Source organism: Cryptomeria japonica, chromosome 8 (assembly GCF_030272615.1).
Source record: "Cryptomeria japonica chromosome 8, Sugi_1.0, whole genome shotgun sequence".
Classification (NCBI taxonomy): domain Eukaryota; kingdom Viridiplantae; phylum Streptophyta; class Pinopsida; order Cupressales; family Cupressaceae; genus Cryptomeria; species Cryptomeria japonica.
In genome coordinates this window covers 494,807,693-494,879,781 of record NC_081412.1, presented here as the reverse complement: position 1 = coordinate 494,879,781, position 72,089 = coordinate 494,807,693, and positions in this window count along the sequence as shown.

The following is a 72,089-nucleotide window of genomic DNA, read 5'->3' as shown; positions in this document are numbered from 1 at the left end:
AGAGTTTAAGACCTTGTACGATGATGACCCCAATTTTATAGAACCTTGGATAACATGTAAACACCTAATTATGATGGATAGAAGTAAGTGGGTGGATTATTTCATTCAAGATGGGATGTTATTCAGAGGAGTTCAGTTGTGTATACCTAAGAGTTTTATGAGGGATAATCTGATAAAAGAGAAGCATAGTGGAGGATTATCCAGACACTTTGGTATTGGAAAAACAATGGCATTGGTGAGAGACCATTACTTTTGGCCTTAGATTCATAAGGATGTCAAGGAATTTATATAAAGCTATAGAGTTTGTCAAATTACAAAAGGCAGTAGTTAGAATGTTGGATTATACAAGCCTTTGACAGTCCTGGAGAGACCTTGGGAAGACATAAGCATGGATTTCATACTTGCATTGCCTAAGACATAGAGAGGGAATGATTTTATATTTGTGGTTGTGGATAGATTCTCAAAGATGGCGCATTGCATACCTTGTAAGAAGACATTAGCTGCAATACATGTTGCAGACCTATTTTTCAAGGAGGTAGTGAGATTGCATGGGTTACCAAAGAGAATAGTTTCAGATAGAGATACTAAGTTTGTTGGTTATTTTTGGAGGACACTTTGGATGAAGATGAAGATAAATTTAAAATTCAGTTCTACTTTTCACCCACAGACTGATGGATAGACAGAGGTAGTAAACCAGAGTTTGGAAAATTTGTTGAGATGCTTAGTTGGAGAGAAGAGTGGAAGTTGGAATTTGATTCTTACACAAGGAGAGTTTTCCTATAATAATTTAGTAATTAGGAGTACCGTAAAAACACCTTTCGAGATTGTTACCAGAATAAACCCTAGAGGTATATCAGAATTGAGATATATCACTAATGAAGACAAGAGAAGTGCATAAGGGGAAGAATTTGCAGATCATATGAAGGCCTTACATGTTCAGGTTAAACAACATTTGGAATATATGAACAACAAGTATAAGGAGAAAATAGATGAGAAGAGGATACATAAGGAATTTAAAGTTGATGATGAAGTGATGGTGTATTTGAGAAAAGAATGATTTCCAGTTGGAACCTATAACAAGTTGCAGATGAGAAAATTTAGTTCCAAAAATGCATATGAAGTGGAGTTACTGGATAGTTTGGGTATTTCACCTATATTTAACATTACAGATCTACATTAGTATCATGAATTAGAATTCAGTGAAGACAGTATTGCAGAATTGGAGAAGCAAATGCCCTAGAAGGAGCCAAATCAGATTGAAGAAATCTTGGACAGTAGGATTGGGCATAGGACCCAAATCAATCAATATAGATAGTATCTTGTGAAGTGGAAGGACAAACTGGTTGAATATTCTTTTTGGATTTATCAGGAAGAGGTAGACCATTTTTCTGATGCAGGAGCATCCCCAGTTCTCGACAATCTTGAATCAACCAAAAACATTTCTTTTTAGTTTGATTCCTATTTTGCAGTTTCAACATTTCTGTCTGCATTTTCTTACATTTTCCCACTGGATCTTGCGGAGCTGGATTTTGCTTGTGGACATGATCATATTCCTTTCCCCAAATCCATGGGATGTTTGGACATCTTTACGGCAAGTTATCGATTCTAGATTTCGAGACAATTACTGGCTTAGAACACCAGAACCACTTGGACCTATTTGCTATTAGAAAATCTTGTGGATCCTTTCCATAGCTTGCATCTCATTGATTCCAATGTTCCTTGGCATGTGGTTGACCTTTATTTTGATCTGCACTTCATGCTTTGAGTTTTCTGGATGATTCTCTTTAGTGGAGGCCGACCTAGTAGTTTTCATGTTTGATCTTGTTCTTCCACATTTGATACCTCTTGGGCCAACGTGGATCACTCTTGATCATATAAATAAATTTAAGTAAGCTTTATAATTCATTCAGAAGAACATGAAGGATAGATCTTGATATTTAGAGGTTCAGAGTTGACGTATACTCTAAATGAGCTTGAATGTAGAAGGCCAGTGAGCCGAATCTTGTAACCCGCATGTTGTCAGTAGATTGTAAGTGGTTTTGATTATATAATTCGACCAGTTCTGAATTTCCTCCATCATCTTATCTTATTTTCATTATGTTTACTCTTACTACATGGTCTAGATTGATCTCCCTAAGGTCACTCCTAATCGTGACTGCACCAATTTCAAGGTCTATCATCAATTTCATCTCTGCTTGAAGGTCTTCCATATATCTCTAATGTGGTTGGCATTCCTTATGTTGAGGCATCTCAAATTTTGAGAACACCTCCTAGTGCATATGATAGTGTGGGTTCTAACTCATGCACAAAAGATAGTAATGCCACACAACATGTCATTACATCAACAGTAGTAAGCACTCAAACTAAGAAAGATCACCTCATTAGAAAGATAAGTAGACAAACTCTAATGAGAGCTATGGGAAGGCATCAAAGAGAGAAGGATCCAAATAGCAATGAGTTATGGGCATTCTCCAATAGACTACCATGGAAAGATAAAACAATTGTTGAAGCCTTGAGATCCCTAATTGAATATTTTTGGAAGAATAAGACAAGGGTCTCTCCAAATCAAAAAGATGTTGTAAGGAGAAAGATTGGTAATACAATCCATGGTCTACATCTGAAACATTTTTTGGATATGACTCAAACATAGTTTTTTGCCAAGTTTTGACGTATGTATCCTCAAATTAAAGTTAGTCAACGATTCTTTGAAATGGTAAAGCCTTTTTATGTCAAAATATATCACACACGTACAACTTGTTGAAGAGTACATATTTAATTTTCTAACCATTATGATATTTATTGACATATATGTATAGATTTGCATGCTAATAATATTTATAGGAATGCAACATAAATGGTCCACCCACATCTTCAAGGGATTTCATATCTAGCATCTTATGTGAAAGAGTGGATTGTCAACTATATTACAATAAGTGTTTCTTGGATGGTACATGTGTTCATTGTGGTAGCTTGGAACATTTACGAATTTGCCAATATATGGAGAGAACACATGCATTTGGAAATGAATTATTTGAATTTGGAAAATATAAGATAATGGCCTACATGCTAAAAGATGGCAAAGAAGCAAAAAGGTGTAAATTGGTTAGTGATAAGATTCCATTGTATTAGTTTATGGGCATCTTTCATGAGGATATAGTGTATTAGTATGCAAGGCATAACCATTGAGCATGATGGTTGGACTCACAATTTAAGTTATGCAAGAACATATTTCCACTTGATACAATCATTTCAATTGTTGACTTTGCAAATAACTGCACACTACAATCGTAGAATGACATGCAATTGCAATAGTACAACTCTACATAGGTTGCTATATTTATGCATATAGCATTCATTCATGCATGTGATAGTATGGAGGAGGATAGGAAACTATTGAGGGAGTATCATTTTTATATCACTGATGATCACACACACTCTACAAAGTTTGTGCAAGGTTGTTTTCAGATATTCTACCATGATTTGGCTAGTAGGGGCATATCATTCCATCAACATATCATATAGTTATATAATTGTGCATCACAATTCAAGAAATCTCAGATTTTTAATTGGTTGAGTAGGATGTTGGTAATATGCAGGAATTAATTATGTGTTGTCATTGATGTCAACATTGCTCCAAATGGTTGTTGTACTGCTCCTATTGGTTGTTAACCTTCTCTGGTTGGTTGCTAACCTACTCCAGTTGGATATGGTTTTGGCAAAGGTTATCGAAGATTCTACTAATGTATGTTCAGATTGTTGGATTTGGTTTTGGAAGGATATTCATGATGATTATATGTATGTCATATTCAGTTGGTTCATGATTTGGTGCTCCGGAAGCTATTGATTATGTTCTAGACTGCCAATTGATGTTCTTGGTACCAGTTGGTGATATTTGATGCGGCTTCTAGAAAGGGTTCTTAACATGCTAAAGGTGTTCTCGATCATGTCCCAATTGTTTGGTGGATTCGCATTGGCTAGTGGGAATATTTGGTGATCCTATTTGGGTCCGGTAAGATATTTTATGTTATTGACACTGAAGGTTTTTCCCGATTGATGTAACGTGTTGTGGTTGATCTTGGCGGGCTTTCTGATGGATGTAATTGTTTGGGAATTTGAATTAGGTCCATGCTATGTAATGTAATTCATAATATTGATCCGATGGTCGCTCTTTGTATCGTGTAATGTAATCTTTGTGATTATGAGTTGAGGGTTGAGGTTTTAGCCAACCTTGTTATCAAAGTTGATGATTTATATGTATAGGATATATGCTTATGTAATTTTGTGTGTCGGTATTTTGTCTGCATTATCATAAAGTTAAATGTGCAAACAATGATATATCATTCAACAAAGTGATGTGGAGAGTTTGGTGTTGTAGGGAAGACAATGTGCTTAATCAGAACCGTAACCAAGCATTAGGAGATGCTATTTCCACAGTTCATTTCCTCCAAATTGTAGTCTGGTGATTATGTAAGTCAGTGAGACTTCCCTTTTGTGTTGAGGAGTGTCCTCTAGGTGGTTGGCCTAATTGCAAGTGCAATCTCCACTATAATATTTTCACATACCTCTACAGAAGTGTTATCTGATTGTGGGTAGAGTTTCTCGTCGTGGTTTTTCCCTTCATCAATTTTTCCATGTCAAAATATTGGTGTTGTGTGTTGTGTACTCTCATCCTTTATCTTTAACAATGTTGTTTTCATTTTGCTCTAGTAGAAAGTTTATAATCTGCAATAATTGTTTAACTTGGGGAAAATTGATTCACACCCCCCCCCTCTCAGTTTTCCTATGGTTCATTCAAACAATTCATATCAGAGAATTCTAACAATTGGTATCAGAGAGAGGTCTTCTCTACAAAATCCTAACCGCTTGAGGAGATCCGATGATATCAAGTTCTTCATCTAATTTCTATTGGAAGGAGATGATAGTTTTGATACTTAATATAAGTACAGATCCAATAGCCAACAAGATGAGAGGGGGGGGTGAATCATACAAAACTAATCATCCATAAAAACATCATATTCAACCTCGGTAACACATATATTAGTCATATAACCAGAAACTGTCAAACATGCAAACTCAAAAGCATATGAACAATATAAACCTCATAACACCAGATTTAATGTGGAAACCCAAATAGGGAAAAACTATTGTGGGATTTTGGACCCACTAAGAAATATACTCTTCTAGAGTATGCTCAGTTAAAATCAAATCCTGTTAAAGATTACAAACACATTGCTAGATGTGACCCGGTTAAGGGATTTCCCTCAGATCTGTTAGGATCTTCACTTTGTTAGAAGTGACCTTGTCAAAGGATTTCAAACACTCAATTAGAATGTCACCTTGTTAGAGGATTTACATATAAGACTATTAAGTCCACTTAGTTAAGAGATTTCTTGTCACTTTCACAAAATAACAGTAATGAAAATCTATTTGCAACTTCACATCTAATATGCTAAAACAGATTCCTATTTGTTCAATACAATCTAGACATAGAACTAATCTTGTCTATCTGTTGGGCATCAATACTCTGTTATTCTAACAGGTCTTCAAGCTTCTGTGCTCGGTAATCACTATGTAGCATCCCTATGCATACACTTTCCTACATACATTGTTTATCAACAATTTCCTATTTATAAACAATCTTCTGACCGCTTAATCTCATCGATCACATTTCCCATGATCAATCATAGCCATCAGATCTTCAATCTTGTCCAAGTTCATTGTATCCTTCGATCTGAAAACATTTTACCCCACCTTGGAACTTACACATTTACCTTGGAACTTGTGTTAGGGTAATGCGGTTCAATCTGAGTTGTAGATCTTCATGCCGACTTTCCATTGCCTTAGATTCGTTAACAAACTTCTTCCACAGCTTACCAATCATTGATCCACTCCATCTTATCAGCTTCTTTCATTAAATATCACATGTAAACATTTAATGCATTTTGTTATAGCTCGGTTACAACTTGGTGAATACTAAACTTCACTCGGTAGACATTCTATCTTCATTAACTGACAGTGATAACCTTAGGGTTTACCGACTAGGTTCTTTTCCTGATAACATAGTATAGTATTAACCTTTACATTTTACAACATATGTATGATGTTAAAACAATCTAAAACATCAACATCTCATCATTGTCTGACTCGATAGTAGTGGCCCATTGAATAACTTATCCCCTTATTCATCATATTCTTTCCTGTGTCTTTACCGACTTCTTTATAATCTTTATATCATACTTTTCAAGATATGGCAACATCATAATCTCATTCACTCTATCCATTAAAGAACTTATTTTTTCATCTTCTTCCATCTTCAAATTTTCATATCTCACCCGGTAACCTTCAAGTTTTACAATTTTTACTACTTGGCCACCTTCATATAGAGTTTCAAGCTTCAACCAGATCTGCTTTGCATTTTCCATCTCTATGACATTCAACAGTTTTTCATCTGATAGGGCACCTAACAATACTACTTTGAAGATGGAAGAAGATGAAATTTTTTTTACCTCCAGCTTACAAAATGAAAGCTACTACAATAAACGAACTCTGGATAATGTCAAATACCCCTGTTACTAGAGATAAATTAATTGGAAAATTGACTTCTTTTGAACTTGAAGAGCTTGGAGATCAAAATGCCACTAAAATAGAAAATGAATTTAAAGCATCTACCTCTAGTAAGCAGAAGATAGATTGGAAAGAGTTATATGCTAAAGAGATGGAAGACATTGAAAGAGAGAACAAAGAACTTGAAGAATCCCTAAAGGATCAGTTGGAAGTAAGTATGAAGGAAAAGTTCCATTTAAATATTTTTCATGCAATAAGACTGGTCATTTTGCTTCTAGATGTTTTGAAAGAGCCACAAGGAATCATGCAAATTTTTTTAGGAATTATAAACCTAATATGAAATATCAGATCAAACCTAAATATAGAAAGAATAAGGACAAATCATGGTACTATGTTGGTGATGATGATTTTGGTATTACTGTTGATTCTAATGATGATGAACCTATAAGTGGAAAAGATTGGGTATTTATTTCTATCAAGGATGAATCTCTCGAACCTGTCAATGATACAACTCATACTGAGGAGAAATCCATAGCTACTAAAATTGAAGAGAAATATGAATGGGTTATAGACAGCGGTTGCTCACACCACATGACCGGTGATAAGAGGAAATTCCTAACTCTACAAGAGTTTGATGGTGGACTAGTCAGATTTGGAGATAACAAGGCATGCAAGATCAAAGGAAAAGTAACAATATCATTGGATGGTAAGAACTATACTATCAATGTTTATTATGTTGAAGGTTTAAAGTATAATCTCTTGAGTGTAGGACAGATGGTGGATAGAGGATTTCATTTGCAATTCAAAGATGTAAAATGGAAGATTGTTAATAGATTTGGATTGGAAATTACATCCAGAACTTCGACCAAAGGAAATTTCTTTCCTTTGAACTATAGTGAGAAGACCTACTTGATTGCTCAGATTGATGAAAGCTGGCTATGGCATAAAAGGATGTGTAATGTGAATTTTGATTGCATAGTAAAGATCAGTTCAACCAAGGCTGTCAGAGATTTTCCCAAGATCATCAAGCCTCATAATCTGGTATGTAGAGAATGTCAAATGGGTAAGCAAGTCGGAAATTATTTCAAAAGAATACATGACATATCTAATGAAATTCTTGATCTTATTCATATTGATCTACGTGGTCCATCAAGGACTAAAATATTTCAAGGAGATAGATACATTATGTTTCTTATTGATGATTACTCTAGAATGATGTTTGTTGCATTTTTGAAAGAAAAATTAGAAGCCCTTTGCAAATTCAAAATATTCAAATCTATGGTTGAGATAGAAATAGGATTGAAGATAAAATGCTTAAGATCAGATCAAGGTGGTGAATTTACATTCAGTGAATTCAACATTTTTTGTGAGAAATATGTAATCAGAAGACAATTATTTGCACCTAGAACTCCACAACAGAATGGAGTAGTGGAAAGAAATAGCATAACTATCTTAGATGTTGCAAGGAAAATGATGATGAAAGTGAAATTTCTTATAATTTATTGGAGAGAAATTGTCAATAGTACAGCCTACACTTTCCATAGAATACACATAAAAGGTGATACTGGTAAGACTCCTTATGAATTATAGTTCAGTCACACTCCTACTGTCAAGTATTTCAGAATTTTTGGAAGTAAATTCTATATCAGAAGAGACGATGAAATAGGGAAATTTGATCCTAGATATGATGAAGGAATATTCTTAGGTTATTATACTAAGAGAAAAGCATATAGATGCTTTTAAAAAATATTATAAAGGATAGTAGAAAACATAAATGTTAGAGTAGATGAGCAAAGAAATGATCAGATCAGATCATATTACTATGGACCGAAAGATGATATTCATAGATCAAAACTAATAATGCGAGAATCATATCAGGGCATTGATCTAGTTGCTCCAGTAACATTAAAAAATTCCACAGTAACTATTGAAGAGTATAAAGAGTCAGAAAGTCAAGATAATCCAAAGAATCCCAAGTATGTAAAGATGAATCATTCTGAAGATCAGATCATTGGAGATAAGAGAAAAGGTGTGATGATAAGAAGGAGGTTAGTTGCTGAAGAGGTATGTTTAATCTCTCAAATTGAACCATAATCAATTATTGAAGCATGTAAAGATGAGAATTGGACGAAAGCAATGGAAAAGGAATTAAATCAGATAGAAAAGAATAACACATGGGAATTGGTTCCTAGGCCTAAAGATAAAAATGTTATTGGAACTAAATGGATATTCAGAAACAAATTAAATGAAAAAAGGACAGGTTGTAAGAAACAAAGCTAGATTGGTTTGCAAAGGATACTCACAACAAGAAGGAATTGATTATGATGAAACTTATGCTCTGGTTGCAAGGATTGATGCAGTAAGACTATTTCTTGCCTATGTTGCACACAAGAACTACAAGGTATATCAAATGGATGTCAAATGTGCATTCCAAAATAGAGATCTTGAAGAAGAAGTCTACATTGAGCAGCCTGATGGATTTTAACTATTAGAGGACAAGGACATGGTTTGCAGATTGTGGAAAGCCTTATATGGATTGAAATAAGCCCCTAGAGCCTGGTATGCTAGATTGGATAAACATCTTTTGAAGTTTGGATTTAGAAAAGGTAATGTTGATAGAAACTTATAAGATTGAGCATGATGACATATTGATCATTGAAGTATTTGTTGATTTTATCATGATATTTGGAGGAGAAGAAAATCTATGCATTACATTTGTCGATGACATGAAGAATGAATTTGAAATGTCTATGATTGGTGAGATGAAATTTTTCTTAGGTTTGCAGATTACTCAAACTGTAAAGGTATTTTAATTTGTCAAACTAAATATGTGAAAGAATTGCTAAAGAAAATTGGACTTGAAAACTCAAAACCCATTGGAACCCCTATGATAAGCGGTTGCAACCTGTCAAAGAAAAATGAAGCTCCTATAGTGAACTCAACTAGATACAAATCAATGATTGGTAGATTACTATACTTAACTCAGACCAGACCAGATATAATGAATGTTGTCTGTATTGCTTCTAAATTTTAGTCAGATCCAAGAGAAAATCATAAAATTGTTAAAAGGGTATTCAGATATTTGAAAGAAACAATAGATTGTGGGTTATGGTATCCAAAGGATGATGACTTCAAATTATGTGCCTATATAGACTCAAATTAGGTGGGAGATGTTGATGATTGGAAGAGCACTACGGGTGGTGCATTCTTTCTTGGGAAGAAATTAGTCTCATGGATTAGCAAAAAACAATCATGCACTTCATTATCTACTGTTGAAGTTGACTATGTAGTTGTTGCAGCAAATTGTACTCAAATCTAATGGATGAAGCAAATGTTGAAGGATATAAGGGTAATTTATGATGATCCTATTCTTATTTACTATGATAATATAACTTCTATTGATATATCAAAGAATCCGGTATTTCATTCCAAATCAAAACACATATCTATAAGATATAATTTCTTGAAAGAAAAGGTTGAAGCAAAGGAATTCAGATTGGTATATGTGCCCACTCAGGAATAGATTGTAGATATTCTAACAAAACCATTGTCTAAAGATACTTTTGAATATCTTAGAAATCAATTGGGGGTCACCACCCCTTCAAAAGAGACTTAGAGACTTATAGATGAAAAGATCCGGTGAGCTTATCAGAAATATCTTCTGATTTGGGTTGATAAAGTGGTGCTACTACTCGGGGGGAGTAGTTAGCTGAATAGTTCAATACCTTACCATCAACTCTTTGGAATTGATGTCAAAGGGGGAGAGATGTCCATGTGAAAAACAAAAAAACATATTCCGGCATGGGGGAGAGAGTTTCTTGGAGATTGTTGGCATTCCTTGGCACCTGGATGTTTTTCACATTCAGTGTTACCATAAATGCCAAAGGGGGAGATTATTGGCAATATGTAGGAATTGATTATGTGTTGTCATTGATGTCAACACTGCTCCGGTTGGTTGCTAACTTGCTTCGGTTGGACATGGTTTTGGTAGAGGCTATCATAGATTTTGTTCCGGTATGTTCAGATTGTTGGATTCATTTTTTGGAAGGATATTCATGATGATTATATTTATGTCATATTCAGTTGGTTCATGATTTGGTGCTCCAGAAGCTATTGATTATGTTCTAGACTTTCGATTGATGTTCTTGGTCTCAGTTGGTGATATTTGATGAAATGGTTAAGTGGTTTTGATGTGGCTTCTAGAAATGGTTTTTAATATGCTAAAGGTGTTCTTGATCATGTTCCAATTGTTTGGTGGCTTCGCATTGGCTAGTGTGAAGATTTGGTGATCCCATTTGGGTCTGGTAGGATATTTTGTTTTATTGACACTAAGGGTTTTTCTTGGTTGATGTAAAGTGTTGCAATTGATCTTTGCAGGATTTTTGGTGGATGTAATTGTTTGGGAATTTCAATTAGGTCCATGCTATGTAATGTTAATCATAATATTGGTCTGGTGGTTGATCTTTGTATAGTGTAATGTAATCTTTGTAATTATGATTTGAGGGTTGAGGACTTAGCCAACCTTGTTATCAAGGTTGATGATTTTTATATATAGGAGATATGCTTATGTAATTTTGTGTGTCGGTATTTTGTCTGCATTATCAAAGAGATGTAAATGTGTGAACAGGGATATATGATTCAGCAAAGTGTTGTGGAGAGTTTGGTGTTATAGGCCAAATAGTGTACTTAACCAAAACTGTAACCAAGCATTAGGAGATGCTATTTCCACAATTAATTTCCTCTGGATTGTAGTTCAATGATTATGTAAGTTAGTGAGACTTCCCTTTTATGTTGAGGAGTGTCCTCTAGGTAGTTGGCCTGATTGCAAGTGCAATCCCCATTGTAATATTTTCACATGCTGATGCAGAAGTAATATCTGATTGTGGGTAGGGTTTCCCATCATGGTTTTTCCCTTCATTGGGTTTTTGACGTCAAAATATTGGTTTTGTGCGTTGTGTACTCTCATGATTTATCTTTCACAATACTAATTTTATTTTTCTTTGGTGGAAAGTTTATAATCTGCAATAATTATTTAACTTGTGGAAAACTAATTCACTCCCTCCCACTCTCAGTTTTCCTCTGGTTCATTCTAACAATTGGTATCAGAGCATTCTAACATAGGATGCATAGGTTGACAAGTGTTTAGCATATGTAGAATTTTTCTAAGGCTAGGCATGGAAACGAGGACCATGATGGTACAAGAGCATGTATTAAAAGAGCTTTAGAATGAGAAGAGTTAAAGTACAAAGTAAACTCAAACTTGAAATATGTGAGATCAATTATTTAGTGGTGCAATGATACAGTGGGTCCAGGTAATTAAGCTAAGTCTTTATTTCATAGATTTTTTCAGTTCAGACATGGTGCGTAGAATGAGTGTGATTCAAAGGAGTGGGTGGATGAATGGTGTATAAGGCCTCTAATCCCACTTGAGACATATCAACTTTTTAGGGCACTATAAATCATACAAATGGAAGCATCGATTGACTTTGACCATGTGTCAGATTTAGTCCAACTGGGTAAATTATCCATGTGCACAATATACTTCAATAGTTTACCTTAATTGTTTACTAAATCCATCTCATTTTATCATTTCAAGGTATGTTTATGCAGTTATTGCAGTTGAAGACAATGATGAAGGAATAGATTATTATTTGTGTCAGTGTGTAGAGGAAAAAAAGAAATTGGATGGCCCTATGGTATATGGAGAGAATATTGAGTACCCTACAGGATCAATTGTTACTAGCACATGGCTTAGAAGGTACCCAATGAAGAATTCTAACTTGTGGTTGTTTGATGACATCGAGACACATAGGAAGATTCTTCATTATTCTAACCTTGTTGTAGCATCAAATATTCAATTGATCAAATATGGGGGTAGATCACTAAACAAGAACCTGTGAAAGGTTCGTGAGTCTGAGCATGAGGTAATACTAGAAACATAAAGAGTAGAGCAGATCTAGATAGTTCATTGGATTAAATGCAAATACAAAAACTTGTAACCTAAATCATATTTGGATATATGTACATATGACTTGTATTTTTGAATATATGAAATTCTTGAGGCATTGTAATATCAAATATTTTTACGATATACTTTGTGTAATATAATTTTTGTTTCTAATGATTGAAATACTTAGTGTTACAATTGAGGTGTGATTATTGTAATAAATTCTTAAAATGTTGTATTGTAATAATGTTGCATGATTTGTCACTTTTTTGCCCAAAGTTGCTTAATGCACTCAATAAATAGGCCTAAAATTCATATTATAACTTTAATTCCACTCACTGTGGTACCAAACAATGCGTGAATGCATCCAGGTGGTCGGTTTTTTTAAGGCCTCCCCAACCAAGCTTTGATTAACTTAGTTGACCATGTTTGACCCTATTAATAAATGCTATAATTCAATAGGATGGGCTATGTTAGATAGATAGATTGGTGAGAAAAGTAATTGAACCAAGTTATAGAATCATTTCACCTTGTGGTGTAGCTTTTGATGTGTTATGAATTTGAAATCCTAAAAGATCCACTGATTGGATAATCTTGATCTAACTTATGTCAGCTATATCTAGATTTGCAGACCTTTATTTTGGTGTTGGAAATATGATGCGTATCTTATAAATGAATGAAATTATGAGGATTATGATAATGGCTTATGTGGATAAATTGGGATATATGAGATATTGATTTGTTAATGTCAATTGTATGCAGAGTGTTTGATGTGTATTCTTATTCATGTGTTTTATATTATATGAGGTTATTTGGAATTACTAATGTGTAATTGAGATGCATAGGAAAATTATCCATGTGACCATGGAAACATTATGGAGAACCAAACCTAGACCTTTGTACATTCGTAAAACTAGGGTTTGTCTATTTGGAGAGACAACATCCCATTTGTATCGTATTTTATTTGTGAAAGTGAATGTGGCATGTGTGTTAAATTGAATTTATTAAATTGTGTAAATCCAACAAGAGACAAAATTTCATGTGTAATTTTGTGAAAGTATTTTTATTGTGTCACTTGACATGTGTTGATTTATGTCATGATTTTTGAATTGTCTCTTAGAGGGAGTTGTTTTAACCATAGCTTTTTCAAATAATTTAATGTGGTTCTATATTTTCCTTGGGTAAAGAATATTTGGGGTGGTCAACTTAGGTTTGACCCGAAAGTTAACTTCACATGGGTTTAAAAGGGGTTAAATGGACTCATAGGGGTAGTTTAAAGGTGTTTCCTAAAGCCCATAAGGTATACCTAAGGGTTAGGAGTAATTTTAGGCATGTGACAACTCCCATGTGGTTGTTTAGTCACCCTAAAAAGTGAGTTTTCTAAGATGTGCGAAAATTGAATTTAGAAGGCAACATCTAGGTTTTAACTTTCCTTTTTGATGAGAGATCCCTTTTGATCTTTTTTCGGACTTTTTCTTTTTTCAATTTTAGAAACCTGTGAGAACTCTCACTAAGGTCTTCTTAGGCAAGAATGAGAGATTTTGTGGGTAATCAACCACTCTCCATTTTTTGGAGACAATGCAATTTTGGAAAAAAAAAGATTTGGTATAGGAATTTGGCTAAGGGTAGAGAAGCCAGGAATTGTGGAATTGGGCTGCTCACCCTCAACTAGACTAACATACCTTTGGGCAGTTGAAGGTTGGTTAAACTTCCCTTTGTGTTGTTTTCTTTCATGTTGCATGTTATTTTGGAAAGGTTGTTTGTGTGGAAAAAGTTGTTCTCTTGCATTTTAGTTTGTGAAAATTATTACGCGTTATGTCTTTGTTTTCTTGTATGCATTTTGTATTTTGGGAGTAACCAAGACCTCCTACTCTTGGGAGAGAGGATGTTCTTGTGGGTGGTAGAAGTATGACAACCCTCAAGTGAGAGGCTCTCATTATGAGAGTGATCTCAAGGGATATTTATGTGACCCTTGCTGCATGGCTTGTTTATGCATTTGGGGGTCATAAGGAGGGAAATAAGGCATGAATGCCTTGGGGGGCATAAGGATGTGGAGTTGTTATACTTATGATATATCATTGTTTTCCATGAGGTGGCTTTGTGTTTTACCATACTTGCAGCCTCCTCAGCATATTTGGTCCACTACCACCCATGTAAGATCATCACATTGTGTGGTGCAGTGTAGCCTTGGTTGGGAATATGTTTGTGATTGTTTTCCCCTGCTTGTTGTGTTTGTATGTGTGTAACCTATCTAGGGCTTGGCTCTCCAAGCTCGGGGGTGGCTACTAGTTAGCCTAGGATGGGAGGTGAGCACTCCATGGTCATAGCCTATGATTTTATTTGCTGGTTGTTGAAAGAAAAGAGACAGACAAGTAGAAGTTGTTGGACTTATGTGTTGCAGAAAAAGAATCGAGAATAGAATAGTTTATATTTTAAAGTTGCAATAGTGTGAATGGAAAACTATATGTTGTAGATACTTTGAAAAGAAAATGTATTTATTTTAATTAAAGGTCCTCATTTAATAGAAATGAGAGATTTTATTTGTATTGATGGCTATAATGTATTTTAAATGTACTCTAAAGAAATGCATTATTTTTGTTAAGTATTATTTGTTGTAAAAGAAATATGTTTATCTTGGATTAAGTTCCCTATAATTACTGAAATTATATTGTAGTATGCATGTGTTGGCATTTTTTATGTTTATGTTGTGATTGTCATTGATGGACACACACTTGCATTGAGATCCCCTTTATATGTATGAGTTAGAGCACAACCGGTATTTGTTCCAACCTGTATGTTGTATTATAGTCTTTAGATTATTGGTGTTTTGCAAAATGTGTTTCTTGGTCTGAAGCGGCATGTTGACCCCAAGTGGTTCGTAGACCCCAAGCGGTATGAGGGATTAAAGTGGCATAACACATTTTTACCAGTCTTCATTTTTGTCAAACTGGCAACTGGCATTTTGTATGAACTAGTAATACTCTGTGATGAGTTACCAACCGGCATTTTCTGATGAGTTACCATCCACCGATTGATTGATGGTGCCGACACTTTAACGGTGCTTTTTGTGTCATGTTACCAAGTATGTCTAGGTTCATTGAACCTAGGAAATTGTAATGTAATCCTATTGGACCGACATGAAATCAGATTCCTTTATAAGGACATCATGTCTAGGGTTTTAGGTTGTTGATGTGGGTGTATCGAAAGTTTATGTTGTTGCTAGGGTTTAAGGTGGTTGAGGAGTTGGGGAGAATATGAATGTGTAGATGACTGAAGTAATGCTGGAATGCATTAGGAATGAGCTATCAAGGATCTAACTGAGTAGTTTGTGCTACTAGCTAGCTCAAACACTTGTTGATTACTCACATCTTTGACAAGTCTGTAGCCCTTAACCGGGTAGGCCCAAAAGCCTTTTGTAAATCCTCTAACAAGGTGGTTCACATCTGTGGATCTAAAATCCTCTAGCAAGGTAGTCTTTAATCATACTTATTGCCTAACAGAGATTGAGATTCCTAACAAGATATGTTTTGGTAAAGAACACTGTAAGACCTTAACCAGTCTGGTTCCTATTCTGTAGATAGTTACTTGTGAGTTCCATCTCACCGTGGTTTTTCCCATTTGGGTTTCCACGTCAAAATCTCATGTGTTATGGTGTTTGTGCTTTTGTGGGCGAATGCATTATTTGCTATTTGGTTTGCATGTGTGCTAACCGGTTTGTCTACTAAACTGTTTTACCAGTTTACTGTCAGTCTTGTAAAGTGTTTAAGTGCAAATATTTTTGGCATACTAATTCACCCCCCCCTCTTAGTATTCATCAATTGGTATCAGAGCCTACCTTTCTATAAGTTTAACCACTTGGAAAGAGATATGGGGGAATACTCTATAAGGGAACTTACTCATCAGCTCACTCAGTCTGAGAAAACCTATGATGATCTTATGGTCAAATACAAGGCATCTCAAGCAAAAAGGAGAGAACATGCAGAAAAGCTGATGGAGCTATTTGAAAATAGTTCTTTTGATGAAGCAGACATGGAAGCCCTAATTGCAGAAGTAAATAAGTTGAATGAATCAAACTCCAACCTGAGAAAGGAATTGGAAGGAATGACTATCCAAATGTGTCAAGAGCTTGAGAACTAGAGGAAAGCTGAAGATCTGGTGAAAGAAAGAGATCATGAGATCTCCAAGCTAAAACAAAAGATCAGTGCCCTAACCGCTCAACTCCATGCAAGCAAAGTGGAAAAGGAAGACATGCAAGGAGAACTGAACATTGCCATCTCTGAGAATGAAAACTTGTTGGAAACAAATGCTGCTATTTCCAAAGAACTCTCTAAGTTAAAGGAAATACTTGCTAAGTTCAACAAGAGTACTGCCAAGCTAGAGCAAAAGCTTGAATATGCCAAACCGGTCAAGAATACCAATGGACTTGGTTATTTCGATCATGAGGAAGGTGAGACCTCTAGTACAAATGCTAGAACATCAAAGAAACAACTGGCATCAAAGGATAAAGGTAAGCAAAAGTTTAAACATGTTTGCTTCAACTGTCTTAAAAAAGGACATAATGCAAATGTGTGTAGGAGTAAGGCTTACAACAATTTTCCTTATTTCTTAAATGATAAGCCTAGATCCTTTAGATTCAATGGTAATTGTTATGCATGCAAGAAGTATGGGCATAGAGCATATGAATGCAGGTCAGTTATGAACAACATAGGAAGATATCCTCGAGGACCCAAGGAGCTGGTCCTGAACCTTTTGTGAACCAGAATCACAACCGGTTTAATGCCTTTAATCATCAAAAAAGAAACGGTGGCTATCAAGCGACAACTAGATGGAGAGCAAACTGTATGGTCTGTCATGGTCATGGTCACACTACTGCAACATGCAGAAGGTAGAATGGAAACATGAACAATGGACCTTGGAGAGCACCTGGATTGGTCTACTATCACTACAACAAACCGGGTCACATTGCTAGATTCTGTAGATCAAGAAAGAACATATCTGATGATATACCAATCACTCCAAAAGGAAATATTGATGTTGACACTGTTCAAGCAGACATGAACAAAACGTAGAAGAAGAAACTAGCAGTGTTACAAGAGGAACCGCTTTTTGCACCTAGTGTGGAAATCACAGAACCGGTAAACTAAGCTTTAGAAAAGCTTAGGGGGAGCAAATAGTGAAATGTTTCGAACCCCCAGTTTACATCAGTAAAATTCCCTAACTGCTATATGATACCTGTCATTTGGCAGAAGATCAGAAATGGTAAAAAGGCAAATTAGGGTTTACGCCCTAATGGAGGAGCATTAATTATGGTAGGTGAGAAACATACTTAAAAGGATTTTTCAAATCATTTCTCACTATCAGTTTTCGAGTGAAGAAAAGTTTTTCAAAGAGCAAAGCGACGAAAAGGTGATTTGAGCTGAGATTTTGAGAAATTGAGAAAATGCGAAGGAGATTCAAATTCAAACTGCAAACGATCAAGTGGAGAACACAAAGCGGTGATTCAGTAACCGACGGAGTATGAAGTGAAGGAGAATCCGCAAGCCCTAAATTCATGTGTTTCAAAAGGTATTTCTCGAGTTCTTAAAATTTCTATCATGGCTTCTGCATCTCATACCAGTTCTAGTGCATCTGTCGAGTCTACAAGTTTTATTCAATGAAAGTCTAAGTATAATGCCCTATCACAAGTTCTAGTTGGTGTGATAGTAGAAGAGGGAATTTCTGACTACATAGATTGCAAGATTGAAGACCTAGGGTCTCTAGCTATCCACTCCCAGTTAGGTTTATTTTGTGGAAAGGATAAGAAGATCAAACCAGAGTACAATATTTTGGAGAAGAAGAAGCTCCACAATGTTGTTTACTTCCTGGAGGATTTCACAGAGGATCATATAAGGATTATTCTAAGCAGAGTCCATGGTGATAAGATGTACCTAGAGAGAACACATGATATCACGCCACAGGCAATTCATGCAGTCACCAGATTCTACAACACAGGGGAAGTGCCAGCCCTAAGGACGGTAAGCAAAACTAAAATGTCCAAGCTCACCAATTCAGTGAGTAGCTCATGAGGCATGACATTCAATTCTATCAAGGATGATCTCGTTAAGTATGCCTTCATGGTGATAGATTACCGAACATTCTCTACTAGTAGAATTAACTCTATATCTGCTGCAACGGTGAATGCCACTTACCAGATGATAAAGGAGGATGCGTCATTTGACCCATGCATCGGTATGTAGAGACAACTCCTATTGAATCTAAAGTCAATCAAACAGGATAATGCACTAAGGTTCAAGATTGGACAACTATTGGTTGGGTTGTTCTTCTATTTCCAAGGCTACTTTCTAGGAGTAGGAGATGTCCAGTGGTCTGTTGACCAACCGATGACCAAGCAAATCAAGGAAAGTATTCAAGCAATTGGAATCGGTTACCTTGATGTTCTGAAAAAGTATTTTGATGAGTTCAGATGAAAAATGAACCAAAGAATGAGGATATCAGGTGAAATCATCAAGAAATATGAAGATGATATATGTTTCACCATCCAAGTGGATAAATGCATAATGGAGGCTATTGAGCCCAGACAGGAAGAAGTGGAGCCAATGGGCTATGAGGTGATGTACAATATGCTGGAAGGGTATGCCTTTACCCTTATTGCCTCACCTCTTGATCCTAAGGCAAAGAGGACCAAAACCTATCTGGAAAGGGTTACACCGGTCGAGGAACCCTCTGCAAAGAAAGTTAAAGAACTTGCAGTGAAGAAGGCAAAGGCAATGCCTGCAACTTCAACACTGGTTACTACTACAACTCCAAAAGTGACCAAGTGGTCACCAGCCAAGAAGAAACTAGAAGCGACACTGGCTAAAGTGTTTGAGAGAAAGAGGAAGACAAGGAATATCTCTCCAGACTCAGAAGAAACTGTGTCTGAGGAAAAACCAAAGAAAACACGTCAAGCAAAGAGAAAGACAAAGAATGAACTAGCATCATCTGCACCGATAAATATAGATATCTCTTCCTATAAACCTTTGACACATTGTCCAAGAACAATAAAGAATATTAGGAGAAAAGAGCTACATGACTTAATTGAGTGTTTTGATGACTTTAATGATGATGAAAAGGAAGCGGTTGAAAAGGAAATAATTCAGTATTTATGCGTTAATGACCGGTCGCCCTTAGAGATTAAATCTCAAACACTGGATTCTTTATATAAGTCATTAGATAATAGATGGCGCATTTCCATAGAGAAGGAATAAGGAATTAGGGAGAAATTTTTTGCACAGTACTTTCCGGACCTGTCAAATTCTGAATTATTTGATGTTATTGACCAAAATAGAGGACTTTTCTTCACTAGAAGAAGAAGAATCTGGCTATTAGAAGTTAGAGTTGATGATGTCAAAAAAGACACTCATCAGTATATGAGAACCGATGTCCAGTCTCACAAAGCACGTCTAGCCAACTGGCAAGCTAAAAAAGAACCAGTTATATCCAAACCGGATGAAGTATTTAATGATGAAGGAAATCCGGTTTTTGAACCGATCGACACCATTGATGTCGATGCTCTGAACATAGAGGATGTTACTCAAGAAACACCATATGAGGCAACAGGATAGGAGCAACAAGCTAAACAGGTTGATAAGCAAGACGAGGACAAACAGGAAGCAGTAAAGGAAGAGGTCGAGCAGAGGAAAAAGGATGAAGAGGAGAAGAAGAAAAATGATGAAGAAGAGAAGAAGAAAAAGGATGAAGAAGAGAAGAAGAAGAAGAAAGATGAAGAGGAGAAGAAGAAGAAGGATGAAGAAGAGAAAAAGAAGCAAGAAGATGAAAAGAAAATGAAAGAAGAGGAAGATAAGGAACAGGAGAAAAAGAAGGAAGCAGAGAGGAAGAAGAAAGAAGAGGAAGATAAGGAACAAGAGAAAAAGAAGGAAGCGAAGAGGAAGAAGAAAGAAGAGGAAGATAAGGAACAAGATAAAAAGAAGGAAGCAAAGAGGAAGAAGAAGGAAGAGGAAGAAAAGGAAGAGGAAAAGAGTAGAGAAGCAGAGAAAAGGAAGAAGGAAGAGGAGGACAAAGAAGAGGAGAAAAGGAAAGAAGTAGAGAAGAAAAAAGAAGAGGAGGATAAGGAAGCGGAGAAGAGGAGAGAAGCAAAGAAGAAGAAAGAGGAAGAGGACAAGGCAGGAGAAGTGGAGAAGAGCACTCAGATGGAGACTCCGAAGGCAACCGAGAGTCAAGCCAAGCTGGCTGACCTCACCAGTCCTATCGATCTCCATTCTGCAAGTGAAACGGAGCTAATGCAGAGCACCAAGGTTGCTCAAGAGCGCCTTGAAATTATTCAAAGGAAGAAGGAGCAGGATGTAATTCAAGCGGTTGTGGACACTCTTAGCGGTTTGATACCCGGTAGAAATCTTCCCAATACCGATTCATCACTGGCCAAACTAAAGCTCCTATGTAGAGTAGTGGATGATCAGGTGCAGAGCCTAGAAGAGGAAACAGAGGCTAATGTCAAGAAGGAGCATAAAAAATCTCTTAATATAGCTCTAGTGAAGAAGTTGAATGAGCTCCGATCTGAACTAAAGAAAGAACAAAAGGAATCTCCTACTCAACAAGATCTGCCAACCCCATATGTTCTATGATGATGTGTTAGCTCAGAAGCAAAAGCTTCAAATGGACTTGCAGTCCTACATGAGCACATTCAAGCCACCTTATGATTCCTTTACAACTTATGGGCAAACCATTCACTAGTTTCACATCCAGATAGCAAAAATAGAGCAAGAGATCAACACTGAGTCTAGAGATTTGCAGGAGCTACAACTAGTTCTACTTCCACGATTGCAAATTCTTCAGAAGTGCTATCTAAACCTAGATGCCTTAACAGTGACATAGGAGATGAGCACAATCGTTGCCATGGAAGAGCAGGTCTCCCAGATGCAAACAGAGAAAGAAGTAGCCACCTCCCTACTTGAGTCCTAGTCTTTATTGATGAAACAATTCTTGCAGGACTTTAAATTTGTTTTTGACAAGAATTATTCCTTATTGTCATAAACTTTTATTATTTTAATATCACATGAAAATAGGGTTGTTCAGCTGTACTTTGTCATTGTTGGCAAAGGGGGAGAAGAATTCTATTTGGGAGAAGTATTTGGTAATCAAAATTTTGATATATCTCAATGTTTATGCTCTTTATGCAAAATTGTTATACATTGTATTGCCAAAGGGATAGTGTATATGCTTAGGGCGAGCAATTTTGCTAATGGCATGATTTTGTTGTAAAACACTTAGATGTCAAATTTTATTTTCCTAAGTGTTGCCATCAATGCCAAAGGGGGAGATTGTTGGCATTTTTTATGTTTATGTTGTGATTGTCATTGATGGACACACACTTGCATTGAGATCCCCTTTATATGTATGAGTTAGAGCACAACCGGTATTTGTTCCAACCAGTATGTTGTATTATAGTCTTTAGACTATTGGTGTTTTGCAGAATGTGTTTCCCAATCTGAAGCGGCATGTTGACCCTAAGCAGTTCATAGACCCCAAGTGGTACGAGGGATTAAAGTGGCATAACACATTTTTACCAGTCTTCTTTTTTGTCAAACTGGCAACCGGCATTTTGTATGAACCGGTAATACTCTGTGATGAGTTACCATCCACCGATTGATTAATAGTGCCAACACTTTAATGGTGCTTTTCGTGTCATGTTACCAAGTATGTCTAGGTTCATTGAACCTAGGAAATTGTAATGTAATCCTATTGGACCGACATGAAATCAGATTCCTTTATAAGGACATCATGTCTAGGGTTTTAGGTTATTGATGTGGCTATAGCAAAAGTTTATGTTGTTGCTAGGGTTTAAGGTGGTTGAGGAGTTGGAGAGAATATGAATGTGTAGAAGACTAAAGTAAGGCTGGAATGTATTAGGAATGAGCTATCAAGGATCTAACCAAGTAGTCTGTGCTACTAGCTAGATCAAACACTTGTCTGTAGCCCTTAACTGGGTCGGCCCAAAAGCCTTTTGTAAATCCTCTAACAAGGTGGTTCACATCTGTGGATCTAAAATCCTCTAGCAAGGTAGTCTTTAACCGGACTTATCTCCTAATAGAGATTGAGATTCCTAACAAGATCTGTTATGGTAAAGAACATTGTAAGACCTTAATCGGTCTGACCTTAACCGATCTGGTTCCTATTCTGCAGATAGTTACTTGTGAGTTTCATCTCACCGTGTGATGCAGAGCATCATGAAAACATCAATCAAATAACCATTATCAAATCTTATCCATATATCATGCATTAAACTTGAATCATTTAAACCCTTCATTTATTCATTTCTTGCAAATGAAAAACCAAGAATTTGTCCAAATTGTGAAATTTACTCTATTCTGTTCATGAAATTTACTCTATTCTGTTCATGAAATTATAGTCATGAACATTCATTAATAAATCTTAAAATATAAATCACCTTGACAATCACTCTAGTTAGATTCTAGAAATGCTAGTTATAAAATGTTCCTCCAAATTATAGAAAGATCCAATGGTTAAATCCAAAGTTATGATGATTGTGTCAAAACTGGTCATCGTGAATCAGAGTTTTGGGTAGTTCCAAACGGTTTTCACCAAAACATTCATAACTTTCTCAAAACTGAATGAAATAAGCTCAAACTAAAAGAAATGGAAACATTATTCAATATAATACACTATCATTATGGAAATACACTTGTTTCCAGGCTGTACATGGTCATACCAGGCCTGGAAACAAGAGGAAAAACTTCAAAGATCACAAAACAAGAGATTGAAAACAATGAAATTATGATACCAAAATGTTTCCAATGCTTTCCAATTCCTTCTCCAATTTTTACATACCCTTATGAATGACCATTATATAGGTTTTATAGCCTTTTTATCTTCACATGGAAGTTACAACTACCCAACTTCCTCTTTTTACCATACAACTTCCCATTTTGGTCTTTTTACAACTTTTGAAAAGTTGCATTTTACAACTCCTACAACTTTTGACTCAAATGACTTTAAACCTTCAAAATAACCTTCAAAACATATTAGGATGGAATAATAATGTATTTTTGTCACCATTTTACCCCTCCAAGGATATTTTATACAAATTTTACCAAATGACTAATTCAAGACCTTATTAGGACAACTTGGACAACTCATTACAATGGGCTCTTTTAGCCTTACATATTGATTCATATTGACTCAAAATGATATTACAAATGAAAATGTAATTGAATACTTATGCATTGATTTTTATCCTCTTATAGACTCATTTTATGCCTTTGTGTTAGGTGCTCTTGCACCACCATGGTTTTTCCCATTTGGGTTTCCACGTCAAAATCTCATGTGTTATGGTGTTTGTGATTTTGTGGGTGAATGCATTATTTGCTATTTGGTTTGCATGTGTGCTAACCGGTTTGTCTGCTAAACTATTTTACCGGTTTACTATCAGTCTTGTAAAGTGTTTAAGTGCAAATATTTTTGGCATACTAATTCACCTCCCCCCCCCCCCCCCCCCTCTTAGTATTCATCAACATGTTAGTTTTGAAAAAAAAAGAAAATTTATTTTGCATGTTAATTCTGAAAATAAATGTTCAGTCTATTTCCTTATTGCATATCTCTAAGGTTAAATTCAAATGAATCTAGATAAATAAAGTTGTTGTTTAGAATTATTAAATTCTATCATTTGCTTATTTGCAGAAAATAAAATCTAGAGTTAAATATACTATTTGATTTACATAATCTCATATTTCTATAGTTGTTGTGTAATTTTATTGGAAACTGTCATTTTATTTATTTGCAGAAATTGAAACCTAAAGTTAAATGGCCTATCTATTTTAAATAATAACCTATTTATGTAGTTGCTGGATAAGTTTATTTAAATCTGTCAGTTAAATATTTGTAGAAAAAAATTTTTAAAAAAAATAGTTTGTCTATGATTTTAGCAACAAGTATTTAAAATATATATATATATATACATTGATCTAAAAATGAACATTTTATTTATCTGTAAAAAGTTTTTAAAAAAAATGCCATAAAATGAAACTTTAAAAAAAAAAAAAGGGTTTTGGGGGGGGTCGAACCCCACTGTGTGGGCACACTGTGGGCAGTGCCCACGGCCCGCCACTATGTGGACACACGGTGGGCGATGCTCAGCCACCACTGCCGCTGTGTGTACACACAGTGGCGGTCAGGGAGAACCTGCCGCCACCTCCTCTTCAATCCACCGCTCGCCTCCACATTGCTTGATTTCGTTCGGGTCTGCGTGAACCATCACCCTGCCAAAAGTTAGGAGTTAAACCCTAGCTCAGGTAGGGCTAGGGTAGTATAATGAAAGAAGAGATTTTTAGAATGTAGGGCATTTTAATAATATATATATTTTTAGTTAGGGTTTGCATGGATAACTTTTAATAAAGGGAAAATATATTTATTTATAAATATATATTTATATATATATATAATATATATAGAGTTTAAAATATGAAGGGATAGGGAAAATTTTAGATTAAATATTTTATTAAGTGTTTTTAATCTATATATATGTTTATAATAAGCATATGGGAAAATATATGGTTTTGATAAACATAAGGGTATATTTTTAAAATGATGTTTAATATTTTATTATTATTTTTGTAGTTCAATCTGATATAGATTTTGGAGATTAAACCTTATAAGACAATTTTCGTTATGAATTTAATTGACCCTATGCCAATTTAGTGTAATCATATTTTAATTATTATTAAAATAAATTTTAGTCATTATAAACTAAGTGCTTGGACTAATTTATTTAGTTCCTAAAAACAATTAATGGTTACTGGAGATTAATTTTATCTATGCCAATTAATTGACAAAATTAATTTATTAATTAAAATCGATGAGATAATAAATAATTCTTTTAGTGTTCGGCATTTGATTTAAATTAATATCACTTACTTTAGTTAGTGGTTAGGGTTAACTCACACCTAGTTAAGACAAACTTGCTAGTGCATCTCATGTTAGCAAATTTGATGTTTTAAGTTGTGTTTTAAAAAAAATATTATTCCGTTTCTGCCCAAAAGTTTGGGCATGATATTTTTACACCAGGAATGCCTTTTTTTCTCACCAACTCACCCGATCGATCTGAGCCACACCCTACTAGATAAATTCCTAAAGTGCTCAAAGTGTGACAAATTGTCAAAATTCAGCATCACATTTTTTGGCACTTGTGAGACACAAAAATGAGCCATCTAATCCTACGGGTTCATCAGATGCCACTCTAAAATATCCTCTATCAATTTTTCAAGACAACCAATTTCTCGTGCCAACACTTTCTCGATTGTGGCAAAAAGTGTAAAATGAAAAGTTGCACTATGCCCTAACTTTCAATCTGCTTGTTGTGGCACCGAACCATCAATGCATATATGTTCAAGTGGATGGTTTTACACTAGGAATGTATTTTATTCACTCACCAACTCATCCAATCAATTCAAGCTACACCCCACCAACAAAATCCCTAAAGTGCTCAAATTGTGATTTTTTTTTCAAAATTAGGCATAAGGTATCTCGGCACCCGTGAGACACACAAACGAGCTGTCTAATCCCATAGGGTCATGATATACCATTTAAAAAAACCTCTCTTATTTTTTGAAGACTCATATCCAATTTTCCATGCCAACACTTTCTCGTTATGTAGCAAAAAAAGTAAAATAAGTTCAATGAAAAGTTGCACTATGCCCTAACTTTCAATATGCTCATCATGCCACCAAACCATTAGTGCATATGCATATGCATGGTTGGGTTTATGTTAGGCATATATTTTTTTTCGTTGCCAACTTGTTTGATCAATCCCGGAGAGACCCTACCGGGAAAATCCCTAAAGTGCTAAAAGTGTGAAAATTTGTCAAAATTCAGCATCACGTATCTCAGAGCTTGTGAGACATGGAAATGAGTCATCTAATCCTACAGGGTCATGAGATCCCATTTTAATAAAACCTCTTTTGGTTTTTGAAGACTCCCATCCAATTGCTCATGCCAACACTTTCTCGATTGTGGCAAAAAGAGTAAAATGAGTTCAATGAATAGTTGCACTATGCCCTAACTTTTAATCTTCTCATCATGGCACCGAATCATCAATACATATGCATCTAGGTGGAAATCTTTATGGTAGGCATTTCTTCATTTTTCTCTCTAACTCGATCAATCGATTAGGGCCACACCATACCAACAAAATCCCTAAAGTGCTCAAAGTTTGAAAAACTATCAAAATTTGCCGTCACGTTTCTCAACACCCATGAGACACATGAATGATCCATTTGATCCTTTGGGGTCATGAGATGCCATCTAAAAAAATCTCTCTCAGTTTTTGAAGACTCACATCCAATTGCCCGTGCCAACACTTTTTCGGTATGTGGCAAAAAGTGTAAAATGAGTTCAATGAAAAATTGCACTATGACCTAACTTTCAATCTTCTTGTTGTCACATCGAACCATTAGCACATATGTGCCTAGGTGGCAAGGTTTACTCTAGGAATGCCTTCCTTTCACTCACCAACTCATATTATTGATACCGGCCACACCCTACCTACAAAATCCCTAGAGTACTCAAAGTGAAAAAAATTGTCAAAATTCAGCGTCACGTATCTTGACGCCCATGAGGCAAAGGAATGAGCTATCTAATCCTATGAGGTCATGAGATACCACTTTAATAAAAACCTCTTATATTTTTTTAAGTCTTGCCAACTAATTTCTTATGCCAACTCTTTCTCAATTGCGACAAAAAGTGTAAAATGAATTCAATGAAAAGTTTCACTATGCCCTAACTTTCAATCCGCTCATCATGGCATTGAACTGTCAGTGATTTTGAATCTAGATGGTTGGTTTTACAATAGGAATTCTTTCATTTTTCTCTCAGACTCGCTTGATCGATTTGGGCCACACCCTACTAGCAAAATCCCTAAAGTGCTCAAAGTGTGAAAATTGTCAAAATTCAACATCGCATTTCTCGTCACCCATGAGATACACTAAGAATCTATATAATCCTTTGGAGTCATGAGATGCCACTTTAGGAAAACCTCTCACATTTTTTGAAGACTTGCAACCAATTTCCCGTGCCGACACTTTCAAGATTGTGGCAAAAAGTGTAAAATGAGTTCAATGAAAATTTGCACTATGCCCTAACTTTCAATCTACTCATCATGGCACTAAACCATTAGTGCGTACATGTCTAGGTGGTTGGGTTTATGCTAATAATTCCTTCATTTCACTCATCAACTCATCTAATTGATCTGGGCCACACCCTACTGACAAAATTCCTAAAGTGCTCAAAGTGTGTCATGTTTTAGGCCAATTTATCAGCACAAGTGAATTTAAGTAATTCTAACAAAAAAATAATTTTAGTCAAACATATGGTCTATAGAGACTCATTATAGCTACCTTATATATGAGCCACAACTTTTCCAATTGGAATTATCGAGTAAATGTATATTTTATACCACTTTGGGTCTAGTTACCAAATTTTTTTATTTTTTTGAAAAACTCGATGTTTCAAGAACTCCTATTCTTATAAATAATATTTCTTTTGAAATGTAAAAATACCCTTTTATAGATTCGTGAATTAATTTTCTAAAATATATATCTTTTAATAATATTTTATTTTTATTGAAAGTAGGTCATCAACACTAAAATATAGGGTTGATTATCTTGTAAAGGAGAAATACTTCAATTTATCTAAAAAATTTGAAAAAAATAAATGCAATAGAGAAAAGAGTCTATGTCAAGAGGATATAATTCTTTTCTAATTTGCATAAATAATTAAGAAAAAATGTGATGCCAAATGAAAAGAGTTATATTTCAGTACACGCAAGTTTTCAAATTTATTAAAAAATAGTTAAAAATATATTTTTTCACTAAAGTTTCAAGTTATCAATATACACAAAAAAATTAAAGAAAAAAAGTAAAATTTACTATATAAAGTGTGACACCTCTTGTAACTTCAATTTCAACATTTTATCAGCAACTAAATTATAGTGTTTACTTTATAAATAAGTATATTCAAATAATTGTTTTAATTTTTTTAAAAATTACAAACATAAAATACACAAAAAAAAAATACATTGTATTAGTTTACATCATTTCAAAATTCAAAACATATATTTTACTTTCTATTGATTCAATTTAAAAAGTTGAATCAGCATTGGCCATTTCCTTTATAAAAGTGTGACAGAACTTTATGCTTTTACCCGTGAAAAATTCTCAAAATTCAGCATCGTGTTTCTCGATGCTCATGAGACACATAAATGATATGTCTAATCCTACAAGGTCGGGAGATTCCACTCCAGAAAAACCTCTCTTGGTTTTTGAAAAATTGCAACCAATTCCCCATACCCACACTTTCTCGATATGTGACAAAAAGTGTAAAATGAGCTCAATGAAAAGTTGCACTATGCCCTAACTTTCAATCCACTGATTGTGGAACCGAACCATCAGCATGTATGCATCTAGGTGGTTGGGTTTACACTAGGAATACCTTTGTTTTTCTCACCAACTTGTCTGATTGATCTGGGTGACACCCTACCAGCAAAATCCCTAAAGTGCTCAAAGTGTGAAAATTTGTCAATATTCGGTGTCGTGTATCTTGACACCCATGAGACACATGAATGATTCATATGATCCTATGAGTTCATGATATTCCACTCTAAATAAACCTCTCTCTATTTTTCAAGACTCACATCTAATTGCATGTGCCAACACTTTCTCAGTTGCAGCAAAAAGTTAAAATGAGTTCAATGAAAAGTTGCACTATGCCCTAAATTTCAATCCACTCGTCATCGCACCAAATATTTAGTGCAAAAATTTCTAGGTGGTCAATTATACAATGGGCATGCCTTCATTTCACTCTCCAACTCACTCGATCGATCTAGGCCACATCTTACCAACAAAATCCCTAAAGTGCTCAAAGTGTGAAAAATTGTCAAAATTTGGTGTCGCATTTCTTGGTGCCTGTGAGACATAAGAATGACCCATCTAATCCTATGGGGTCATGAGATACCACTCTAAAAATACCTCTCTCAGATTTTTAAGACTTGCAACTAACTGCCTGTGCTAACACTTTCTCAATATGTAGCAAAAAGTGGAGAATGAATTCAATGAAAAATTGCACTATACCCTAACCTTCAATCCGCTCGTCATGGCAGCAAACTATCAGTGTGTATGCATTTGAGTGGCCGATTTTATGCTATAAATGCCTTTAGTGGACTTGCCAACTCATCCAATCGATCTAGGCCACACCCTACCGAAAAAATCTTTAAAGTGCTCAAAGTGTGAAAAATTATAAAAATTCAACATCGCATATCTTGATGCCAATGAGGCACATGAATGAGTTGCTAATCCTAATGGGTCATGAGATGCCACTCTAAAAAAACCTCTCTTTATTTTTGAAGAAGCGCATCCAATTGCTTGTGCCAATACTTTCTCGGTTGCAACAAAAGGTGTAAAATGAGCTCAATGAAAAGTTGCACTATGCCCTAACTTTTAATTCGCTCATCGTGGCACCAAACCGTCAATTTTTACACATGTGGGTGGATATTTTTATACTAGATACTACTTCATTTAACTCTCAAACTTGCCCAATCAATCTGGGCCACACCTTATCGACACAATCCCTAAACTACTCAGAGTGTGAAAAATTGTCCAAATTTGGCATCACATTTCTCGACGCCCATGAGAAAAATGAACAAGAAGTCTAATCCTATGAGGTCATAATATTCCACTCTTAAAAACCTCTTTCAGTTTTTGAAGACTCGCATCCAATTGCTCGTGCCAACAATTTCTCGGTTGCAACAAAAACTATAAAATGAGTTCAATTAAAAGTTTCACTATACCCTAACTTCCAATCCACTCATCATGGGAATGAACCATCAAAAAGTACACATCCAAGTGGTTGGGTTTATTGTAGTAATGCCTTCATTTTTCTCTCTAACTCACTCAATCGATCCGAGCTACACCCTACCAGCAAAATCCTTAAAGTGCTCAAAGTGTGAAAAATTGTCAAAATTCAGTGTCGCGTTTCTTGGCACCCATGAGACACACTAACGATCCATCTGATTATTTGTGGTCATGAGATGCCACTCAAAACAATGTGTCTCAGTTTTTTAAGACTCACATCCAATTGCCCGTACCAACACTTTCTTAGTTGAGACGAAAAGTATAAAATGAGTTCAATGAAAAGTTGCACTATGCCCTAACTTTCAATCCTCTCATCGTGGCACTAAACTATCACCACATACATGTCTAGGTGGTTGGTTTTACAATAGGACTTCCTTCATTTTTCTCATCATCTCATTCAATCGATCCAGGCCACACCCTACTAACAAAATCCCTAAAATGCTCAAACTATAAAAAATTCTCAAAATTCGGCATTGTGTTTCTTGGTTCGCATGAGACACACAAATTATCCATCTAATCCTATAGGGTCATGAGATGCCACTCAGAAAACCTCTCATTTTTTGAATAATCACAACCAATTGTCCGTACCAACACTTTCTCAGTATGTGGAAAAAAATATAAAATAAGTTTAGTGAAAAGTTGCACTATGCCTTAATTTTCAATTTGCTCGTCATGGCACCGAACCGTCAGTGCGTACATTTCCAGATGACTGGGTTTACACAAGGAATACCATTTTTTCACTCACTAACTCGTTTGATTGATTTGGGCAACACCCTACCTGCAAAATCCCTAAAGTTCTTAAGGTGTGAAAAATTATCAAAATTTGGCATCACTTATCTCGACACACATGAGACACAAAAACAAGCCATCTAATCCTATGAGTTTGTGATATTCCACTATAAATCAATCTCTCTTAGTTTTTGAAGACTTGCATCCAATTTCCTATGCCAACACTTTCTTGGTTGCAACAAAAAGTGTAAAATGAGTAATGAAAAGTTGCACTATGCCCTAACTTTCAATCTACTTGTCATCGCATTGAACTATTTGTGCATAGGCATCTATGTGGTTGAGGTTAGAGTAGGAATACCTTTGTTTCATTCTCCAACTTTCCTAGTCGATTTGGGCCACACCCTACCAGCAAAATCCCTAAAGTGCTCCAAGTGTGAAAATTTGTCAAAATTTGGCACCACCTTTCTCGATGCTCGTGAGACACACAAAGGATTCATGTAATCCAATGGGGTTGTGAGATGCCACTCTAAAAAACCCTTTCTCAATTTTTGAAGACTTGCAACCAATTGCCCGTGCCGACACTTTCTCGATATGCAGCAAAAGATGTAAAATGAGTTCAATGAAAAATTACACTATGCCCTAAATTTCAATCCTCTTGTTGTGACACCAAAATTTCAATGCATATGCATTTGGGTGGATGGGTTTATGCTAGGAATTTCTTTGTTTCACTCACCAACTCATCCAATTGATCCGGGCTACACCCTACCAACAAAATCTTTACTGTGCTCAAAGTGTGAAAAATTATAAAAATTTGGCATCAAGTATCTTGGTTCCCTTAAGGCACATGAATGAGTCATTTGATCTTAGGAAGTCATGAGATGCCACTCTAAAGAAACCACTCTCATTTTTTGAAGACATGCATCTAGTTTCCCATGCCAACACTTTCTCAATTGCGGCAAAAAGTGTAAAATAAATTTAATGAAAATTTGCACTATGCCCTTGTTGGCATTATTGGCATTAAGTTGTCATTGATGTCAAATTGGTTTGGCAAGGTCACCGGTAAGTAAGAAGTTGTGACTAGTATGAGAAGAGAAAGACAATAGGAAGGCTACCGGTACATATGACTTGTGTCATCTATCAGTAAAGCAGGCTTACCGGTAAGGCACAAACCAGGATGAAGGTTGTTAGTTAGTTATGAAGGCACAACAACCTATGAGGAGAACAAAGAGGATGTGTTGCCATTATAGAGGATGTTTGATGGTCATACCGGTAAGATGAACAAAAATGGTAGTCAACCTTGGTTGACTGAGGATGTCAAACCGACATAGGAATCCAAGCAGAGGTGGATGTTGCCAAGCATGACAACTAGATGCTAGGTGGAGATATTGCATAGGTGATGAATACTAATAGGGGGGTGAATTAGTATGCCCAAAACCTTAACCGAACTCTTAAGAAATTTTATTATAGACTGGTATAGTAGTTTAAACAACAAACCGGTTAAAATACAAACAAGCCAAATAGCAAATAGAGCATTCACCCACAAAATCACAATCACCATAACACAAGATATTTTTATGTGGAAACCCAAATGGGAAAAACCATGGTGAGTAAAACTCACAAGTCAAATATCTGCAGAATAGTAACTAGACCGGTTAAGGCCTTACAATGTTCTTCACCAGAACAGATCCTATTAGGAATCTAGATCTCTGTTAGGAGATAAGTCCTGTTAAATACTACCTTGTTAAAGGATTTCAGATTCACAACTGTGAACCACCTTGTTCGAGGATTTACAAAAGGCTTGACTGGGCCTACCTGGTTAAGGGTTTCAGACTTGTTGAATAGATTAGTAATCAACAAGTGAATGATCTAGACAATAGCATAGAATGCTTGATTAGATCCGTGACAACTCTCTGTTAATGCATTGCAACATTACTTCAGTTTTCTATGCTTTGCATGTTTTATCTCTATTGCACCATGCTCCTATATCAACTTCAGTCCTTCAACATACATACATTCATTACTTTAAAACCCTAGACATGATGTCCTTTAATAGGAATCTGATTTCATGTCGGTCCAATGAGATTGGATTACAATTTCCTAGGTTCAAAGCATCTAGACACATTTGGTAACACGACACAGAAGCACCACCAAAGTGTCAGTGGATGATAACTCATCACACTCTACAATTTTACCGATTAAGCACAATATACCGATAAACAAAGACTGGTAAAATAGAACATAGTGATCTGATCAAAAAGATTGACTGTCGTTAGGGGTACCCAACCGAAATGTGAGTTTAGTTTTAAGAAAAATGAAAAAAAGTTCAAATTTTAACTAACTTATCTAAGTTAGTAAAAACTCTAAACTATCTCAATGATCCTAAAAATGGAGCTCCTATCTGCAAGAAAATTGTTAGAACCCTGTGAGATAACAAACAAAATCGTTAGATAAATGTGGACTTCAACAAGTCTAATTTCACACTTAGTTACAACTTTTATTTTTTTGCCTCAGTTTGTGATGCGCTATAGAACAAACTGTATGCACTATAAAGTGATCCGGATGCACTAAATGATCCACCAGATGCACTCGAGACCTATAGGAAAAGGTTAAATAGGATGATGCGCTAAAGGGTGATCTTCACGTGCTAGGAAATGAGTCCCACACACCAAACAGTGAGATGGATGTGCTAAAAGGTCAACCTGATGTGCTAAGGGATGTGCCCCATGCACTGATTCCAGTTTCCCGCATACCTGCACAAGTGCTTATTTTTAAAAACTGATTTAATTAATGGGGTAGTGCCCCACGGTGGGCACCAGAAATGTATGTGGGAAAAGCAGGGCTATGAAACTCAAAATGTGAAAAATGAAGCTCCAAGAGGGTTGTCCACACACCCACAGGACTTCTTGGTACAATTTATGGAGTCATGAAGAATGACTCAACTTCCCAAGGATGGTTCCATGGTTTTCTATCTCACAAGGTCCCTCAAGCCAATGCCTTTGCTCTCAGATCACTGAGAAAAGTGGCTTAGGGATGACAAATGCAAGAACGAGGGATGCTTTTGATTGATTTTAACATGAGAATGCATCTTATCTATGCATGATCCTACAAATGTGATAAAGTAGATTATAAGATGACAAGATTAGTAGTAATACTATCCTAACATGATATACTAGTTATATGATTTAAGCTAATGATAAAAGGATGTAATCTAAAATGTTTATTAGATTAATTCCTTTTGCAAAGAGAGACTAGATGTGCTAAAATTGAGCATAAATGAGATACTAAAGCTTGCATGGATTTTAGATAATATATTTCTTAGATTCATGGATTCATGGATCCCCAAAATGGAGGAAGGAGAGCTCTATTTATAGCAAAAATAGGGCAATGGATGGTCAGGATTGAAAGAGTTAATCAAGGGCTAAGACTGAAAGTTGTCAATCCATGTTTACAATTCTCACCAATGAAATGGTGACAATTGTCAACATAAGGCTGGTTTAGAGGAGATGTAAGAAGCATTAAATGCTTGAGAAGACCTCATGGTTACCCTAGGGGGTAAGGGTTAAGGTTAAGTTAAGGTTATCCATTGGATAATGCTTTTACCCAAAGGATAAACTCTTGTGCAAGGGTTAAAGGAATAACCATGGTCAAAGCAATAAATGCTTGATGAGACCCTTGGGTTAGATGGAGGTTAAGTTAGGCAAAAAGTCTCTAACCATGCCACTAAGGGTTAGTTAACCATTAATGGTTTGAAGACTTTGGGGACAAATTTGTAAGAGTCCTTCAAAATTTGGGGGCATTCAACAAGAGTCCTTCCAAATTTGTAAGAGTCCTTCCAAATCTTGTTGAATGGATAAAGGCTTTAATGCATTTTGAAAACTTTACTCCAAATTTGAGAAGTGACCTCCTCAAATTTAGGGAAAGAGGATAATCGATGGGTTAGGGTTAATTGATTAGGATTAGATGGATTCTAGAAGAATTTATTGAATAGGGTTTAGGAAGCAAGTGGGAGATGTAGGCAAATGCAAGTGGGTGAGGAAAATAGAATTAATTAAAATAAATTGCTTTATTTCAATTTGGTTGTAAGTTGGGGATTTTAAATAAATTAGATTTATTTAATTGGGGTAAACTATTTAATTAAATGTGAATTTAATTAAAAGTAGAGAGAAGGGTTTTAATTAAATAAAATGATTTATTCAATTAATGATGCAAAAAGGGCTTAAGTGAATTTAACTAAATAAATTGAATAATTTACTTAATTAAATAGAGGAATGTGGGTGATTTAATTAAATAAAGGAATGAACATAAAATATTCATTTAGGAATATGGTCATTTTTATATGTCTACACAAGGACCCCAAGCGAAAACCAATATTTTTAAGATCGGAACACTATGTTCCATTTTACCAATCTTTGTTTGTAAACCGGTAATCGGTATACTTTGTTTTTTTAACTGGCAAACTTGTAAAGTGTGATGAGTTATCATCCACCGACACCGATACGATGATTCCATGCCATGTTACAAATTGTGTCTTGATGCATTGTACCTAGGAAATTGTAGTCTAATCTCATTGGACTGACATGAAATCAGATTCCTATATGAGGACATCATGTCTACAGTTTTATGTGTGTGTTGTGTAAGAAGATTAGGTCTTTGCAAGAAGGTATCTTGCAAGAAAGATTGAATGTGTGAAGGACAAAAGACTGAAGTAATGCTGCAATACATTAATAGAGAGAAATCAATGATCTAACTAAGCATTTTGTGCTACTTTGTAGATCACTTGTTGATTACTAATCTCTTCGACAAGTCAGAAAACCCTTAACCAGTAGGCTTAGTCAAGCCTATTCTAAATCCTCTAACAAGGTGGTTCACAGTTGTGGATTTGAAATCCTTTAACATGGTAGTCTTTAACATGACTTATCTCCTAACAAAGATCAAGATTCCTAACAGGATCTGTTCTGGTGAAGAACATTGTAATGCCTTAACTGGTCTGGTTGCTATTCTGCAGATAGTAGAATTGTGAGTTTTACTCACCGTGGTTTTTCCCATTTGGGTTTCCACGTCAAAATATATTGTGTTATGGTGATTGTGTTATTGTGGGTGAATGTTTTACTTGTTATTTGGCTTTTTTTGTGTATTAACTAGTTTACTGTTCAAAGGACTATACCAGTCTGCAATAAAACTGCTTAAGTGTTTGGTAAGGTTTTTGGGTTTACTAATTCTCCCCCACTCTTATTATTCATCATATATAATGTCGTTATGGGTCACATGACCCCTTATGACACCATATGGTGTTGTTAGGGGTCATATGATGTCCTAAGGGGTCATATTGTGTCCTACGAACCCTTAGGACACCATATGACCCCTTAAGACGCCATATTGGGTCATTATGGGTCCTATGGGGTCCTAAGGGGTCATATTGTCTCCTACAACCCCTTAGGACACCATATGACCCCTTAAGACACCAAATTATGTCGTTATGGGTCATATTGTGTCCTAAGGGGTCATGGGACACCATATGACCCCTAATGACAACATAGGACCCCTTATGACACCAAATTGTGTCATTAGGGATCATATGGTGTCCTAATGGGTCATGGGACACCATATGACCCCTAATGACAACATAGGACCCCTTATGAGGCCATATTAGGTCGTTATGAGTCACAAGGTGTCCTAAGGGGTCATATTATGTCCTACAACCCCTTAGGACACCATATAACCCCTTAAGACACCAAATTGTGTTGTTATAGGTCATATTGTATTCTAAGGGGTCATATTATGTTATATGACCCCTTATGACACAATATGACCCTTTATGACTCTATATGGTATCGTTATGGGTCATATGACACCTTATGACACCATATGGTGTTGTTAGGGGTCATATGGTGTCCTAAGAGGTCATATTATGTCCTACGATCACTTAGGACACCATATGACCCCTTAAGACCCCATATTGGGTCGTTATGGGGTCCTATATTGTCCTAAGGGGTCATATTGTGTCCTACAACCCCTTAGGACACCATATGACCCCTTACAACACCAAATTGTGTCGTTATGGGTCATATCGTGTCCTAAGGGGTCATGGGACACCATATGACCCCTAAGGACAACATACAACCTCTTATGACACCATATTGGGTCATTATGGGTCCTATGGTGTCCTAAGGGATCATATTGTGTTCTATGACCCCTTAGGACACCATATGACCCCTTAAGACACCAAATTGTGTTGTTAGGGGTCATATGGTTTGCTAAGGGGTCATGGGACACCATATGACCCCTAAGGACAACATACGACCCCTTATGACACTATATTGGGTTGTTATGGGTCCTATGGTGTCCTAAGGGGTCATATTGTGTCCTATGACCCCTTAGGACACCATATGACCCCTTAAGACACCAAATTATGTCGTTAGGGGTCATATGGTGTCCTAAGGGGTCATGGAAAACCATATGAGCCCTAAGGACAACATACGACCCCTTATGACACAATATAGGGTCGTTAAGGGTCCTATGGTGTCCTAAGGGGTCATATTGTGTCCTATGACCCCTTAGGACACCAAATTATGTCGTTATGGGTCATATTGTGTCCCAAGGGGTCACTTTATCCCCTGATCTCTCTCTCTCTCTCTCTCTCTCTCTTTCTCCTCCCTCTCTCTCTCCCCTAGCCCCTCTCTCCCCCCTCTCTCTCTCTCTCTCTCTCTCTCTCTCTCTCTCTCTCTCTCTCTCTCTCTCTCTCTCTCTCTCTCTCTCTCTCTCTCTCTCCCCCCCCCTCTCTCTCTCTCCCTCTCCCATAATCTCTCTCTCTAAAATATGAGTAATAAAATCGGATATCCAATTTCTGTCACTACCATTAATGTGGCAACAGTAAAAAAAAAGGCAACAACGGGAAATAATTTTGGGAGCACAAATTTATACATTAAAATCGGATATCTAATTTTTGTAAATAAAAAAGAGCCTCGTGGGCCATTTTGTGGATTCCAATGGCCCATAGTCTTCACATTCTATTTTATGTCAATGATTACGGGTTTTTGGACAGGTTGAGACAACTTTGTGCTTTTGAGAGATTCTTAAAGTCAAATCTTACATTGTTAATCATTTAGGAGCATCTTTGTGGAGGTAAATAGGGTGTAGTAGTCGTCGAAATTTTAAACGCAAAAGAAAACTTTCAAATGACCAAATTGAAGTGTATAGAGAAAGAGATAGAGAAGGTCATAGGAGGAGAAGATAAGGCATGTTAAATATTGCTAATGTTACTTCAAGTGAAGAGGAAATTGAATTTGAAAATGTTGAACAAGTTATTGAAAATGAAAATGTAGATTTTGAAAGTGAAAATTTTGAATATGTTGAAAGTGATAATGAAAATGCTCAACATGACGTGAGAATGGAAAGTGAAAATTTTAGCAATAAGACATTGACTGAGAAATGCCAACTCTTTGTTCAATTGCTAAAGATGATAAAGATGGGACCATTGCTAAACAAATTGAAGATTCGTATGAACAAGAAGATGGAGATAAATTCCATTATTGCCAAAAATCTATTTGATTCTCTCAATTCTATTGGAAAGAATACCAAAGAAAAAGATAAGAGAGCTTCTCGAAGATTGATTACAACCTCCTTAGTAAGCCATCAATTGAGAAAGGCTCATCAAATGAGACAAACTTGTGCTGATTTGAACATAAACCGTAAAACTTTGGATAGAGCACTTGCACGAAGACAAAGACTTGATGGATCCAGTTCAACATGATACATGGGCTTTTGGTGGGAGGCTTCCACGTGTTGATAGAAAGTTGACTGACAATGTGAAGGAGGAGATTCAAGAATTTTGGCACTGTAATTCTAGAGTGTCACCCAATGTAAATGACATTTTGAAATTAAGAATCGACAACTGACACTGCACATTGCATCCCAAACATTTCTTGGAATCAAGCCAAACAATGTTGTACAAATGTTTTTGTGAAGTACATACAACTTTGCAAATATCACAAAGGGCCTTTGAATCTTTGAAGCCATTTTAATGTGTTCCTCTTAAGATTTGTAATACTTGTTGTTGCAAGTACCATGTGGAGTTTTTAATGTACCATGAAATTTTATGCCATATACGTTCTATGATGCATAATAATGAGATGTTGCAGGAGTGTGTTGCAATGCTATTTTTGAGATCATCGAGAGACATGCAAGATCTATTTTTATGCCCTAGAGATGATGGTTACTATTTTTATAGAAATGATTGTTTGAATGAGAAGTACTCAGAATGTGGTGGGTTGTCAAAGTTTGTTTCATGTTTTCATGAGGGAAGCGAACACAAGTTTGGAAAGAATTATGTTAAGAAAATAAGATATGAGAAAGTGAAATATACTTCGAAGAGTGGAGGTGAAGGTTCTAGATGCGAATTAGTCTCAAGAGAAGTGAGTGTTGGTGATTTTATTTTGGATTTTAAGGAAAATATTTTCTACAAGTATGTGAGGCACACCCATAGGTCTCAGTGGTTGGATGAAAAGTTCAGGATGTGTAAGAACTCTTTCCCGATTGGCACTATTGTATCGGTGGTTGATTTTGTAGATAACTATACATTGCAACCACAGGATTGAGGTACAGTCTCATTACTACAATTCAATCCAGATTGCTATTTTTGTTCACATTACATATAGACATGCTCCTAATAGTACAAAAGAGGACAAGAAGATAATCAGGGAGTATCATTTTTATATGAGTGATGATAGATCACACTCCTCCAAGTATGTGCAACATTCTTTTGAGAATTTTTTTGAGTTCTTGCATGAGAAAGATATTGCAATTGATCGACATATCATATGGTCAGATAACTGTACGGGCCAATTCAAGAATGCCTGTATGTTTTATTGGTTGAGTAGAATGCATGTAGAGAGGCGTATACCTCATATTTGGTGTTTTTTTGAGGCATGGCATGGGAAAGGGGACCGTGATGGAGCAGGTGCATGTTTGAAGAGAACTCTAGTTAAGCACCAATTGAGGATTTCAGGTGTAAATTTCTCTGACGCATGTTCTATTGCTTATTGGTGTAGTTCAACATTGTGACATGGAGGTACTCTTGATTCAACAATGACCAGATTCTTTTGGTTGGTTGAGGAGGGCACAATGGGATACAGATTGGATTGTCAAACAATTAAAGATTCTTCAAAGATGCATTCATTTCTCAGCTCAGATGCAAGTACATGGACCATTTGGATACGAGCGTTGGATTGTTTTTGTCAGAGTTGTGTTCGGTGTGAGTCAAGTGAGTGGGTTGATACTGTTGGGATATGTGCAAGTATGATGACATGATGATATTGTATGTTGTCATTGATGTCAATATGTTGAGAAGTGAACCGGTATATTGAAGTTAAGCAATGTGCAAAGAGAATCGATATGGTGGTGTAAACCGGTATATGTGCAATAAGTGAAGTGGTATGCTTGTCCAAGTGAACCGGTATGATGTTGTGAACCGAAACCAGTACATGGAATGTGGTAGGACTACTAGTTGGTAGTCTTAGCTTCAAGGTTTCCGATTGAAGTGTTCCAAGCCTGTGTGATTCAACCGATGACATTGTGTGATGAGTTAGCATTGTAATGGAGATCTGATTGTGTTTCCACATCAGCCTCATGCACGTGAAGGATCTTGCATGAAGGAGATTGATCCTATCTACCTCGGGAATGTGCAAAGTCTTTACAAATGGTGGAGAATGCGTGATGGGTTATCGCCTCCATGAAGCGGTGAAGAATGAACGATGGAGAATGTCATGAGATCTGTTCAAGACCGTTGTATTCAAATGCAAAGTGCTCAATGGTCAAGGTTGAACCAATCAATTGCTTAACCTAATTGTTTAGGGTTTAGGGTTTATGTTGCCAACCTATCTGTGTTCTATAAGGTCAATGTTGTGTTTCATGTTGAGGTTGTTGGCAAATGTTGTGTGTGTATCTAAGTGCAGAGATATGTGATTCTTACCAAACCAGTTAAGAGGATTGATACCTACATAGTGTGTGTGCAGAACGAAGGAACTAAAGTGGATCTGCATTGGCATTGAGTGCTATTACCAGATCATTGTAATACCTTTTGATCTTTAACTACTTCAACAGTTGGAAAATCCCTTAAACGGGTAGCTTTAACCGGCTTGCTGTAAATCCTTTAACAGGGTGACTCAAAGCCATTGAGTTCATAAAATCCTCTAACAAGGTAACCTCTAATAGGGTTTAACCCTTAACTGGGTATTCTAGCCATCCCTTAATCGGGTGATCCCTAGCAGGATCAGTTCCTAACAGAACTTGTTGTAACAGTCTTTAACCGAACTAGGCTCCTAACAGAGTGGACTTCTAAAGAGCTCAAAAACAGCTTCTGGGTATTCATCCCCACCGTGGTTTTTCCCAGTTGGGTTTCCACGCGAAAAATGTGTATGTCATGTGTGATGCCTCTTTCATATGATGCTTTGTTATTTTCTATCAAGTAGTGAATCATGTTATGCTAGTAAATTATTGTATCTCTGATGATAGATTATCCGTTTATGCATAAGGTAAAGTGGAAATGAGGGAGTAGGTTGTATGGAAAGCTAAGTGTTGCCGGTTTATGTCTTTCCTAGTAGCATTGTGTTTAACTGATAGTAATTTGGTTCTGACCGGTCTTAGTGATTGCCAGTCAAGTTCACTGTCTGCAGTCAAACTAGTTAGGGAACAATGATTGTGCCTGTACTAATTCACCCCCCCCTCTCAGTACTGGTTTGGTACTCACCATTCATCATTGAGTTATCAATTGGTATCAAAGCATCATCCAGGTCCTCAGTGTTGTAATCTTAACCGCTTGAGGGAAAGATCCTATTGTAATGATGAAGAGGGAAGGTCCAAAGTTCAACAGAGATAACTTTAAAATATTGAAGGACGGAATGAAGATATACATTAGAAGCATGGGTGCTCAACATTGGAGCTATGTTGAGAACATTAATGTTATCCCTATCGGTACTCTCACCGATGACCAAAAGAGAGAGATTCAAGAGAATGGGAAAGTCATGGAAGCCCTATTCAATAGCTTATCTGACATTGAGTTTATTGATGTCCAGGATAAAGAGAATCCCAAAGAAGTATGGGATACTCTTGAGAATATCTATGGCGGAGATGAGCATGTAAAACAAGCTAAGGAAGAAAGCCTTAGAGGGAAGTTTGAAGACATGCGAATGGTTGAAGGTGAGACCATTCAACAATATGGAATACGAATCAAAACTGTTGTTGGAGATATCAAGAGTGTAGGTGGTAAAATGAAAGATTCCACTATTGTTAGTAAAGTTTTGAGATCCTTATGGTCTATGCAATAAGGGTTGCTGCTATTCAGGAGTTAAGATCTATAGACAAGACTAAGGTATCCGTAGACTCCATTATTGCAAAGTTGACAGCCTATGAGCTAAATAGTTTTGATGGCAGTATTCAGAAGACTGAATCAGCTTTTAGAGCATCTGTTGCACCATCTAGAAAAGGAAAAGAAGCAAGCACCAGCGGTGAACCAAGATAGAGAAGAGAAATGGATGATGAGGAGATTTTGATGGAATTTGAAGCTCTTCTTACCAAGAGACTTCTTAAGGGAACCGACAAATACAGAGGTAAGCTTCCTTTGAAATGTTTTTCTTGTAATCAGATAGGACACATTGCTATAAACTGTCCTAATAGTGACAACAAGGACAAACCAGAAAGGTTCAAGAAGTTCAAAGGAGGAAACCAGAGAAACTGTTTTGTAGCAGTTGATGAAGGTGTCACTGATGAGGAATCAGAAGATGAAGAAAATGAAGATATTATGTTTGTTGCAGTCAAGGAAGATGTGTCATACAAAAAAGCTCTTGTCTCTTGCTTTGATAATTCAAATGAGTGGATTATTGACAGTGGTTGTTCTCACCATATGATTGGTGACCGGTGTAGGTTTATATCTCTAGAAGAGTATGATGGTGGTGTGGTTCACTTTGGTAATGATGCACCATGTATGGTCAAAGACAGAGGGTCCATCTCTTTAAATGGAAAGAGCAGTGTTGACAATGTGTATTGGGTGGAAGGTCTTAGACACAATCTATTTAGTGTTGCCTAGCTGAATGATAGTGGACTCACTCTGGAATTCAAAAATGGAGTGTGCAAAATAAAAGGAAAGAATGGTGAATTGATGGCCGCCGGTATGCATACCAAAGGTAACTTATTTTAGCTGAATGCAAATATAAGTACATGTCTTATGGCTAAGTATGATGATAGATGCATATGGCATAGGAGACTATGCCATGTAAACTTTGATAACATTGTGAAGGCCTGTAAGACCAAGGCAGTTAGAGGATTACTTATGCTGAGCAAACCAAAAAATCCTTTGTGTAGAGAATGTCAACTGGGGAAAATGTCTTCCTCAACCTTCAAAGGTAAATCTTTCACTGCTAACAACTTACTTGATCTTGTGCATACTGATTTGTGTGGTCCTATGAAAACTAGGAGTGTGTAGGGAGATAGGTATTTTATGATTCTTATAGATGATTGCTTAAGAATTATGTGGGTCACATTCTTGAAGGACAAGTCTGAAGCCTTTGGAAAGTTCAAAGCTTTTAGAGCACTGGTAGAAAAGGAAAGTAGTAGAAGAATCATATGCCTTAGAACTGATCAAGGAGGGGAATTCACTTCCGGTGAATTCAACAAATATTGTGAAGAGAATGGCATCAAGAGGAAACTGTCTGCCCCACATACTCCACAACAGAATGGCCTAGTAGAGAGAAACAACCGGACTGTGGTTGAAGCGGCTAGAACTATGTTGATCCAAGGAAAGGTTGCTCACACCTTTTGGAGAGAAGTGGTGAGCACTGCAATCTACACAATGAACTGGGTACTCATCAAAAAGGGAAAGGATAAGACTCCTTATGAGTACTGGACCAGTAAGACACCAATGGTAAGATACTTTAGAGTGTTTGGTAGTAAATGTTACATCAAGAGGAGTGAACATCAGAGAAAGTTTGATGCTAAATGTGATGAGGGAATATTCTTAGGGTATTCCACTAAGAGAAAAGCTCTCAAATATTTCAACAATAGGACTCAGAGATTTGTTGAAAGCATCAATGTTAGGGTTGATGAAAACTCTGGGAAACCTGAGGAAACTGATAGTGAACAAGCAGGAGATGAATCGGTAGTAACCTTCTGGGAACCGGTTGCAAATCAGCCCAGTACTAGTAATTGTGCTCCTACACTAGTGGATGTTGATGAAGATGAGGATGAAGAAGAAAAGCAAGAGCAATCTGTTAAGAACATACCTAGGTATGTCAAACTCAATCATGATCCAAAGCAAATCATAGGAGACAAGGATGCAGGAATCCTTACAAGAAGAAAGGTCAGAGAAAACTCATGTATGATCTCTGAATTTGAGCCTAAATCATTCAAAGAGGCACATAAAGATGAAGATTGGATCAAGGCAATGGAAGAGGAACTTGATCAGATAGAAAAGAATGGTACATGGTCCTTAGTACCCAGGCTAGAGCATAAAAATATCATTGGTACCAAATAGGTTTTTAGAAATAAGCTGAATGAAGATGGGACAATGATAAGAAACAAAGCCAGACTGGTGTGTAAGGGGTATGCTCAAGAAAAAGGAAAAGAGTATGGAGAAACCTTTGCTCCAGTAGCCAGATTGGAAGGAGTTCGTATGCTTCTTGCATATGCAGCTTTTAAAGGATTCAAGGTATACCAGATGGATGTAAAATCTGCATTCCTAAATGGAATACTTGAAGAGGAGGTGTATATAGAGCAACCAGATGGGTTTTCCCTATCAAAAGATAGTGACAAGGTGTGTAGGCTACATAAAACCTTGTATGGACTAAAGCAGGCACCTAGAGCATGGTATGAATGCTTGCACTCCCATCTTGTGAAGATTGGATTTGAAAGAACAAGTGAAGATAGCAATATCTACTTAAATTAGAAGGAGATCAGATTTTGATCTGTGAAGTATTTGTTGATGACATCATCTTTGGAGGAGATGACAAGATGAGTCATGATTTTGTAGATGAGATGAAAAAGAAGTTTGAAATGTAACTCATTGGGGAAATTTCTTCATTGGACTGTAGATTCAGCAAATGAAAAATGGAATCTTTATTACTCAGTCCAAGTATGTTAAAGAGGTGTTGAATACCTTTGGCATGGAAGACAGTAAACCGATTGGTACACCAGTGGTGACCGGTTGTAAGCTATCAAAAGAGGATGACTCAGCATTGGTAAATGAGAAGGATTACCGATCAATGATTGGTAAGTTGCATTAAGTAGTGCATAGCAGACTAGACATTGTACATGTAGTGGGTATTACCATTCCGTTTCAGCAAAGCCCAAGAGAATCCCACTTGGTAGAAGTCAAGCGGATTCTTAGATATCTGAAGGGAACTATTGACTATGGGTTATGGTATCCATACAATAATGAGTTCAACCTGAAAGTGTTCATAGATGTTGATTGGGTTGGTGATGTAGATGACCAGAAGAGTACAAACAGTGGTGCATTCTTTCTTGGTGGTAGACTGGTCTCATGGATGAGTAAAAAGAAGAGTTGTATCTCTCAGTCTACAACAGAAGCAGAGTATGTTGCAACTTTTATGAACTATACCCAGACTATTTCGATGAAGCATGTATTGAATGGCTTCAAAGTTCCTGTATCTGAACCGGTAAGTATATTCTGTGACAATACAAGTGCAATTAACATATCCAAGAATCCGGTTTTACATGCTTGAACCAAGCACTTTGAACTCAAGTATCATTTCTTAAGGGAAAAGGTTCAAAAAAAAGAGGTTGTATTGGAACATGTTTCCAGTAAGGAGCAGTTAGCAGACATATTCACCAAGCCTCTACCAAAGGCTACTTTTACCTATCTAAGAGGTGAGTTAGGGGTGTTGCCCCTTCAAGAGGTAATCTAAAGGTTTGTGCTCCACATCAGTCAAATCTTACTTTTCTATATCTCTTCAAGATTGATGTGTTGAAGGATGCTACTCCTCAGGGGGAGCAGTGCAGTGGAACAAGGAAGCTTGTGCCTCCCCTTTGGCATTGTTGTCAAAGGGGGAGAAGATGTGAAGTGGAAAAGATATCTACATTATTAAGCAGAAGATGTGATATCTTTGTATATTGCCATCAATGCCAAAGGGGGAGATTGTTGGCATATGTGCAAGAATATAATGACATGATGATATTGTATGTTGTCATTGATGTTAATATGCTAAGAAGTGAACCGGTATATTGAAGTTAATCAACTAGCAAAGAGAACTGGTATGGTGGTGTAAACCGGTATATGTGCAATAAGTGAAGCGGTATGCTTGTCCAAGTGAACTGGAACTGGTATGTCGAAATGAGAATTGGTACATGGAATGTGGTAGGACTACCGGTTGGTAGTCTTAGCTTCAAGGTTTCTGGTTGAAGTGTTCTAAGCCTGTGTGATTCAACCGATGACATTGTGTGATGAGTTAACATTGTAATGGAGATCTGATCCTATTGTCATGTCAGCCTCGTGCACATGAAGGATCTTGCATGAAGGAGATTGATCCTATCTACCTCAGGAATGTGCGAAGTCTTTGCAAATGGTGGAGAACACATGATGGGTTATTACCTCCATGAAACAGTGAAGAACAAACAATGGAGAATGTCTTGAGATTTATTCAAGACCATTGTATTCAAATGCAAAGTGCTCAATGGTCAAGATTGAACTAATCAATTGCTTAACCTAAGTGTTTAGGGTTTAGGGTTTATGCTATCGACCTATCTGTGTTCTATAAGGTCGATGTTGTGTTTCATGTTGAGGTTGTTGGCAAATGTTGTGTGTGTATCTAAGTGCAGAGATACGTGATTCTTGCCAGACCAGATAAGAGGATTGATACTTGCATAGTGTGTGTGCAGAAGGAAGGAACTAAAGCGGATCTACATTGGCATTGAGTGCTATTACCAGATCATTGTAATACCTACTGATCTTTAACTACTTTAATAGTTGGAAAATCCCTTAACCGGGTAGCTTTAACCAGCTTGCTATAAATCCTTTAACAGGTTGACTCAAAGCCATTGAGTTCATAGAATCCTCTAACAAGGTAACCTCTAATAGGGTTTAACCCTTAACTGGGTATTCTAGACATCCCTTAACCGGGTGATCCCTAATAGGATCGGTTCCTAACAGAACCTATTGTAACAGTCTTTAACCGGACTAGGCTCCTAATAGAGCGGACTTCTAAAGAGCTCAAAAACAGCTTGTGGGTATTCATCCCCACCGTGGTTTTTCCTAGTTGCGTTTCCACGCAAAAAATGTGTGTGTCATGTGTGATGCCTCTTTCATGTGATGCTTTGTTATTTTCTATCAAGTGGTGAACCATGTTATGCTAGTAAATTATTGTATCTCTAATGATAGATTATTTGTTTATGCATAAGGATAAAGTGGAAATGAGGGAGTAGGTTGTAAGGAAAGCTAAGTGTTGTTGGTTTATGTCTTTCCCAATAGCATTATGTTTAATCGGTAGTAATCTGGTTCTGACCGATGTTAGTGATTGCTAGTTAAGTTCACTGTCTACAGTCAAACCGGTTAGGGAACAGTGATTGTGCCTGTACTGATTCATGCCCCCCCCTCTCAGTACTAGTTTGGTACTCAGCATTCATCATTGAGTTATCAGATACATGGGTTCCCCAATATCTAACTCCTTTATCTCAAACAATATCCTTGTTGAATGATGACATGAAAAGTTCACTTGAGTATGACCGTCTATCAGGTCTTGTACAACCAAGACATGTTTTTGTAGTTGTTGCACTGTAAGGGAATGAAGAGAGATCAAAATTGGTTGGCATGATGTGTACAGGGAAAAAAAAATCTAACACAACCAATGATAGATGATGATGGATTCACATATCCTACATGTTCAGTTGTTGTTGTGGGAACTTGGTTGTGAACATACATTATTAGAAAGAATGGCATACCTGTATTTGAGGACTATGATAGACACAAAACCATTCTAATGTATTCACACCTTATTATAGCTACAAATGTCAATTTTTTGAAGCATCAAGCAAAACTGAAGACCAAAGACCTATGGACAGTGACTACTACTGACCATGAAGCAATACTAGATACTCTTAAGCAAAGAGATGACCCTTCAGGCATAACTGAGTAGTAGGTCTTTAATGGTGCCTATTTTTTTTATCATGCATTTCATTTCAAACAATGATCATTAAACCTTAATGCTCAAGTTTTTTACGTGTATATTAAGGATGTGTTCAAAATGTAGGTCTATTGATGAATGTTTTTTTTGGCAACATGGTTTTTGCATGCACATAGTGGGTACACTCGATATAATTGGAAGGGACATATTTTTGCAATATGACTTATTATCATGCATTTGATGAGCTTTAAAATTATTGTTATTAGACAACACTATTTGATAATTTTTCATGATATAATTATCGCAAAACCTTTATGCTCATGGAGGTCTTTTTTGATGATATACAACCGTATCACATTATGATTTTTGCGTCAACATAGTGGGTTCTCTTGATATAATTCAAAGGGATGAATTTTTATGGTATATAATCCCACCTTTTCATTTATTATCATGCATTTAAGTTGAAGTGATTATCATAAAGCCTTTAAGTTCATCCATGCATTTTATGTGTAGACTAATAATTCTTAAATATACAGGTTCATGCTAGATCATTCGTCATTGACTAGTTTACTCTTGGTGATAGTACATATTGCTTTGTGCATTAATGAGATTAAATTTTATGCATAAAAACTAAGTCAAGTGAATGTATTGTAATTTAGAAATGACCATATCTACCATCGTCTTCAACCATGCAGAGATATGCAATGAGAAGGGCTTTAATCAACATGCATCTTTCTTTAAAGTTATGCTTGTATACTTTGCAGAGAAACTGGTAAGTTTCATAATTATATAATCTTGTACATCTTAAAAATGTTTCAAATGATCTATTTATAATTTGACAAAATAATTTGTATTAAGTGTTATAATTTTTTTCTTGTAGCACATTCATTACACACAAAAAGGTTGCTTATTTTGGTCTTCATTTATATGCAGGCATTGCAGTACGTAAGCTTTTCTCGTAGGACATGAGGATGTCTGATGTAGATGAAGTGGGATGTTGTATTTGTATATGGATGTGAATTGATGTAAATTTATTATGATTGTATACAATGTCCATGAGAAGATTGGCTCAGTTATATTGATGATATACAATGTATCTGTACATGAGTACATTGGTGTAGTTGTATTGATAATGAAAAAAAATCATGTTTTCATATCCCTTCATGGATGTCACATGCAAGTGTAATGGTAATTATGTGTATAGAATACATGGAAATATTGATGATCATTATGTGTCTATGGTGTAATGCTTGCTTATCTATATTTTACATTGAATGAGACTGACAATTTTTTCGCCAACTGAAAAAATGCTGCCCTAATAAAACCATAGGGAAATTGAAAAACTGAGATAGGATTTTTTAGGGACCCCTCTCATGGCCTCGTAGGTTTAAACAGATTGTTCGCAGGTGCCATAGATTCTGAGTTAGGGCCTGTCAAAGTTTAACAATTTATAGCACTTAGGGTGCTCAAGGGACGATGCCGATAGGGTATGACCCTAATAGTTTGATTGAGTGGGGGGGCAAAATAGGAGCATACATAGGGTAATAATGCCTAACTAGACATGTCAGAGCCCACGATTCATTATCACGATGAGCAGAACGAGAAATTGGCCATGCGACAACATTCGATTGAATGCGACTGACGATTTTTTTGCCAACCAAAAACATAATGCCCTAATAAAACTAAGATAGGATTTTGTAGGGACTGCTCTCATGTCCCTATAGGTTCAAAAATATTTTTTACAGGTGCCACGGATTTTGAGTTAGGACCCGTCGAAGTTTGACAATTTTTAGCACTTAGGATGCTTAAGGGACGACGCTGGTAGGGTATGACCCCAAGCATTCGACCTAGTGGGGGGCTAAAATAGGAGCATGCATAGGGTGATAATGCCTAACTGGACATGATAGAGCCCATGTTTTGTTATCATGATGAGCAGAACGAGAAATTGGCCATGCGACAACATTCGATTGAATGATACTAATGATTTTTTTGCCAACTGAAAAAATGCTACCCTAATAAAACCATAGGAAAAATTGAAAAACCAAGATAGGATTTTGTAGGGTCCCCTCTCATGGCCCCATAGGTTCAAACGGATCGTTCAAAGGTGCCACAAATTCAGAGTTAGGGCTCGTCAAAGTTTGATAATTTTTAGCACTTAGGGTGCTCAAGGGACGACACCGGTAGGGTATGACCCTGAGCGTTTGACCAAGTCGGGGGCCAAAATAGGAGCATACATAGGCTAATAATTCCTAACTAGACATTTCAGAGCTGACGGTTTGTTATCATGATGAGCAGAACGAGAAATTGGCCACGAGACAACATTCGATTGAATGAGACTAACGATTTTTTCGCCAACCAAAAAAATGCTGCCCTAATAAAACCGTACGGAAACTTGAAAAACTAAGATATAATTTTGTAGGGACCCCTCTTGTGGCCCCGTAGGTTCAAACAGATCGTTCGCAAGTGCCATGGATTCCGAGTTAGGGCTCGTTAAATTTTGACAATTTTGAGCACTTAGGGTATGACCCCGAGCGTTCGACTGAGTGGGGGGCCAAAATAGGAGCATGCATAGGGTAGTAATTCCTAACTAGACATTTCAGAGCCGACGGTTCATTATCACGATGAAAAGAATGAGAAATTGGCCACGCGACAACATTCAATTGAATGAGACTAACGATTTTTTTACCAACCGAAAAATGATGCCCTAATTAAACCATAGGGAAAATTGAAAAACCGAGATAGGATTTCATAGGGACCCCTCTCATGGACTCATAGGTTCAAATGGATTGTTCGTAGGTGCCATGGATTCTGAGTTAGGGCTCGTCAAAGTTTGACAATTTTTAGCACTTAGGGTGCTCAAGGGACGATGCTGGTAGGGTATGACCCCGAGCGTTCGACCGAGTGAGGGGCCAAAATAGGATTATGAATAGGGTAATAATGTCTAACTGGACATATAGGAGTTGACGGTTCATTATCATGATGAACAAAATGAGAAATTGGCCATGTGACAATATTTGATTGAATGAGACTGACAATTGTTTTGCTAACCGAAAAAATGCTACCCTAATAAAACCGTAGGGAAACTTAAAATACTGAGATAGAATTTTATAGAGACCCTTCTTATGGACTCGTAGGTTCAAACAGATCATTCTTAGGTGCCAAGGATTCTGAGTTAAGGCCCGTCAAAGTTTGAAACTTTTTAGCACTTAGGGTGCTCAAGGGACGACGCCGGTAGGGTATGACCCCGAGCGTTTGACTAAGTGGGGGTGGGGGGAAATAGGAGTATGAATAGGGTAATAATTCCTAACTAGACATTTTAGAGCTCATGATTCATTATCACGACAAGCAGAATGAGAAATTAGCCATGCAACAACATTCGATTGAATGAGACTGACAATTTTTTTGCCAACCGAAGAAATGCTGCCCTAATAAAACCATAGGGAAAGTTGAAAACCCAAGATAGGATTTTGTAGGGACCCCTTTCATGAACCCTTAGGTTCAAATAGATCATTTGTAGGTGCCACAAATTCTGAGTTAGGGCTCGTCAAAGTTTGACAATTGTTAGCACATAGGATGCTGAAGAGATGACGCCGACAGGGTATGACCCCGAGCGTTCGACCGAGGGGGGGGCCAAAATAGGAGCATGCATAGGGTAATAATGCCTAACTAGACATGTCAGAGCTGACGGTTCGTTATCACGATGAGTAGAACAAGAAATTGGCCACGTGACAACATTCGATTGAATGAGACTGACGATTTTTTTGCCAACCGAAAAAATGCTGCCCTAATAAAACCATAGGGAAACTTGAAAAAGAGAGATATAATTTTGTAGGGACCCCTCTCATGGAATTTTAGGTTCAAACGGATCATTTGCACGTGCCACAAATTCCAAGTTAGGGCCCGTCAAAGTTTGACAATTTTTAGCACTTAGGGTGCTCAAGGGATGACGTTGGTAGGGTATGACCTTGAGTGTTAGATCGAGTGGGGGGCAAAAATAGGAGCATGCATAGGGTAATAATGCCTAATTGGGCATCTCAGAGTTGACAGTTCATTATCATGATGAGTAGAACAAGATATTAGCCGCCTGACAACAGTCTATTGGATGAGACTGATGATTTTTTTGCCAACTGAAAAAATGCTGCCCTAATAAAACCGTAGGGAAACTTGAAAAACCGAGATAGGTTTTTGTAGGGACCCCTCTCATAGACCCATAGGTTCAAATGGATTGTTCGTAGATGCCAGAGATTCCGAGTTAGGGCCCATCAAAGTTTGATAATTTTTAGCACTTAGGGTGCTCAAGGGACAACACCGATAGGGTATGACCTTAAGCGTTCAACTGAGTGGGGGGGGGGGTGGAAATAGGAGCATGCATAGGGTAATAATGAATTGTATTGTATTGTTCATTAAATGAATTGTATTGTTCATTAAATAACCATTATTAACCATTGTTAATTATTGGAATGAAGATTAAATATTTCTATGATAACACCATGCATAGATGAGCAACAATTTATATGATCAAATATCAACTTCTGTATATATGAAAATGCAAAATGATTACAAGTGTATGCCCATACACTAATATGGCATAAACGCCAACTCAAACAAAATGTATGTCTATATATGTGAATGTATGTCCATATACAAAATATGCATGCCAACTAGACATGTAAGCATACCAAAACTATCTATAGCATCCTAAGCTGCTGATGGATCATCAAAATCGATCCTCTTCGCTGCACTGCTCGGCTCTGAAGGATTCTGCACAAGAAAAAACAAACCACAATTAAGATTAGTTATATTATATAACTCACATTCAAAAAGTTAACATAAAAATGAACTATAATTGTGCTATTCTTGTTTACCTCATCTCCACATTTTCTCTTTGGCTTTGCAGGACTCTTGATGTATGTCTTCGATAGAGGAGGTATGTTTTCAATATTTTCATACACAACCTACATATGTTCACAAACATGACATTGATACAAGTTAGGATATAATTGTCATTGATAATAAATAATTATATCTACTAAACACAAAATAAAATAAACACACATGTACTCAAGGCATCTCTTCTTCTTCTTCATCTTCAAGTATACTGGGTGTAGTCAACAAGGATGTGAAGCTAAGAATTCTCTGTACATATACACAACAAGTATATGAAACTATCAATCTATGTCTAGATGTGTATAATCACTATAAGTTATTTAAACTATTCATTCAATCATAATTGCATTCAATTACCTTTCCCTTGTCTCCAATTGCACTACTAGATCCTAAATCACACAACCCCGCACTCGTGTTGCTTGTGCCCTACAAGAGTAAAATAAGATATACATGCAAGTTAGTACATAATCTAATTAATACCAATATAAATGATGAGCATGTATGTACAATAAAATACAAACGACTAGGTGCAATAATATATGTACCATCAAGCTATCAAGGCCAAATGAAATGGTTGTCAGGGTACCCTCCTGGATCTGTGTCAACTCCTCCTTGGTCATCCACTGTTAAATAGATCATGCAAATAAAAATTAGTATTTAATATTATCTAGATTATAAATATTCATTTAAAATATAGAATGAACTATGAAAATATAAATCTTACCACTATATCATCAATGTATGATGAAGGTGCCTCCTCGCCTCTAGCATGTGAGGACTCCCCAGGGTATCCTCCAGTCTGTGTCATAACATTTGGTGCATCGTGCATCTCATTCACCTCATAATATGCACTATCCACAGGAGGATCAATAGGTTGTCCAATTGGACCCAAGCATATGTGCCCACACATGACAAAACTATGGGGCACACAAATGTGTGGAGCCGAGGAGGACGTGTCAATGCCACTGGATGCACCACTACCATCAAAAGTAGCATGAGCTAATGGCCCAGCCTAAGAAACCAAAAGGCTACTCAAAGAGTGAATAGATGATATGGTCTGTGAAGTCACCTCACAAATGATATTTGGATGTTGCACTAGAGGTGGGGGATCAACAGAAGGAGGGGGGACATATGGGCCCTGGACTACTCTGACTTCCTTAGGTCTATTTTGGGGCATACCTAAACCCACACCCTGGAAAGGTTGGATGTCAAAGTAGTTCACATGTTTTCCTAAAACAAACTCAGCATACAATTTTTTAATGAAGTAGAAGGGGACATCAAAATTGTTGTTGGGTGGTTTGTTGAAAACCATCCACCAATGATCCCAAAAAATTTTCACAATACAATCATTTGTGCACCATTTAATAGAAAGTTTTTTTGGGGGGGTCTACGGGTTGACCAGTGCGGGGATTCACAAACAATGCGGCGATAGCGGCTTTGGATATCTCGAGATCCTTGATCTCCTTATAGGACAAGCCATCTGCATATTGTTCCCTCATAGAATCTTGCAACAAAAGAGCGGCATTGTGCTCCTTAGTCATGGTTTCCATACTCTTTGTGATCGATGTGAGGGGATCAAACATTGGGTTCAAGCATGGGATCCTCGAATATACATCTGCAATCCCCCTCAATTGGTTCAAATTTTGTGCAATTAAATCCTGAATTGAGGGGGGGTTTGGCAAAGGAGGGTTTGGTTGTTGTGGTTGTGGTTGATCAATGTTTTCACTGTTATCCCCCATTTTTAACCTAATTGAATGTAAACAATTGAATTTAGTTAACAAATTTAAACAATTTTGTATTTGATTTAAAAAAACCTAGTTTTCATGAAAAAACCCATATTTTCAATGAAAAAACAAATAAACATTAAAAAAATACCAAAATTGAATGAAAATGATTGAAAACAATAAAAATCCTACCTTTTAATGTATTTTTTTAGCAAATTTGGGTCAAAAAACCGGATATCAGATTCCCAAAAATCGCAAAGCTCATGGGTTAAAAATAACTCACGGTCTGTCATAGTCCAATTATATTGTCTCAGAAAATCGGATATCCAATTTTTATACTTAAATTATTTTAAAATAACATTATATTATATAATATATAATATAATATAATAATATATTACATATTATATAATATGTAATATATAATATATTATTATGTTACATTATATATTATAAAACTTATGTTTTAATTTAAAATTACAAATTAAAGTCAGGTATCTAATTTAATCGGATATCCGATTAAATTAGGTGTTTACCATGCCAAGGTGTACTGACACACAGGCCAAGCAAAAATTCAACACGGATTTTTGCATTTTTAGGCGAGTGGAGAAGACTATTTTTTCACATCGCCACTTTTTGGCTCCCCATGATCCCGCACTAACCCATATACATACATACATACATACATACATACATACATATATATATATATACATATGTATATATATACATATGTATATATATACATATGTATGTATACATATGTATATATACATATGTATATATACATATGTATATATACATGTATATATACATATATATGTATATGTATATGTATATATGTATATACGTGTATATGTATATATACATGTATATGTACATATATGTATATATACATATGTATATGTATATATATGTATATATGTATATCTATATACATACATACGTGTGTGTGTGTACATATGTACACACACACACACACACACATATATATATATATTTGTATGCATATACATATGTATGTGTATATACATATACATATATACATATATATGTATATGCATATACATATATAAATGTATATATACATATATAAGTGTATATGTGTCTGTGTGTGTGTGTGTGTAGAGCTCAGGCAAGGTTGTGAATTATGATGTGCAAGTGTGGAACATAATGTGACAAGGATAGTTTTGGTGCAGGTGGATTGCCAAAGCTTAAATCCAAAACCAAGGGGTATAAAACTTGAATCTTACTTATAATAAGGAAAATTGCCAAGCCTATATCAACCTAATAGAATCAAGCTGACTAAAACATGAATCTCTTGAAAATCTTGGAAGGCTTTTTGTCTACTTTGGCAAGGTGACATAAGTTACAGGTGTTGTGATAGTGCCTTGAAAGTATCAAAGGCACTCAATAGCACAAAAATAACTTCTCTAACTATGCCTTAACCCAACTTTTACCAAAACCCTAGAATGAATTTCCAATTTAGATCCTTAATATCAAAGTTTAAGAAAACATGCAACTAACCCTTGACTGAGATTTCAAAAAAATAATCACATAGAATCCACATGCAAAGAATAGACAACATATGGGCATCAAATATGACACAAGATATATCCTAGAAAAACCCTCATGAGAGAAAAACTCGACCTCCAAAAACATCGATCACCATGTACTATTCAATAATGCAATATTATAATACGACTATGAAAGCCTTCGAAACCCCAACTATAAACAAGAAACCAATAAGCACTCTATGTGAACAAGCATGTAAACACACATCCCATACCATGCTTCCAACCTCCACCAATGCTGAACTTGGCTAACTAACTAACCCAAACAACTACCCTTGTGGTTGCTTTTATAAACACAAGCTCCCAAAAAACCACCTTGAGTGGTATTACATCAAAACCATGTGCAAATACCATGGACTACTTACCCCATCAACTAGACACATTTAATATTGGATACTTTATTAAATTGCTTTTGGGCCAATATTAAATAAATACAATATAATATCCCAATGTTACAATACAACCCATCAAGTGGTCCTGGGAATATTCCTAAATAATTTCTACATGTTACACAACCATGTGCAATGTTAATTAAATATTACATTACACATCCATGGAAAACTCACATAATAAATAAATATTAAAATTACAAATATTATTATGCAAGTTGTACAACACTAATTTTCCCAACATTCTCCTACTTGATTTATACATTGCATAAGGGCCAATAAGTAACAGCAACACAAACAAAGGAAGAGTTCCTCTATTACATTTACCATCATGGAATAAAAGTGCTCCATGTGACCCATCAAGATACCTGCAACAAGAAAACAAAGTGACCACCATCTGATACATGAATGCTTTCACCCTCTACCATGCCACTAGACATGAAAAGGCCATCCAAAGAGAAAGCCACACAATCTATCGCAACAAAATATAAGTCGTGTCTCAACTGATATCCAAACACAAGCACTCAATGCAAAGGTATCCAATGCATTGGTAGCTATCAATAACCAATAATAATAGTTGAAATAGAACCCACAGCTAGTGCTAACACATCCAACTATCCATACATCTAAGGTATACAAATCAAGTGAGTCTCATATTATCAACATATACAACCTCTAACATGCAATCATAAGCTTCAAGTATAATACTTGTCACATACACACCTAGAAACTCCCATTGCATCTAGGTAATGTCAAATTTGAAATGAATCTACTAACAACATCTCATAGAAAGTGTAACCATAACCATGTAGTATCAAGGAACATCTACAACAAAATGAATAACCTATAAACCAATAACCTGCAAATACAACTCTCACCACAAGTCTCCATAACTCTCCCATGTTCTCCACAACCAACAAAAGAAAGAGATAAAAAAACATATATGGCATCTCTCACATGACAACACATGAACACAAACTAGTGAACACATAGCTCCAAACAACCTCAAATCAATGTAATGTGAAACCGAACATCCGGGAAGATAACCAAGACCAAAGAGAGAAATACTGCAAATCAAAACATGTAGTATGTCCTTCTACATACACCTCTAAATGCCAACTTTGTCAAGTACGATCTCCTCCATAAAACCCCAAATGAGAATAGCATAACAACACCCAAACCAGTTCATTCCCTTGGACCAAAAAAACATATATATCATGTAATTAACACAGCATGGATGTAAGCCTCTCATAACCAAGAAGATGAAACAAATACCATTCCCAATCCCAACGGAGTATGCGTAATAAACAATCTCCCAGACCCAATATCAATGAATGCCATCAAATAATAACTGAAATTCACAAGGAGATAAGCAATGTGAAAGATATCTCAAACTGAATCCTCTAGAACTAACCATCTATCCATAGTTCAAGATCCATATCTATGAAAGAAGCCTAAACATAATGCACTTGAAAGAAACAATAGGTAATACCTCTCAAGTAGTAAACCACCAAGTAAACCAAGGGTGGGGAATGAGAATTATCATCCAAGACTTCCAAGTCATCACAACTCATCTAAGAAAAATCTCCTCTCAAGTATATACCAAGTGAATGCTCCTTGGTCTTCCTATTGAAACCATCAACCATCTCAACACGTCTTTAATCACAAGAAAATATCGGTATCACCTATGTCTCCATGTAACCATGAGTACCTATAACTAATCAACTCATGCCAAACTCCAAATACAATGTATAGAACCACCATGAAGTAATCAAGAAAATGATCATGTACCCAATACAAAGAGAAAGTTCTACCAAGATCAATGTCAAAGATCCAACCATAGAATTAGGAATATAAACATGATAACATGATCTAACCAACTCCTCCAAAGAGATAACATGCTCCATATTAAAATATAAAATAAATGTAGGTACATAACATTCCAAACCTCTAAATACATACATCAAGAGTATACCATGACATAATATCAACCATCCTATCAAACAAGAATGTCATGTCAAATGACAGCATAAACCACACCTCAACCAAAGAACTTTGTGAGTTCTCCAAGATGTCAACACCCTCAAATATTATGAAGATCACCATCTCCTACTACTGCACCCACAAATGTGAAATACCCTTCTATAGCAACAAGATCTAAGGCATCCTCCAAACATCTACACACTAAAAAGATCATCCACCATCCAATGGTAAATATACATTACCGCGACAAGCTCCTACAAAACCGTGATACCGAGCTTTCCATAGCATCGTCATAACCATCTTCTAAATGAAGCTCATCTAGGTCTACACACATAAAATTGAAATGTCAATAACATCAAGTAAACCATGAAATCCGAGCCAAGAAGATAAAAATTCCACCATAAAACAATTAGGAACCAATCCTACACCACCACATCATCATTGTAAAAAGCTCCCACTAAAAAGTGTATTTGAGCTAATCATGACATCATGATAAAACCATCCTTTAACATGAGAATCAACCAAATTCATCTAACAATCAAAGAACTTAAAGTCGACATCATAAGCTCCCAAAAGCCAAAGTAACCATGATCCTCAAACAAGAAGATACACCGCCATAACCAATCGAGAATCTAAATCAAATCATTACTGATCAAAACATCTGCAAATCTAATAATGTCATGCCAAAGTCTCTAAACACAAGGAACACCTATGGCAACATGATCACCTCCATGAAACAAGCATCTAAGTCTCAATATGTCCAACTTTTTAGCATCACACAGTCAACACCATAGGCCCTCCATCATGATTGTACCTTGTAACAATGTTTCTCCTCCTCAACATGACAACAAAATTAGAGAAACATGTGACTAAACCAAGCCACCAATCTGAATATGCATCAACAATGAAAGGTCTATGGGCATAGAAAACCCATATCCAAGTCATAAATGCAATACTATAACTATAGACTCTCTACAACACTACACAACTTTTAGACCCAACAATACAACATACATACACAAACCAAAGCTGATAATCATTTCAACATGAGAGTAGTTGAGATAAGAACACTCCATATACAATGATATAAACTCCAAATCTCTAATATGTAACATGTCATTAACTCATAATGTCAACATAGTCAAAAGATTACATAAATAGTTCAGATTAAAATATCAACAAATAAACTATCTCAAAATTTCTCCAAATCTGAGCCAATGCATAGGGTTCTCCAAGAGCTTTCTATCAACTATTTGAAGTCCAAAATCTGACTCTCTATGCTCAAGTTATGACCTCTCAAAGTCATAAAAGTAACTTATCACTTACAGCTAACATTTTGCTACCCAAACAACAAAATCTTAAAAAAATGAACATATCACAGCATAGTACACTGAGTCACTTTTCCAATGACTATAAGATGTCAAAAAAATGACATCATATGCCCCAGTTATTCTCCATAGTAGAAAAAAACCCATTAGGTTATATGCAAGCACCCAAATCCCCCAAAACACCAATATACCTCAAAAACATTTTTTCATTTTTCACTAATATGCCAATAAATAATATTTTCCCTTTTTTTAATAATAATATCTAGGTGGGACCCACAAGCCAGGGCCAACCAATATACTAACTAAGCATATAAAAAAATTTCATTGAACATGCATTTTAAAATTCCATGCAAAACATTTAAATTTTTTTGAATTTATTAAACATGGAATTCTAAAACAAATTTTAATATTTAGATTTTGGTAATTATTTTTTGTTTTTATTGGGGTTACCGCACCCTGGGCTTCCCCAACAGTATGGGGTCCCCGCCGCTGATGTGGACATCCATTGTCTACAGTAGTGGTACCACCACTATCTATGCACAATGGGGTTACTATCATTGTCCATAGGTGGTGGTGGTAACACCACTATCTATAAATTGTGGTGTACCACCACTGCCGCAACAATGGGGTACGAGGGTGGGCATAGTCCCGCCCCCCACAAGTTTTTAATATTTTTTTTGTTTTTCACTTTTTTCTCAATGTTTCTAATTATAGGTAAATTTTATATCAATCTTCGTTTCTCAACCAACTTGGATCCATTCATGAGGTCCGTTTTTTCTCACAGGGTCATTTGTGAAAGCTCACTCCCAAAACCTTCATATGAAATCACAATCAAGAAACCCTTTTGGCACGATATTTTCCTAACCCCAAATCTGCCAACAACCCATCATAACAACCTAAAAGTCATAGATTTGCAATAAACAATCTGCAAAACCCTCATACCTTTCCTTGTATTTCATTGTAACATGCATTCATGGATTTAACACCTAGGCTTATAACACCATAAAACCATAGCTTTGATACCACTTGCAAGGAAACTTGCACTCAAATTTATGACAATTTCCACATAACCCAACTGAGATTTCAATAAAATAATCACATAGAATCCACATGCAAAGAATAGACAACATAACTGTCAAAGATGACACAAGATATATCCTAGGAAAACCATCATGAGGGAAAAACCTAGCCTCCAAAAGCATATATCACCATGTATTATTCAACAATGCAACAGCTGTGAAAGCCTTTGAAACCCTAACCATCAACAAGCCACCAATAAGCACTCCATGTGAACAAGATGTAACCACACATCGCATGCCATGTTTCCAACCTCCACAAATACTAAACTAGCTATCTGACTAATCCAAACAACTACACTTGTGGTTACTTTTATAAACACAAGCTTCCACAAAACCACCAAGTAGTATTACATCAAAACCATGTGCTATAAAACCATATGCAAATTCCATGGGCTACTTGCCCCATTGACCCCACATCTAATATTGGGTACTTTATTAGATTACTTTTCCCAACATTAAATAAATAAAATATAATACCACAATGTTACAATACAACTCATTAAGTGGTCCTGAGAATATTCCCAAAAAATCTCTACATATTACACATCCATGTGCAACATCAATTAAATATTACATTACACGTCCACGAGAAACTCACAAAATAAATAAATATTAATATTACAAACATTATTATGCAAGATGTTCAACACTTATTTTCCCAACAAGAAGTTGGAAAGGTTTGGGCAAATGGATATCACTAAATAGATAGATTGATGTTATAAGAATGCAAGAGAAAACTGTTTTAATTGGGCTATGAAAAAATTGTGAGATTTACAAGTAATTCAATTGAATATAACAGAATACCTGCATAGCTATTAGTGACATCGACTCCTCTATAGAATGTTGATAAAATTATAGAGAAATGTGCTTTAAATTACACAGATCCTCCTTTTGGAAAAGAAAGTTGTAAGCTATGCATGCAAATGAAAAGCTAAAAATGAAATCTTCCTCGAAAAGCCCAGAGTATACCAACGATTTGATGGACTTTCAGAGCACTAAAAATGTCTTTGTCTATGTTTTAAAATAATGTAACCTATCAAAATGATGGCTTCTGTGTAATTTTGCTATGAAAGTGCGACTCCTTTGCAGCAAAGTAGGCTTATCTGGGTGAAGATTGCAGTGCATATTTGACACACCATCCACCTAGAACGGTGATCTAAACAAAACATTTAGGTGGATGCAATACACTGGAAAGGAATTTATAACGACGTAGTAAGTGTGTGATTCAAGGCAAAGCATTTGCTTTCCTTCCTTAAACATCTGCATAAATACGGGGTTGCTTCACGTAAAAGTAAAGAAAAGGAATTATATCTATTTAATTACAAGGTACTTCTGGTAAGTTTTAAATGTATTAGTCAAATATTTTCAGGTGTGAGACAATTCCGATTGCAAGCTTTCTCACAAGGAAATTATTGAGTGTGACGCAAACCTTGGGAGATATTGTTGGTAATAAGCAATTATGTATCTCTAGCACACTCGACCATAGTGGCACAAGTCCCGTTTCCATTGATATTTTCTTATGAAATGTCGTGTAGTACTTTGTTTTGGTATACATGGTAAAAAAAGGTAATTATATGCATCCGTTCCCAACACATAAAAGAAGGTGAATATAGGATTTTCTTTTTCTTTAAGCATGGAATCGATTAATATATGAATGGCAATTTTGATTGGAAACCGTGATAAAAAAAATCGAAATTTAGCCCTTGGTCTGACAAACAGGTTTAGAACTTTCCACACCAATGCTCTGCGGTATGGTAAAAGAGTATATAATGGAGAGTGACTCATGCTTTCATTTTACTAGTATAGTGCTACTCATATTTGAGCTTAGCAGGGGCAAAGAGCGTTGATCAGTGTGACTGCGAGTGAGTCGAATCATGGGAAATTGTACTCACGTTGGGGATTACTTTGGGTGTTCGCCTGGTCAAATTGCAAATATAACCATATTGGTGTCTTCAGTGTGTTTATTTATTTTTCTCATTTTAAAGGACGCAGTGAAGAGTTTGAAGAATAAAGCGCATTGGATTCCCGGTGATTTTCTTGTGCTCAGCGCTCTGACAATCCAATTGCTGAACTTGATTAGTACTCAGGGTCAGCCATTGAACTTGGACGAGAGAAACATTGGATTGAACGAGTTCTGGATGATCCATACCAGTCGAATACTGTTGTGTGTCGTTATAGCTTATTTGGTGCCTGCAATGGCCAATCCCGGCGCTGAGGATTTTTGGGGTAAGATTACGTCTTTGGCAATAACTGTCTTTCTTCATGTCATCACTGAGTTGTATATATTACTTCCTCGTGAAACAAGTTTGACAAGAAATTACTTGAGTCGCTTATGGCCAAAACAACAAGGTACTAGCCAGCGTCTCTACTATATTTTGGCCGCTATAATATTATCCTCCTTTGTTATGCTCCTTCTTCTTCTTGGCTGCGCTAACATTGCTGGCAGAGGCATCGAGCGCATTGTAGCGCACAGGATTCCTCTTATTCTGAAGGCCCAAGTGCAGGAGGATCATCAACACCATCACCACCGCTACTCCTATGATGGAGTGTTGAGAGCGGAGGAGACGGAGGAGGATCATTATTATGACTCTGGTTGTGAAAAGTGCTGGCGGCGGGTAGAAAATGCAGTGCTGAGAGCGTGGATCATTGCTCGCGCCTACTCACTTGAATATGTCATTGCCAGGTCGGTCTTGGCCTCCTCCGCTGCAATCATTCTCACATCTCAAATAGCGATTACGATCGTGGCAGGTGTTAGGAAGAGCCCCAAACTGGAGGTAGTCAATGTACAAGATAGGCTAAGGTTTAGTATAACTATGCTGCAATGTGTATTCATCTTGATAGGCTGGTCAATGGTTCTGCGGAGATGGGTTACAGCAGTGGCTTATCACGGAAGTTGGAGTAGCTGTTTTAGGATAGAGGATTTCTGGACAAGACATCTCAAAGACTTGCAGCAGGCGCAGGAGAACGAGCTGCCGCAGTCACAATTGCTTAAGGCCAAAATCGACAAACTGGTTGCCAACCAGCCGACAAAGATCACGCTACATACATATTTATTGTATGCAGTGATTGCGCTCCAGTGGTACACAGTTTCATTCAGCAAGGCTTGTTGGTTTGCGTCTCAGATACTTTTCCGCAACGGATTGACGGGAAAGTTGCTGTCCTCAATACTAGAAAAGCTCAAAAAGGGCTATTCTCCATATATTAAAGAAATAATGGAGAGTGTGCAGATGTTAGGGGAGACTCCAGAAAGCCTGTGGTTATGTAACCGCAAGTCCATTCCGATTGCCATGAACCTGATTAAACAAGGTAAGGAAGACGCTGAACCCAACTGTCAAAATCTGGTTGAGTTTGTGGCTACCAAGAGAACGGGCCGTGGTCTGGGTTTAAGCTGTTTGGAGCCAAATAAGCCTCAAACAGGATTGATGTATCTGTGCAAGCGAAACCCATTCGAGGGGACTCAGCGATCGCAAGAAGAGCATTTCACAGACGTGATGAGTACAAAGCCATGGAAAATGACATCAGTGGTCCTGTTGAGCATTATCGTTCAGCTGTATCCCAGTTGTCCTGAAATTGACAAAGAGCGCGCTTCTACTTCTCGCTTTTCCCCTCCAAAGGTCGTTAGAGATTGTATGGAGGCGTATTCTCTAGCATGGGAATTCATGGATTTCATTGAGGATGCGGATGAAGAAGCCGACAGAATCGTCAGCGAAGCAGCCGACAAGTACTTCCGTAGCTTGGAAACCAAAGCGAAAGACGATTTGCTTCTTGCTAGCAATTCGAGGGAAGCAAAACCCCATGAAAATGTGACTGCAGCATTGGCCGAGCTTAAAAACGAAAGCAAGCGCAAAATGGTGAGGCAAGGAAGTGTAAAAACAAATGGGTCCAAAAGTAAGGAGAAAACACCAACAGAAGGTTTTCCAAAGGGATGGGAGGGCAACGACTCCATAGACTGGAAGGCAGAAGCATGGGGCAGTGCCGTGTTAAAGTTATGTAACAGCATTGAGTGTAATGAAGAGACTGACGTTAATGATCTACTGAAAGAATTAGAGAGCTCGTTGGCTGATATAATAAATGAATGCCTACAAAAAATTCAGCATATCATCGTGGTGAATTTCAGGAAATGGGCTGCGAACAGTGATGAGAGAAGGATTGCGAAAGCGCTTTATACAACAGGAAAGGCAAGTGTAATCATGGAAAAGTTAGAGAGGAGCAGGGCGAGGGTAATCACGGAAGAGAGGAGCGAGTGAGCAATAGTTCCAATATCTTGAATAGTTTGTTCTCTTTTAGCTGCTGTTTCTGAGGCTTGGTTTAGAGGAAGTATGATGTAAGTGGTTTCATAGTTTGTTCTCTTTTAGCTGCTGTTTCTGTTGTTTGTATGTGCATGTTGTATTACGTAGTTCGGGAGTAATGTGCGGCAATAGCCTCTATATTATGAATAGTTGTCTTCCTTTGGTTATGTATGTAGGTGTAATTTGAAGTGATATAAATCTATTAGAATTGAGTGATATAAATGGCTTAATAATACTGTGGTATCTGTTTCTTGTCCTTGCCTTGTCGTCAATTCATTAATGTCTGGTATTATGTAGTTACCAAGCAAAAAAGTTAAAATAATTTCAGTGTTTTTTTTAGTTGTTTTTCAAATGAGTTCAGAGAAGTATGATATAAATAATTTAATAAATGTTGTAGTTTAGATTTGTTGTTTCTATCTATTTATTTTATTAATCTTTTGTGATAACATTTATTTAGGAAAAAGTTAATTAATTATAATCAAATGTGTCTTTAGAATATTTGTATTATGATATACATAATATTGGTGAAGATGAATATTTTAAATATGCTTACCCTTCTTAGTTTCTCCTTTCTCTTATAGTAGAAACTATATAACAATTGAAATACTCTACTAATTACTTTATTTACTTAAAGTGATCAAATCAAATTTGATAAACCTAGAAAAAAATATACTGATGTTTATATTTTTCTTTCAATTTTTGATCATAAAGTCCTTCATTTTTATTTATTTGTAATGTTTATCTAATGAGGTTGTATGATTTTTCTTTCAATTGTTGACAATCTTAAAGCACATATATAAGACTACTAGGCATAATTAAAATGATCATTAATTGCTTATCTCATTAATAACATTTATATCCCTCATTGCATTATTTATTATTTAAGCACGTGATATTTGAAGTTTTGCAAAGTCATACATTGCAGTTCTAATTATATATATATAACAATTTATACTTTCTACATTCATGTAGTGTGGTCATTTTCATATAGATTAAAGATGAAATTTCTAAAAAACATTTACAAATATTTGAAAGAAAATTTCCTTGCATTATGTTTCAATATGACTATTGGGTAGTTTGGTTTGTGTAGTAGAGTTTCAATTACAAAGAAATGTTAATATCCCAAAAATATTTACATACACACAGGCACACACACATAAACACACAAAAAAATTCTATGTAATCCCATAATAAATTAATTATATTAAAATATTATTATAGGTTTTTAAATATAGTAAGACTTTATTGAGTAGTATTATTTTTTGTTAATATTTTTTTTTTTTACTAAAGTAATTTACAAATAACCATTTATTGATTTAAATTTTTGGTTGTCATGTAGTAAAAAAGGTGGTTACAAGAAGACATATGCAATGTCATAATACTTCAAACATCAACTATCATTTTGATTATAATATTTTCTTTGCTACTATGCTTATGAGTTTGGGACCTTTTATCAACACTTATAAACTATTAAAAATAATTGATTACGATAATAGCTAAGTTATGTGCCTATATTTTCTGCCTTGTAGCAAGAATATTAATAATACTCATAATTAACTTTAACACGTAAAATTATATAGTCTACATCAATAACAAATAAGTAAAAATACACTAGAATGAAGTGGATTCTTGATTATTGAATTTAATAAGGCATACATTATGTGCTACTAATACATAGAATTTTAATTTCCTTTTGTACTCCATCACGAAAATATTCTATCAAGGTTTAAATAGGGTAATTGAAGGAAATATATATATATATATTACATTGAAATAAATTATGGAACATTTTAGCCTTGAAATTGATGAAAAATAATTGTTAAGTAATATTTAATGGAATCTATATTAATATATTTTGTTAGAAAGACTCATCTTAATGTTTAAAAGGAGAGATACACAATTAATAAGAAATAGGACAATCTCTTATGTTTATATTTAGCTTTGAACTTTTTATAGCTTGGCATCCTTCGAAAGAATATCTCCTTGAGAGGACCTATTTGGTATCAATTCCAATTCACTATTATATACAAACTAAGGAGACATTATAAACTATCAAGTGGTGGAAATTAAATCCAGATTATGTTTTGTAGATTTCGATCCTTAATATCAAAAAATCGAATTATATACAAACTAAGGAGACATTATAAACTATTGTTTAGGAATTATTTTTCCCACTATAAAATTACACACCCATATACTATTTTATATTTTAAATTTTAAGATCGCCTATTATTGTTTTTCATCAAATAATTAAATTAATTAATTTTTAGGAAAAATGTTATTTTCATTTAAGTGTTCCCTAAATTGGGATCCTTTCACTTCCATGGTAACCAAAAATAAATTAACTATATAACTAAATAACTTACATAAGAGAAAATGAAATTAAATTTTTTTGGGAAGCCATGCTTGAAGGAGAAACTTGAAAAAACTTCATTATTAATTGAATTTAACATATGATTACAACAAGTTGACCACTACTTTCCCTATATATCAATTTTTTGTGATAGATAGATCAACCTAATTACTGATATATGACTATATTATAAAACAAATTGAAGATTAAGCTAGCCATACACATCCTAATACAATCAATGGGCTAAAGGTGTACACCACCCCTTCCTCATTGAATAATTATTCTTAGTGTTAATATCAAATATGGGTGCTTTGTATTGAGTCTTTATTTCATAAGGTAACATCTTCAAGAAAAGAATTCTACAACTTAATCAAATAATTTATAAATTCCCTCATATGTAACTTCTTAATGCACATTTGAAGGATTCACTCAATTTCCAAACTCATTCTTCCATCATCACCAACCTTTGGTAAGTTTCTATTTTTTTTTGGTGCAATATAATTCTTCATATTGGAAACATGAAAGACTAGGTGTATTTTTGTTAACCTAAAACTCCAACTTGTATGGTAGACTACAATTGTTTTGTATAACCTTCTAAAAATAATAATAATTGGATGCCTTGTCATACTTGGAGTTGAGTAGCTTGGAGCCAAATAACTCTTTTAAAGATTGAATTATTTATGGGCAAATGCATGAAGTTGTGGTACCTAAAAGGTGCCACACTTAAATTTTTTTTTGAAATGGCTATAAGGCATGTGCCTTGTCAGAAAAAGTTAAACAAAACCTTGCACCCAACACTTTAGACATTTTTTCTGCCTGCAAGCCCATTTTTTTGCATTTTTCTACCCATTTGAGTTGCTCTCGCCCTTTGTAGAAGAAAGATCTTGGGCTCTAAGTTGTCCATTTCTCATCAAAATACCACCACGGTATCGAAGAGGTCAAAGAGGTATGTATTTTTGTTTTCGTAGTGTCATTTTTTATTAAGTGCATGATTAAACTAGGTTTCTTGATTTAAATTTATTTTAATAGTCTGGAATTGAGATTCAACAAGAAAGTATTGAAAACACTCAATCACCTCCTCATGAAGACCATGTTGAAGAACAAGCACATCAAGAACCTCCTGCAATCAGTAGACATCCCATAGGTACAGAAGAAAACCTATTGGGCCAAATAGAAAATAGCTAGAAACAACTTGAAGAATTAATCACAAGGCTAAAAGATTGCATTGGAACAAACTCTCATAAGGGTATGTGCAGAAAGACTGTGGTCAGAAAAGTGGACACCACCCAAAAAAAACATAGAAAAACAAACAGCGCGTACGCAGTTCTAAAAATTGAATTCACCATGTACGCACTTAGGTTTGTTGTTTTCGAGCCTAGAGAAGGTAGCGCGTATGCGCTACCTCTAGGAAAATGAGCGTGTACACGCTACTTATAGGAAAATGAGCACGTACGCGCTAATAATCCCAAGAGAACCGCGTACGCGATGCCTGTCAAAATAAGTTTAAAAAAAAATTGGGTTTTATTTTCCCATGAATAGCACATTTTTACTTTGTTTTTTCTTCATTTTTTCTCCTAAACCGCGAACAGGGTGCTAGATTTCTCCTCCAGACTATGGATCAAGGTTAGTTTTTGTTTATTTTTGTCTTTCTTTCCCGTTTGTTCAATTTGTTTTATATTTTGAATTTAATTTCATTAATTTTGATTAGGTTTTTTCATTTTTTGTTTCAAAAACCAGATTCTTCTAATCCACAACAAGAACAACTAAATGTACCTCCTGAAAACCCACAAGAACAACCAAATGCACCTCCTAAAAACCTACAAGATATACCCCCAATTCCTCCTTTTGATCGCACACCCGAAACACAAGAGCAATTAATTAATCAGTTAGGACAAAATACGTCTAAAATCAATAGACTGATTGTTAAATTGAAAACATCTGAACTTGAGCATCATCAATCCCTCGCCACTAGCCTAGAAACATTAGCTAGTGGTGCCATAGTTGTTTCCACACAAATTACCAAATGGGGAAGCTTTAGGGATATGTGTCATCAATTTTATGCCGATGGACTATCATATGAGGGAGTAAAAAGCAAAAATATTAGTAAACAACAAATTTGTGCCCTTTTCGTTGATCCCAAAACTAGTCAGTCACTACCTCTTAATGCAAAGAGGTTTCCATACATTGGTGTACCAATGTGCAGATGAATAATCTTTTTTGGCAGAGGTGGTGGATGGTCTTTGATGATCCACCTTGTCATAATTATGAGGTGGCATTATATTTTTTGAGAAAAGTATATTGTGAGTTTGTGCTCAATGTGCGGCCAAACTATTTTGACATGAGAGAGTTCCATGATAGAGGTGGTGGCTCTGCCCAAGATAGACTTGGAGCCCGTAGGTGATTACCTATGGAGAGTCGCCACCCCCTAGCACCCAAACCCAGGGTGCATCAGGCTGTCCCAGTACAGCTGAAAGAGTCGATGGAGCTACAGACTCTTCACACGGCCACAACATTGACTGGTGCCATCATCCAACATGAGACATCATTAGCACACCTGATTATATTGGATGATGATCCATTAGGTGGCAACAGAGAGCCCATCCAACATATGTGTGTTAGTTGCTCGAGGATATGCTTGGGGATAGATGATGCAGCTAGTGCAGATGGATCCTCATCTTATTTGTGCATGATTTGCGGGAGTATATGTCAGGCCCACACGACTGAGGATTTTGCACTGACAGATGAGTTTGTGGACATGGTGTTTGCCCATGAGCGATAGACACAGGTGTGTTGATTTGAATTCATAGCATTTTATTTATCAGTCACTTTAAATTTGTAATTACATAAATAAATTTTCATTTATACATCGATTTAAATTGAGACAAATAATATGCTTTTCAGGATGCAATAGCAGTATCCCATACTCCTCCCCCAGTTATTATAGCTACAACTTCAATGCTTGAGGTATAAATTTTGTAACATGTTAAAATAGAATAGTACACTTTGAATATAAAAAAATACAAGATATACTAACTATATTTAATGCTTGGTCCAATTTTTGGTTTGTAGGTGTTGATAGGGGACCAAATGTCCCAGATTGATGACATCACACTCTCAGCGATCAATTTTGGCCTACAAGGCTATACGGTATCATATTTTGTACAACCCTTTTTCTGTATTGTTTTGATAGAATATACAAGTTATTTCATTTTAGATTTTTAAAATTATGTTTAATTTATTATCTGTACTAATATCTCATGTTAATTTTGTTTTTTTAGGGTACCCCCTCTACATCTAGGGCTCGTCCTAAGAAAAAGAATTCCTCGAAGACGCTAAAATGTGGGAAGAAGGTAAGTGAACACAATTTTAGTTGTACAATTGTTTGAAAATGCTGAAATCAAGTATTAGTTCAATTTTGTAGATTGATTAGTGTTTTTTGTCTATTTTACATGTACAGCGACCATTGAGCTATGTGGATTTGTTGAATGCACTCGATTTGCCCATGGATCAAGAGAGGGTAGAGGTATGTATCTCTACTTTATTTTCTTGATTTCATGATTATATGCACGCGTACATGTGAACTTGTGATATATTATAATCTTATAATTTGTTCATACAGGAAATATCCATACCTATTTCATCAATGGTGAACCCTCCTCCGTGCACAGGAGAAGCATCTCAGGATCTAGTACACTTTTGTTTAATATGTAAAATTAATTGTTTTTAACCTTTAATACTTATCATTATATTAATTGTATTTAATCTTTGAAATTTTTTGTATAGGTAATAGCAACAGTTTCTCCATCGATGGTGAGCCATCCTCAGTCCATTGGAGAAGCATCTCAGGCACAGGTATGTCATTATTCTCTATATTATAGCTTTTAAGTGTTTTTTGATATATTTATGTTAGTACATTGTCTTAATTGTACATTTAATCTACTGTAGACCCCTTCGTAGTACGGCCATAATGTGGATCCATTTAAGTATGTCTTCAAGAAAACTCCTAAGAGTGACAAGGAGAGGAGAGCAAAGACATGAGCTACTAGATCAGCCTATGAGGTAATATACATTTCAATTGCAAAGGAATTATAGTTAAATGCATTGTTATGTTGTTAATTGTGAACTATTTTCTACAAAAGAATTCTAACTTGTCTTTTGAATTGAGGTTTTGCAGCCATCTATAGAGCCATGTACTGCATCGAAGA